The 72,089-nt window shown below is 30.9% G+C and overlaps 1 protein-coding gene, 3 long non-coding RNA genes and 2 other non-coding genes across 7 annotated transcripts; 3 read left to right on the top strand and 3 right to left on the bottom strand.

The window, feature by feature from the left end:
• Nucleotides 1–15,600: 15,600 nt before the first annotated feature.
• Nucleotides 15,601–17,670, bottom strand: LOC121118855 (uncharacterized). Its single transcript, XR_011780216.1, has 2 exons — nt 16,488–17,670; nt 15,601–16,384 (listed from the first exon to the last, which is right to left on the bottom strand). It is a non-coding gene; the product is annotated as an uncharacterized lncRNA (long non-coding RNA).
• A 3,910-nt stretch (nt 17,671–21,580) lies between these two features.
• LOC121119146 (U2 spliceosomal RNA) lies at nt 21,581–21,772 on the bottom strand. The gene has a single exon (XR_005864692.1). It is a non-coding gene; the product is annotated as a U2 spliceosomal RNA (small nuclear RNA).
• Nucleotides 21,773–22,373: 601 nt separating this feature from the next.
• On the top strand, nt 22,374–24,045 carry LOC121118378 (uncharacterized). 2 transcript variants are annotated; one of them, XR_005864423.2, is made up of 3 exons: nt 22,374–23,387; nt 23,581–23,892; nt 23,957–24,045. It is a non-coding gene; the product is annotated as an uncharacterized lncRNA (long non-coding RNA). The 2 variants fall into 2 exon arrangements; XR_005864424.2 differs by having other exon boundaries at nt 22,376–23,387; nt 23,642–23,892.
• A 2,733-nt stretch (nt 24,046–26,778) lies between these two features.
• On the bottom strand, nt 26,779–29,006 carry LOC121118355 (uncharacterized). Its single transcript, XR_011780451.1, has 3 exons — nt 27,712–29,006; nt 27,204–27,515; nt 26,779–27,139 (listed from the first exon to the last, which is right to left on the bottom strand). It is a non-coding gene; the product is annotated as an uncharacterized lncRNA (long non-coding RNA).
• A 320-nt stretch (nt 29,007–29,326) lies between these two features.
• On the top strand, nt 29,327–29,518 carry LOC121119145 (U2 spliceosomal RNA). The gene has a single exon (XR_005864691.1). It is a non-coding gene; the product is annotated as a U2 spliceosomal RNA (small nuclear RNA).
• A 4,180-nt stretch (nt 29,519–33,698) lies between these two features.
• LOC139905276 (uncharacterized) lies at nt 33,699–34,382 on the top strand. Its single transcript, XM_071888099.1, has one exon. It carries the CDS (start codon nt 33,699–33,701, stop codon nt 34,380–34,382), a length of 684 nt encoding a protein of 227 aa, XP_071744200.1.
• Nucleotides 34,383–72,089: the final 37,707 nt, after the last annotated feature.

The following is a 72,089-nucleotide window of genomic DNA, read 5'->3' on the forward strand; positions in this document are numbered from 1 at the left end:
AAGCCATTTAATAAAGCTGAGGGCTCACATATTAGATTAAAGTTGTGCCGACCATTATATCCAGATGATTTTCTTAAATAAATTTCCTCTCAATACCTCTCCTTTAAATTTTACTCTTGAAAAAATGAAAATAATAAAATGTGTACAACTGGATAAGATCAACCCTGTACTTGTCTAATTTCTCAAAATAATGGAGTAGCCCATCTCCAAAGCACTAAAACAAAGTAACAAAACGCACTTTTTAAGTTGAGGAGATTTTCTGGGCTACTTAAAAAAATTTCCCCTGCAAGATACCGTTTTTGAGATACTAAAGATAACTTAACTTTATTATTTTTCTCGTGAGATATTTTTTTCATTCCTTCACAGAATTCACCTTATTAATTGAATAAAAAAACAGGGCTTTACAATTAACTCTAGTCCAATCTTCCGAGACAGGCAAATTGTTATGTCAAACAGGTTAATACTGGTTATACGCTGTCCGATCAGAGAAGTGGCCCCAATTCATGCAAAATAAGTTCGTTTTGACACGTGAAATAGTTGTATTATCGTATAATCATTGGATTCTGCTTTGTTTTAACAAATTTACATCGACAGCCAATTTTTCCTGCTTATAACTCCCACGCATGGCTAAATCACAACTTACATATGATGTACAATCACAACCCGTAACAAAAGTGTATAGCGCATCCTAAAACTTTAGCACAAGCAAATGCTTTTTTTTTGTTGTTGGACAGGTAAAATGTTTTCTTAACCTGTCCTATAGGACAGTTTAAAAATAATGTATATCCCTGAAAGATTTTATTTATGGAGGTTGCAAAGTTAGTTTCTGAGTTAATAACTGTACCCTTAGTCCCCTTAAAGGGCAAAAAATTATTATTGTAGACAACTTAAGTTGTACGAAAATTAATAGCGTGCCCATAGTTCCGTCACTTGATTTATAACTTTGTCCTAGTCTAGAGCCTTCATTTTATATATAGTACTTTATTTCGCTCCTTTATGACCTTTCAGTCATATAACCTATCATAGTTTTTCTCTTTTAATTAGGACAAGGACTTTTTATAATCTTTAGGTGCGATTTGCAGCAGAAATTTTAGTTTAAGTAATCACATGTAATCCATACTCATTTTTAAAACAAACAGTGGACATTCGTTGTCACATCAACCAAAATAAATAAAAAACGTCCGCACACCCTCTCAAATTTGGATAATTTTTAGCACACAAGCTCAAATTTATGGGTAAATTAAGTATCCCAAATTTTAGCACATAATTCGGAGTCGTTCCTGAGATATAGATACTCGTCTCAGACCAAAAATTTTAATGTCTTGTTATAGTACTCTACTTTTTCTAATATATTTTTTTATCCGAATGACCTATCCTCTTGAAATTTGGTATTTAACTATTTTGAAGTGTGAGGATTCCAAAAATGAAGCCATAAGTAGAGTATTTAAATTTTTCATGATCTCTATTTTGATTTTTTTTAAATCTGAAATACATGAACAAGTACTTGATCAAGAATTTAAAAAAAATCCAACTCTTATTAATATGAAACTTTGACAACATGTTCTTCATATGTAGGGGTATCACCGTGCCAATAATCGTGTTGGTTTTTTTTTTTTCATAGCTCCTAGGGTGGAATCTCCAAGTCAGGTTACTTTTCTCTGGATATTAGGTAATTTTCACGTATGTAACTTAAACTTATATTATGGTTTATAAATACTGTCAAAAGAAAGCTGAACTAAAGTAATTCATGATATTGATTAAAGGTTGACAAATTAATCAAAAAATGAGTATTTTATTGTAAATCACTTGTTCTTAAAGTTGGGCATACCTTTAAAATAGTTTGTTCATTCTTTTTGATACTTGGAACTGTCGTCCTGTAGCTCTTGTTGCTGCTGTTATCACAATGGCGTCCTATAGTAGTTACGTTACTTCTCTGATGGTGGTGCAGATAAGTATAAGAACTGTAAACATTTTTTGAACCTTTGCCACCATTTTGATGACTTTGGTGTTAGATGTTCCTGGTTAACCTTGGCTATAAGTCACGGTAAATCACCTTGTGACGGAATTGTTGAAACTATGAAAGGATTGGTAGCATGAGCTATTTTAAAGCGACCATTCGAAGGTCAAATGCTTAACCCAATTTGTTATTTGTTTTTTTCAACTTCTAACGAGATGTTATAGCAGGAATTTTTTTACTATATTTTTTAAAGCAGTCTCCCTGGGGGTCAACAAGTACTACACCAAAAATTGTGTCCTGAACATAGAGTTATGTATTTTTAAATAGAGTTATGAGCGCTAAAATTTACATATGGCCTCCCTTGTGAAAGTTATACCTCTCCGTACTGGTTAATGGGCCACATATTACACTTTAACCTCATTCCTTCCCCATTCCACCATCTTCTTGGACTCTAAATTTAATACAATTAGGATAATTGCTTCTGGAATTGAAAATACACAGAAAACAATTAAACAAACAGTGACTCTGTTTCCATTATAATGCTGTTGTTGTTTTTTTATCTGTCTTGAGCATACATTTTTAAAGGGGGGAGGGGGGGGGTCTGTTTTTGATATATAGTATTGAGTATATTTACACACGTATTTTTTTTCCTTTTGTGAAGCACATTTTTAATCCATTAAATGTATATTAAAAAAGTGAGGATATATTATTGTGTAATTTACTAAATACATTTTCTAGCAACTTCTACAAAATGTGTCAGATCCTAACTTGATTATATTTATTTATTCCTAACTGGTATATGTATCATTTGGATTTATATCTAAGTGGTATGTATTTATTAGGGTTGAAACTTGGTTCGAGATCGTGTTTTTTTCAGTTCGGTCTACCATGTTTACAATTTGGAAACAAACGTGACGGAATCAACAAGTCATCTATAAAATCGGTTTAGACTAGTGATGTCACGATACCAATATTGTGTACCTGTTCCGATACCAATATTTATATCGGTATTTCAATACTTTACAATTAAAAATATACGACAAAAAAGTTGTTGAGGCAATTCCCATAGCTGACAGACTCCTTTTCATTATTTTTGTTTGAGAGGATGGGAGGGGGTAGTTCAGAAATATGACGTAATTGTACTAAAAAAATACTTGTTCCAATATCCCTTTAGTACAGTTTCGTTTAAAATACGTCAGGTCTTCGGTACCACTATAGTAAGTAATAGAAATCGTGTGTTAAAAAAAGAAACAGAAAATCAAGATGGTAAACTTCAGAATTTGGAAAATGTTATGGAGGAGAGCAGCTTAGCTGTCATGACGTTTCATTAGATCAGCTGTGACAAGGGAGAAGGAAACAAACAAGAATATTGGCAAGAATTACACCGATGTCGATCCTCAATTTTACTCTGAGTCTAAGAAAAACTTACAATTATAACTCCGAAGCAAATCCTCAAGATTACTTTCCGTCTTTTATGAGCATACATGAATGTTCAGTCAGGTTTGTTTTGAATATAATTGAATGTAGTAGTAAAGTAAATTCCCTACTCATGAGTTAAATAATATTGACAACAACTAAGGAAAAGAAAATTCATTATTCAGATTACAAATTCCGAATAAAAACGGGCAGCTAGTAAATACAAACGAAAATCATCACTAACTATAGTACCAGTCCAGACTAAACTTCATCGAAGGGGAAAATTAGTTGGCTCCAACAAAAATTACTAGTGTCTCAGACCGGTCTAGTATTTTCAGACCAAAGCCCAACACTAGGGTTTATATTGTTCATGTATATGGTACAATGTACATCTGTTTGTATAAAAATATATTAATTAAATATTTCAAAATGATGTAAAGATCACTTATAATATAAAATGATAAATGACTCTACTAAGAGAGATATATCATCTATAAAACGTTTTATATTAATTCATTTTACGAGTATACATAATACACAGTTACAACTTAATACGAGTACATTGATGTATTTATGAGATCCAGCTTTCACCGTCAGATTGGGGAACTGTTCTTAGGTTGAATATGTATGTATTAGTCTGATTGAAATTGTCATTATTTTTTATTATAATCAGGCTTGTGAACGGAACGCAAAATTGAATGGCGTTCAATGAACGGAATGATTTTTTTTATTTTTACTGAACGTTAAAAAGTAGATTTTAGCGTTCTGCTCCGATATTAATTACAAGAAATCAAATTATATATTTTTTTAACTTTCTGTAGAGACTTATTTTGTAGGATTGGCACGGGGGGACTAAGGGGGCCCTTTTTGAAGGCTCTTATCGAACATAAAAATTTATATTACTCTACCTAAACTCGACCATTTGAACTTGACCAACTTTCGATTATTATGAGGCTCATCATTTAGTCGTGAATCTAAGAAAATGGGTCCATAAAGATAATAAATTATGTTGCAAGGGCCGCAGTATAGTTTCCCACTAATTAGGGCTTATAATACCAATGTCGCTGGAAGTTATTTTTATCGAAGAGAGCTCTTTCGAGGTGGGAGGTGGCCCTCTCACTTCTCGTTCGATTATTATCAGGGTTGTACCTAATACGGTCTTAGCGACTCCAATTTTTGAGACTATTACTATGGCATAATATTCATTACTATAGTACATAATAGTGATACTTTTTATAACTATTGATGACAGTCCATTGATCAATATGCAGGAGTGCCTGCATTAGTTGTTGTTTTTTTTTTTTTGGGGGATTTTGGATTTTTATGAAAAAATAAAATTTCAAAGATTAAATTTAAAAAAAAAATAATTTAATGTTTAATTTTGTAAAAAAGAATTTGAAAAATTAAATTTTTTGCAAAAGATTTGAAATATTAAAGTACTAACCCCTTTCCTATTCAAAAGAAATTACAAATATTTAACAAATTATATTTCAAATATTAAATTTTTTGAAAAAAAATTTCAAAAATCTATAGCTCTTAACAGAAAATAACATTTTTTTTCTCTGCTTCGTAATTTGCCCCAATGACGAATAAAATTTCTATTAAAAAAACAAAAATTCCGTTGTTGTTTTTTTTTTTAGGGGGAGTGCTACAACCCCTCCAGCAACCCCCTGTGGACCCCCCTGATATGTGTTCATCATTAAATCCTTAAAATAATTATTATAATAATAAGAGATACTAATCATTTCTATATATAATATATATATATATACCTGTGTGGTCCTCTGTATCGACTATAGTCGTCAAATATTATTGCATCTCTTTGGCCTTAATATGTATGTTATTGTAGTTATTTTATGAAAAGAATACAAAATTCTTCGTGGGATAGAAGGTGGTCGTTCGTTCGTTCAACCGATGAATTCGTCTCTTAGATGATCAAATTTCGTACAAAAAAAAAAATAACTGAAAGAAAAACGATTCGTATTGTGTATTTAGGGAGTCGCTCAAAGGAATTTGAAATTTGATGTGGGTTACGTCCTCATAAGTAGATATATATATAGGAATACAACAAACCATGGAGAATTTTGAATCATTAATCATGGATATAATTCGTCTTCAAGTCCAACGATAAGAAGGAGAAGGAGGGGGGAGATCATCAAAGGAACAATTTGTCATTTTTATGTACATATTACATAGGTCCTACATATGTATTCTTGGAATTTTGAAATGAGAATGAATTCCTCATTGAAAATGAAGAGCAGTACAGAACAAGCGTTCACTAAGATATTTGTTCATTTCAAAGAATGTATTTTGATTCAATTCCAATTAGTACAATAAGACAATAGCAAGTTAGAATGTATTTTTTAGGAAAATGAATCTTGCACGTCGTTATCTTTATTATCACGCAATGTTTCATTTTTAAAAAGGCCCAAAAATCATCCGGTAGTAAGACGAATGAACCAATCATACCAACCGCTATTTATATCTTATATACTCGCAGACTATCACTGTCATAATATTTCTTCGCCATTTTTAAAATATATTACATAATATTAAAATCTACATAGTATTTTATTCGATACTGTACTATAATATTGCTTAGTAATATTTTATTAAAATAGTAGTTATACATTTGTATTGGTGTATGAACACCAACACAATTTCTTCATAGAAATAATAAAATGACCAATTTTATTATTATTTAAACGACGCGGGATCAACAAGAAATTGTTTTCCTGTTCGGAAACGGAGCATAGTTATAGAATAACTTATTACTTGACTGTGTATTAATAAAAAAAGAATAAATTATAAAATAGCCATCAAGGGAGAAGAGGGAATCGACAGCTGACAACAAAATCTATAGGGTATTTTTATGTTCGCGAGGTACTGCCGTGCCTGATTGGTACTCTTTGACGAATCATCGTTAGTGAACATCCTATTATTTTTACTGCAGTAAAACATAGTTACGGGAAAAAAGATTAAAAGAAAAAAAAATTTGATGCCGAATCTGATTCTTTAATATTTTAAATATTGATTAAAAAATACCATTTTTCTATCAAGATCGACCACAGAATTATACATTAGCGGGAGCTTGGTTTTTGGATTTTTTTGGAAAAAAATATGAAAAATTAAATTTCAAATATTAAATTTTTTGAAAATCAAAAAATTATATCAAAATTTTTTCAAAAACCACAAATATTCACAAAAATTCAAATAGTCATAAAAAAATTTCAAAAATTCATAGCTATTCTCAAAAAATTAAATTTCTTTGAAAAAAATTTATAAAATCCCCTGCTGTTGTAAAAAAATTCAAAAATTATATTTCTTATATAAAATATGTTAAAAAAATTCAAATATTAAATTTTTCGTAGAAAAAGTTCAAAAGTGCAAGGTTATTCACAAAATTTAATATTTTTGGAAAAAATAATTGAAAAATTAAACCAAATTCCAAATATTAAATTTTTTTCTTGTAAAATGCAAAAATTCCTCAATTTGTGGGGTAAAGTATGGCTATTTTTTATTTCATAAAAAACACAATCAACATGGATTCAAAATTAAGCTTCTTAAATTTGTAAATCATTTTGCATTCTATAATATCAATTAAAATTCTAAAAATACTTTTTTGAGTTCAAAACAAGGAAAAGAAATACTTTAACTTTAAAAAATAACCGTAACAACATTAGTTTGAGGTATAAACAATATATAATTTGTTATTATTATAGTTAAAACATTATAATTTCATTTATCATTAAAACTTTTAACGAGTTTTAGGGACCTAAAATGTACTACTTAATACTGAAAGAATTAGAAACAGCAAAAAACAGCTGAAAAACGATGTATTCTAAATGATGTTTCATAAGGATTCTGTGAATAAAATTTATTGCAAACAGATTTGAAGCAATTCTATGAAATCCTAGTTCAATAACGAAAGGTTAATTCATATCAACAATTATCTAGATTAATCCTTTAAGTTTTGGGCTCTACTAAAGGTTTGAGACCATTTTTAGGACTTAATAACTCAGAATATACTACAGCAATTTGATTATCCCCCCTTCTACAGAGAGTCCTGAGCGCTTCTCTTTTTGTTTAAATTAAACTCAAAACTAATGTTTTGAGTGTACTATCATGTCGTAAAAACAACAAAGACGAAAGTATAGCAACCTTACTTGCTGGCGGAATATTCCATAAAGCAGTTATTACAGGCAAATATACCTCAAAAACAACCATCCACCGTATCAAGGAGCGCCTGAATAAGAAGAATAATCTGAAGGTCCACCGTATAAAGGAACATCAAAGAGGCTGGGTGTCTCTCTACGAGCCCCAAAAGAACAGCTTCTGACAGATGACTTAGTGAAAAAGTGAAACATTTGTTCAGTTCCATTTTTTTAATTTTTTTTTTTTGTGAAATCTTGACCAGGTCTGAATTCCCTGTATTATGGTATTTAATGGCAAGTAGAGTTATAGGTCTACCAAATTTAACAGGCAAATATTTAGGTTTTAAAGGACTCTTTCAATGAATAGGGGTTGTCATTTCAGAGTTGTACAGAAAAAGCATTTGCAGCCAATTCTGCCACCGCCTGAAAGCTGTTATTGCTACATACGGTGGGCACGGGTCATATTCAAGATTAATTATCATTGGTATAAGTTATATTAATAAGCTTGTTTTGTATATTAAAGGTGAGTTCCTTTAAGTTTCTCAAAACTTTTGCATGGACCAGTACGGTACAAATTGCACATCTTAATGTTGCAAAAATTCATGATTACAATGAAATAATTAGGAAAGGTAATTATTTTATTTGAAAATTATATCGGAGCCAAATACAGTTTCATAAATCAACTGAAGGTTTTAAACTATAGATAACATTCTTGGATATCTATAATCATACCAGAAGTTTGATTGCAAAGTTTATAATTGATCCAAATAAGTCTATGAAATATTGAACTGTATTGTTATAAGATGTAAAAAAGTATATATGAAACATTTAGTACGTAGTGAAAAAATTCCTTATTCTACAAGTACAATTCGATTCTCAAGTATTTGATCACAAGTCAAAAAACTAAGTCCTTAAATATTTTGATCGAGTCCTCTATTTCTTTCGAGCTTTCTATTCCAAGTTGAGTTGTGGTTCATGATAGTGAGATCAAGTTCAGTTGCAAGTTTATAATTGGTAGATGGTACTTATCCTACAATTTTTTGGGGTATTTCAATATTTATTTATACTATATATTCCTAAAATAGGCTAATTAAAAATACATATTGATGATTTTGTACTCAGATATAATTAAAAGTTGTTGACAAAAGTTAAATTAAACTTGAATTTATACTTTTTTAATCTCTTTTTAATAAGCAAATAGTAATTTGAATCTTTTGTTCTAAAATAATAATTTATTAAACTTAATATAGTATATATTTATATGTACAACAAAAGCAGAAAATTTTGATTCAACTATCATCAAGGGTAAATAAAAGATGTCGTGACGTTCATTAATTAAAATACATCGCCAGTTATTATTATTATGAATTAATTAATTGCAAATGTTTGGCATACATGCAAAAAATATAGATTAACATTTCAAGATTATATATAATCTCGCAATGTTCATTTTTTTAATGTACTCGTATATTCTAGTGGTTATCTCTCGAGGTCCCGTTTTCCCGAGAAATCAAGTATTTTATTATTTCATGATATTAGTTGCATTTAATAAATGACCGAGGCACGAAAAATTATCATATTTAATTTAAAAAATGGCTATCTAAATGTGTCCAAAAGTCTTAAACCTCTTAGATTTGGAGGGTAAATTTTTGGCGGTAAAGTATACTATCTATAATTTGATTGGTTGTTATGCAATCTGAGTCAACTCCTCTCTTTGGATGTATAAAAAGGTCCATTAAAGATATTTTTATTAGTAAAGATGCTTCATCTAAGAAAAACAGTAGAGTCTTTGTCGTGCTGGCAAATAATCCCTTCAAATATGTCAGATTTCGAGACCTTCAATTAGTCTAAGTTATGTTAAATATAACGTTAAAAAGATTCGAGAGACTGGTAACGTTGATGATGAGCCGAGAAGTGGACACCCAAGGTCTACTCGGAACCCAAATAACGTCCGGATAGTTAAATTAAAAGTATAAAGAAACCCCAACAGATCAACATGTCAAGGACTTCGATGAATCGAATTATTAAGGACCTAAGGATGGTTTCTCCGATGTTTCATTACGGTCAGAATCTACGGAAGTTACAAAAATGAAACTGATTCAAAGAAGTAAAACGTTATTTGAACTTTGCACGTGGAGAGGAAATATTATCTTTTCGGATGAGAAGAAATGGGACCTGGATCAAAAATTCAACTGTCAAAACGACCGAACCTTAGCCTCATCATCGAAAAATGTATCCTTAAACCAAAGAATAATTCCGAAACAAGTGAATAGTAGATCCCTTTTGGTTTTGGGCAGGGATTTCAAGTAAAGGAGATAAGCTTCCTTTTGTTTTTATTCCGGAGGGCCTTACTATGAAGACAAGTGACTACATTTCATATGTCTTGGAGCCTGTGGGCCTTCTTTGGTTTAAAGTCAATTCATCTAAAACAAATAATGTGACCTTTCAGCGAGAAGGAGCTCTAATATATCAGCGTTCAATCCCAAGAGTGACTTAAAGAAAATAATCCTTTTTGGGACAAATCTATGTGGTTCCTTCGAGTCCAGATCTTCACCCCCTCGACTACATTGTGTAGGGCTATCCCGAGTTGAAGGTAAAAACTCGTTAATATTTAAATTTGGAAGATCCTCTTGTCTCAATTCAGATGGAATGGGGCAAATTTACAAATCTATGGTGTGTGCAGCATGTAAAGCATTTCAATCACGTCTAAGGGAGGTTGTTGATAAAGGAGACAGTTATATTGAATAGTTTATAAAATACCGAATAAATTTTGATAAATTTTCTAACATATTTAGTTAGAGTGTTTTCTCTACGAACAATCTAACACTCAATATATAAAATTTAAAAAGGCTTAAAATTTATGATATAATTTTAAACCCTGTATATTAGTGATGGAACAATTTTTAAAAAAATATCCCCCTGCCAATTCTGTAATATTTTAAATAATAGTTTTAAAAAATCCCATTTTGTAGTCAGGAGTGTCCAAAAGATTATATTTATATATTTATTCTTTGTTTTTTTTTGGGTGGAGGATTTGGAATATTTTTGAAAAAAAATTAAATAATTGGTGAAAAAAATTCAAAAACAAATTACTTTTCTCAAAAAATTTCACAGCTATTCACAAAAAAATAAAAAATTTTGGGAAAAAATTTTTAAAATCTACAACTGCTAAAAAAGAAATATATTTTTTTTTAAAAATTCAAAAATCCCCTGCTGTTCTCAAAGAAAAAATATAAATTTAGAAAACAATTAATTTTTTAGCATAAAAAAATTTAATATATGAATAAAAAAATCAAATATAAAATTTTTTTGGAGAAAAATTCCAAAAAGTCGACGCGGGTTTTTTTTTTTTTTTTTGTTCTTGAAAATGAATTCAACACTGTTATAACTTCAAGTGCAAGGAAAAAAGATGTCTGGAGATTTTTCTTTATAGGGTTCATTTTGTCATGGGGAATAGATCCTTCTAAAAAAGGATGATCATAAAATAAACTTTTGCAATGAGGATTAGTCCTTTAATTAAAATAAAACAAAAATACTTCCTTTGTGTAAACTTATTGATAAAAACATACCCACAATGTTGAAAAAGATAAGAAGATGAACATCTAAGAAATAGAAGGAACATACTCAAAATGAATAAGCTCAAACAATCCTTAATTAGAATCCCCTTTTAATTAAAAAATGATTAAAAATAATTAAAAAAATCACACAAAGGAATGGATTTGTATTAAATGTTAAATCCCTCTCTGTATACATACCTACGTTTCAAATGGCGAGTAAGAATAAAAAACTATTTTACATGTAATCCCTCTAATGGTCAATGACTGCCGGGCGTCCCATCACATATATCTAGCTCCTTCATTCTACTTAAATTCTTAAAGAGGATTAAAAAGAACACAAAGATTCTATCTTTTTCAAAGTCACTTATTTACAAGTGTCATTTAGTGTGTGTGTGTGTATGTATGTATGTCGGGTTTTGTAGGATAGAATTAGTAAGAATATGAAGTCGTCTTTAACTTCTCAGATAACGAACACCATAATAATAAATCCATCTTACCTCAACAAAACACACAAACTAAGATTATCTTGATATACATGTAATATGTGTTGTTCTTCATCGTCTTAAAATGGGTATATTTTGTATTTCTTCGTTTCAGACGGTTACTGTTGGTGAGCCTGATGACCTTCATGGATGCCGTGAGGATGTGTTGTTTGGCCATTCCGTATGACCTGTACCCGAGGTCATCATTCACAGCCTTGGAGACCATCTGCTTGCTCAAAAAGGTTTTTTCATGGAAAATGTTTTCACGAGTGTACATTTTATATATGTAAGGAAGACCGGGTGAGCTACAACAGCCCATTTTTCTCAACCATCAAGAGCTACAACTATAAAATACACATCATAGTTGTCTAATATAACGTTTCTTTGAGATATTGGATAAAAATGGGTTTTGAGAGGTAAAAGTATTTTTATAGGATCATTAATTTTGTAATAATCAGGCCAATTATTCACTGATTTTGTTGCATTTGGTATCACATCAATGATTGATTATTTTGATGTCCGTTGATGTACATTTGTCAGAATTCAAAACTTACTCATTGAATTAAATTTTGAGATATTATAAGGGACCTTTTCAGCAAGAGTTACTATTTTTATCGTATTCTTCTGTATTATTATATATATTTATACTTTACATAAAGCATGTTTTTTTAGGCAGAGATGAGAATTGATTAATCCAATGTATACAACTTGTCCCTAGGAATTGTGAAGACATTCTCCCATGTTCAACTTTATCAATAAGCTGAAAAAGTACAAGTAGTAAGGATATGAGATTTTATATTTTTATTTTACTTTATATGAACAATTAAATCTTAAAGTGCCCATATTTGACCTCCACAAGGTCTTCCTCCGACATGTTAGCTCCTCCCTTCTCCACGGCAGTCTTTAGGCCATCCACATGACACAATAGTCCACATAGTCAAGAAAGTTGTAGTCTGGTGAGGATGGAGGTATCAATGACCAGAGCAAGAAATTAGCAAGTTGTCTTCACCACATATTTTGCGTTTTTTGATATTGTACTTCCAGGGTTCCTCTCAAGGCTCTTGTTGACGTCATGCCGCTTTTTAATCTTGATAATGAGACCCTTGGAGCAGAGGATGATGCGGGGTTAGAGATAGAACGTCTCTTGAACTCGGGTACAGTATAAGTAAACTTGTAAAAGATCCGACACCCGAACAGGCTTCGGGAACTTTTACGGGTCATAGAAAGCTTATACAAGTATTGCTTAATACTTTATCCTTGTTTTAGATTAAAAAAAGAAATTATCCATATCGAGTATACACTCTATTTATCTTGATTGGTGATTGGAGCGACATCTACATAAAGAGTTGCATTGCGTAGTTATTCTCCATAGCGTTATCTCACACGTCTTTTCCTTTATTGTGTCAACCAATTTATCCCCCGCAAAGAAACAGAAAAATGGCTTAAAAATTAGTTGGTTTTTAGCGAATTTTTCTCAGCTATGGAACTATTGTTCAATGATTGTTTAGAATTGTTCATAGTTCAAAGGGAACTAATACTAATTGAAACAATTCACGTTCAGAACAATGATTAAGAGAAAAGAAGCAAAAACATCGACACCGGACCACAAAATACACTGTATATTTTTGTGTTAATGAGATAACGCCATCCACACAAACACTACCTGTACTCTCTATTTGGTTGTTAGCTGTCGAAGTTTATTCTTATTTTCTTCTAATCAGTGTTCTTAACATTGATTGGTTGGATACGAATTATTTCTTATTAAGCTGTGAACAATTATTTACTATTATTCAACAATAATTCAGAAGTTGAAAGAATTGGCCAAGTACCAACTGATTTTGGGCCCTTTTCTGTTTCTATTTGGAGGAGAGGTTGCTAGATACAATAAAGGTAAATGACGTGTCAAATATTATAAAAAAACAATTCTAATAATAACGTTAATACTCGATTTCTTTTGGGCTACATCTCAGTTGTACTTGGTCTGATGAAGTAATTTGTTTCACAAGAATTGTTTGTTTTTATTGCTCAAATAATTGATATTACGGAAAATATCGGTACATTATATAATAAGTTAATGAAAATTTTCCAAGGTTTTATTCAAATTGCTCTTGGATACGCAGTAATATGCACTGATCTATGATCAGCTTCGAGTTATTGAGCCAAAAGTAAGAAGTGTTTCAACTGTCTCCTATACCGATATTGTATATTTTATATAAGTAAGTAAATAAACGATTCTTCATGGGTGGTTGTGATTGGGTCGTATGATCCCGTCTCTCTGGAAAAACATAACTGAACACAAAATGCAGAAAAAGGGGCTTTTAAAGGTGCCCCCCCCTAACTATATAATTGACTCATTCAACGATTGCCTCATCATTTATTTCATGGATTACAAGTTGATAGCAAATTATTCATTAAAATACCGAATAATGATAACAATAGATATACTTGTTATTATACATACATTGTCCTCCACAAATTTTGAAATCAACATTTCATAACTTTGATAAATTGAATAGATTATATCGGTGTTTTTCTTCTTATTAGTTAATGGGATTTATTTAGAAGCTAATCCAAAGTAATTGTGTTTTTTACAAAGGAAAATCAATTAGTGACTAATTGGCATTTCCTTGATGTGTCGTCTCCCAAAAGTAGACAATAGAACACCACAAAATCACGAAAAACAAAGTATTTATTATTGATATAATCAAGGTCAGTTCTAGCCTAAACAGCGCCTGGGGCAAAAATAAAAGTGGAAACCTTTTTAGAAAAGGCCAACCATTCATATGGTTTTTTTAATGACCTTCTTCTTTTTTTTAACTAAAGAAGATTTATTAATGACGGGACAATGGTTCTCCATCTACGTTATAGTAGATCTTCCTGGATTTATTATTAAAATAACTATTATAAAGACATTCAATTAATTCACGATAATTTCGTCTTTTCAGTTATTATATTTTTATATATGCATGCAGTTGATTAATTTTAAAACAGACTTGAAGAAATGGGACAGAGGCACTAATTAGCGTTAATTAGGATGCATAAATTTATTTTTTATTTTGATTAGGTGTCATGCTGGATTTTGAATTCTTAAGAAGTTGCACTTAATATTTTTATGGCATAATGGTGTTCCAAATACTGATTAATTACTATTTTAAAAATGTATATACCTCGTCACTGAAACAATACTGGTATTAAAGGTGTATAGACCATGTCATTGAAATTGGGAGTGACTTTTCCTAGTTGGTAATCTGAACAAGATTTTCTATTTTTCCAAAGCTGTTGTCATTATCATTTAATTCTTGCAGACAGAACATCTAAGTACAAAGTAATAACTAGTGCGTGTGCCCATGAAAGACGAAAAGTAACAATAAGGGTTTGCTCGGGAGTTTCTAAGTGTGAGTCTTTGTTGGACTCAAGTTGAATTGAGGATTGACATCGGAGTAGTTCCAGACTATATGTCATTGATATATATGGAGTAGGATGTGTGTTTATTTCCGCCCTCCCTCGGCTGCTTGCAGCTGATCTAATCAAACGATATGACAGCTTAGCTGCTCTTCTCCCAAACACTCTGAAAATTGTAAGGGTGACCAAGTTAACGTTAAATTTATATAACGGGTAAATTTATATTGTAAAACTTCCTTGTATACAACATTTTTTTTTTGTTTTCTGTACATTTGATGCAAACATAATCAAACCTGCACCCCCTTATGACACTTTTGGAAATGCAGCATATAATAGATCATGTGAAAATACTTATTTTGGTAAATATAAAGCAATTTTCAAATGTTTGACCTTGTGATTTATTTATTGTTAATGCCATTGCTAGCTTGCCCTGTTCCTTCTTCAACCATAATGAAGATGGAATATACCAAGGACTCCTGTAAGCAGGACAAAACACTACACTCACGCGTTTCCAATATAGGTCTTTGTTTATTCTATATGGAATGTCTCTTAAAGGGGTTTGCAACAAAATAAAGTTATTAAAAGTATTTTGCTAGGGAAAATCATAATAATAATAAAGATGAGGCTATATATTTCTAATAGTAGTGGCATTTTATTAGTACTTTAATCAAAATAAACATTAAAAACATTTAAAAAAAGAAAAGGCACCATCAAAAAGTACTAAATTGGTACAAGTCTACAAGTCAAAAGATTTTGATTGAAATTTAGGCTTTTTTCAACTAGCTTCTGAATTCTTAGCTGCCATTCCTTTTTTGTAAAAAATCGGATGTCATGATTCAGTTTAGCACTTGAATTTTTACCCATGACATTAAACAAAGCGAATGAAATTCTTTGAAGAAAAGCTAACTAGGAGTGTCCTTCCTCGGACTTTACTCCCACAACTATAATAATTTCATAGTTTAAACTCTCCTGCATCTTGTCAATGAATGTGGCAATAAATGAAGCTCTAGGATTCGGGGTGTCAAGTAAAAAGTCGTTCTCTTCAGGAGTAGCTGCGATGTAAGAGAACATGGAGTAAGCATAAAGACAGGAGAGGTAGAGAAGGTCGGATAGAGTCGACAACCCCCCTCTGCTCATTATGTCGATGAACTCTTTGAGGTCTACATGCTGATTGGTTGGGATATCGAAGGTTACTAATTCCGGAGGTGTGTCTCTGATGACCATTAACTCATGGTATGATGTACAGCTAATATTCTTCAAAGAAAACCCAATATACCCAGCAACAAAGTAGAGAGCATTACTCTCTCCCTTGGAGGATATTTCCTGGAAGTCATCTGGTTGCAAGTTAGTCAAAATGAGCTCAGCTTTTACCAGGTCTTGATCCAGCAGAGCTTTAATTTCTGAAGTAGTCATAACCTGAAAATATAAAAAAAGTAAAATATTGTAAAGATATTGTTAGGTTGTAAAAATAAGTAATACCTAAATAAAGAACCTTACTATTAACAAATATCTTATTTACCTGAGAATTTGACAAGACTGAGAATACGAATCTTTTTCTCTGTCCAGGATCTGTCTCACGCTGATGCAGTAGATACCTCCACTTAGTTGTCTGTACCAGCCGAACCTTCTTTCCATGGGATCAGACAGGAACATGCCGAGGAGTACATAGGAGAAGTCTTCATATAGGAGAAGATACTCTGTCAGATCTGCTGCGGTAAGGCACGTCTGCTTTGTTACTAGGAAGGTTTCTGCTTTGAGGCCAGGTGTTTTACTGTTTTGCCACTCGATGAGAAAGTCGACAAAATCTCTCAAGAAAGAGAGGCCAAGTTCGCTCTTCTCAGAGATTGGTTTTCGAAGCTCATCTCTCGTTTCGTAGCCAACTACAGGTGTCTTGACGTTTAGGATACTCCACATACATCTGACAAACTCAAAAAATTAAGCTATGTCCTTAAACTCCGGTCTGCTGTCTTCTTCGGAGTAGTACATAGTGCTCCAATAGATGATTCGTGAAACACAGCATCAGCGAATTTCACATTGGTCTTCTCTAAGGTCTGTAGGGTTCAATGCTTAGACAGTCAATTTTATTTTATTAGCCTGTTTGACTTTGAAGTGAGACTCCCTGAAGTGAATCTCCCTGAGGTGGGCAAAATTTGGTCTAAGAGTCTCGAATCTTCCAAGTGTTGATGGGCACTCGAGCACCTCCACCCCTTGGAAGTAGTTGTAGATGTTTTTGAAATTGTGCACTGGGTCAAACAGCAGGTGAATTTGCTTTGTCTCTTCCTGAGGATGAGGGATGGAAGTCTTCAGTTCGCTATTGCAAAGCAGTTTCTCGTAGAACTTGCGTTTGGCGGTATGGTTATCTACTGAGAGTGCCGCTACCGTGAATCCCACTTCCCAGAGTGCACAGATGAAACCAGAGTCGTTGAAATGCAGGGAACACAGCTTCGAACTTTTGGATGGTGCCTAATCTATCTTCTTCAGATCTGTTTCTCTTGGAATGGCTCTCAGCCAGGTGGTATCAAGTACGGGGTTTCTCTCTTTGTTTGGCAACAGATGGATCGTAACACCAGACTGATGTGGCCCGTTCTACACCCTGGAGCACAACACTTAGTGGCATGATTGGAATTACAAAACACAATAAAGATGGCGTCCACAAAGTTACTAATAGTTATTCGTTATTACTTATTAATTATTATGTAAGTAAACACTTTTCATTGTGTTTTTTTTCAATTGATCCATGTTGCGCGCGTATTTGAGTTCATGTTAGCGCTTGCCCGGTCCTGCTTACAGGATTCCTTGAATATACATACTGAGATTAACTTGTTAATCTGTTTTTTCCTGTGCTGTACTCATAGACAAAATTCCCTTTTATTAGAATGTAATATACATTCAATTTGTCACATACTTCGGTTTTTGTTTTTTTTTTATTTTTTTTGTGCATATACCAACTTATATGCGAAAAATCAAACTTTCCCTCCACAGCCCAGAAATCTGGTCTAACCCGAATTAAACGTAGCTTTACGTACATAACTCAAAATTTTGAACAACTTTGATGTTATGTCTAAAGTCTTTATCTGTCTCCGTTTTTGAAATAAATGCGTTTATCATTGTTTTTCAGAGGGAGACATACATCCCACACACACCAATGAATTATTTTAATTATATAGGATGCAATTTAAGGTTGCTTAAATAAAAGTTCCTAATTTAAATATAACTAAGTCGATTATTTGACTAATTGTATCAATTAATTAATATTTTAGCCGCACCGTAATTTAAATATGTTTCATAACCGATGTATTTTATTACTATTTATTACAAATAAAGTCATCTAATAGAGTTGTTTATATTTGATTTGGAAACTTTTCACGCAACCTTTTGATTGATTATTTATTACTCAAAAGTTAAATTGAAAAACATAATATATATTTTATATTCCAAATGTTGGAATGTGTTTTCATCAAATTGCTGTTATTCTTGATTTTCATCTACATAGTTATTTCATTTCGAAATAGGGGGTTAAATCTTAAATATATCCTAAAAACGTGATTTAAAAAAAGCTTTAAAGACCAAATCTATTGCAGTTGAAGGTTCTAATGGTAATTTTCGTGTTCTATGGCTTCAATAAAAATAATAAAATGATAATTAGCCGCAGGTCTTTCAATACTTGAACTTTGTTGCATAATGTTATTATATTATGTATATTTTTCTTCATTATTTTAAATTAAAGTAACTCATGCTTCAACAACAACAAGATCGACTTTTTATACACTTTTGTTGTTTATTTTATTATTACAATTAATTATTACTTTATTTTTCTTGTAAAAGTACGTATAATTTATATAAAATTATTTATGGGGAATATAACAGATGGCATGTTTAAATGTATACTTTTCAATTTAATGTAATGATTATATATTATGTTTTGATATTTATATACCCGTATAGTATGTATACATTTTACCTTCGTAGTTAATAATGAAAAGTGATATAAATCTTTCATGAAGGTTCCTGGGATCGGGATGTAACTGGAGCGTAATTACAAATTTCCAACGACCAAACATCTTTTGTGTGTGAATGTTGTTTACGAGAAGGAAATGAGTAATTTTATAAGTGAGGCGTGTAACCCTAGTAGTAACCAAGTATGTAAACGCTTGAAAAAGAATCATGCACGAAAATACATATGTTAGTTCCTGAGTTATAGTTGAGAGTTTTATTTATATTTTCTGCATGATATGGTCAATCTCTTCAAGAGCATTTCATTTCCTGAAACAATTTATTTTTTGGGTACCTATCTTTATGTATATGAAATAGAACATTTCAACTTGGAATTTGTCACGTGATTATATTAACCAAAATATGTCATTCCTTAACACAAAAAAAAAAATCTGAATTTGTCCAATTTATTTATATGAAACAATTAATTATTTTATTAACATATTTCGGCCAGTTCTAGGTATTTATTAAAATTTCTGGAAACGAATTAAGATATAAAAAAATGAAACTACAATTGAAAAACCTTCATAGTAATTAGCCCTGATATAACCTTTCAATAGTACAATATCAATCTATAATAATTTCATAGTGACGATGAACTTTTGCTACTTATAGTGCAATTTGCAGAGGTTCGAATGGATTAATCAGCATAATTTGTTAGTAGAATTGACAATAATTCGTTGAAGAATGCAAATGTAATTCAAAATTAAATTCATATTGATAGATTTAAAGGTTCAGAAACCCTTGCTTGAATGCTCGAACAAAACTTCCGAATCCAACATTAATCTCTTAAAGTAGGTATTTATCAGGAAAATACAGTTCGTGCTTCAGTCACATCCTGATAGTTGTCGTTAGGGAAAAAAATGATTCAGAACTCACTATATAGCTTATCGACACACAAGAAAGAATCAGAGTAAAATTCCAAGGTTTTCCTTCATTCAACAAAAATATTATTGACTCTCAGAATTAATAAGTGTTTAAACTTTTAAGTCCTAGTTTACAAGTGGATGTAATTATAGGGGGAAAATAAAGTATTATATAACTACATAGCTAATAAAATTTTCTAACAAATTTCATGTCAAGAGTGAATTGCGTGACAAAGGAAACAAGGCACATAGAAATAAAATGCGAAGAAATTATTCCATCAAAAACCTCAGGAGAATTCAACAGAAGAAGTTTTTTTTAAATAAATACATAACTAAAGTATGTGGTGAGTCACTACCAAAGTAAACTAAAAGGATTTCTTCTCCAAATGAGTGTAGGATAGATTTGCATTATTCAACTCATGCTCTTCCATTTCTATTAATACATTATTCTAATGGACCCTACAGAAGCGCCGTAAACTCTACTTAAAGATTGCAAAAACATACGGCCACAATAACAGAAGGAAAAGTAAATGGCCTTCCTGATTAAATTTTCTGTTGACATATTGAAGTGATTCAAATGTTATTATTATCACATGGTGCTTATGAAATTAAATTAATTATTGAGAATTATCATTTGTCAACTAATTTCAGGAGGCAATGCTAGAATTTAATATTGAGGTGTGACCTGATCCGATTGGGAAACTGCTCTTCGATGAAATACTTTATTGGAGGAGTTCATCCTCATTTCTTTTATTTGTACATATAAAAAGTGAGAAGCTCTTTTGACTACTTCAACTGACAACGTGAAATACAAATACATATACTAGAAAAGTATATTTCCAATGATTGCTCTGAATCCCTTCACTTCAACTTTTAACGAATATAATTACCTTATTATTGGGAAGAGTATTGAAGTAAAAATAGGGAGTTTACTTTTGAGTTATATTATTTTAGTAATTTCTGGAGGCGAATGACGAGATATTGTTTCTCTAATCATCTCTTTGATGTGACGCGTTCTTCAAAGTAATCTCAATTAAATTTATCTTACTTGAGTCATTGTACATTGATCCTTGCTTTATTAAAGAATAAAAAATAATATTGAATATATGTACCTATATAATGAGTTTTAAGTGCTTCCATAAATCTTTGCACCTTTAATCTGGATGTGTTATGTAGATGAACATTTTAAATAGAATAAAATAAAAGCATCAGTATCGAGATAAACAGTAATTTAACTATTATGTTTGTAGACCTGAATTTTTTTCATGTCTTTTTTAAACAAAATTTACACGATCTTCTTTGTTTAAAAATCGTTAAAGTCTTATTGAGAGTAGACGAGAGCTTGGGGTAGGAAATTGATTTTAAGCTAGGACGAGTGCCTAAGTTAGGAAACGGATTTATGGTAGGTAACCGACATGAAAAGTGTTCAATAATTCCCTTAAGAAATTTATTCCTCTTGTTGTCCAATAGATCTGACGCATTAATTTACTTTCGATGTATTCCTACATATATAATTATGAGCAAATGATGTTTGAAATACCTTAAACAATATTCCAATGATAATACTTAAGGATGTTCTCACTTCAGTAAAATCTGCAAGAACTAATGTTGGGGGACTGCTCAAAATTAGCACTACCTTTACTATCAGTCACAAGTTTATCTAAAGACAACCTTAGAGATACTCATCATGAATAAGTGCCATAGATTAACTAATTAGGCGTTTAAGTGTTGTGTATGATTAATAGATTTTACAGGGTGGTGAGCCGGTCCTGGAGGTACTGCAATACCAGGTCGACTCGTAGTGGAGACAGCGCAAGCACCGCACTTCCACCCCGAAACAGAAATAAGTTTAATATCGAAGAGGACACATGGTCCTCGTATCAGATATTAAGCTGATAAGAACAGATACTACACTTTGATCTTAGCCAAAAGGCCGAGAAGCGATACCATTGAAAGATTTTGAAAAATATAATATACAAATTGCACGGTCGTTTTATCTTCGGATAAATAATTTCTTTATTCTTTCTTAAGGGAAATTATTATATTTAGGAAACTATAAATGTTACCCAATGGAGTATATTTTGTTCATGTAGTAGATGTAAGATAACCAGATCTCATTTTGATTCTGCTAGCACTGTTCAGGACATACACAGGTGAAATGACGAGCTAGCTGCCACCTAGCGAGATAAAGTGTCCTTATATTATTTTTCTCTTTTAATATTGAACTGTTCACTTTTCACAAACCCAAAATTTGAGATTGATGGCATATTCGTTATAAAATCCCTAGGATTCTGTTAAAAGTTAAATTTAAATTCTCAGTCATGAACTCAATTGAGTAACCATAAACACTTTTCTTCCTGTTTCCATATGTCACTTACACAATTAGTTAGTGTTTATCAATTCATGTACCTATGTATTTTAGTTCTTCCCTTCATCATTCGATCATATTATGTTGTAGAACAAGACATGCAACACGGAAATATTTAGTAGTAAAGCATAATATTTATACATTTTATTTTTTTGTTTTTATATAATATTCATAGTTGCAAAATGCAGAAAAACCAACTTTTGACGTCATTGAAGGCTCGCTCACATGACACTATTTCCATAATGTCAAAATGCAACATGATATAAAATCTGACAACAACAGTGACAAGTGTTTACCAACATACAGACATATGTATACTATATATTTCTAGGATGGCCGATAAACTATCAAGGCTTGACTAGACTAAGCAAGTAAGTAAATTGTCTTATCTCAAGCTACAGCTACCTTATCTAAGTTATGTATGTGGGATAATTTACAATTTACTACTAGTGATGTCTCGTGAGCCGAATTAAAATTTAATACGGGAATTTAAAGGTTCTTAAATTTTTTGCCAAAAAATAATAGATTGATTCCTATTTCTTAATTTTGATATTTATAAAGACGTGTCGTACAAAATGTAAAAGTTGCAACTAATACTAATATGCTACGATATACATATTTATATATGCATACATTTTAATATAAATCCATGGAACACTATATACATGGAGAGTGCATGTCTTTTCAGAAAATACATATGTTGACATAAACAATCATCTTTACTATATCTACGTAGCAAAGAAAACTGCATGGTTTGATAAAAGATTATAGAGGATAATCTAATTAATTATTCAACTAAACGACTTATTATTTGTGAATCTAGCTCATGTATTCATGAACAACCTTCGTTTGACAAGAGGAATCCATACATTCGTCTCCTTGCCTCTTTATTCGTTCAGGACTCCTGAACAAGGTTCTACTGGCTCTCATCGTCATTTAATATTTTAAATGATGATCGGAAAGAAATTCAACCCTCGGAGTATGCTTTTTTGTGGCCATGGACTGACTCACGAAGAAAATAGAGCGCAGATCGCTTTGTATCGTGATATCACATGAATAAATATAATATAGACTTAAATCAATTCATGAATTAGTTCTTGACGTTAGAGTGATACTGATGGATGATGAAATAAAGGGATGTTCGATAAAGGCTCTACTAAATAATGATTGTTTCCTCCATTTAAGGATTTTTGTAAGAATTATGTGTTTACTATTATTCATTTTATAATTTTACAGACCTATTCAATTAGAGAATAATAATCACGTTAAATAATAAAAAATTGTAGTTATTATGTGTACTTCAGAATACTAAAAACTTAAATTATTATTATATTTTTTTATTTTACCATATTCTTTTATATCCTCTATTACTTTTTACCAAGTAGACCATTTTTCACTTTTTAACTTCACACACCGAGTAACAATAATATATTATATGAGGGATAGGAATGGGATATCCTAATTATACGTTAATGAATCATAGTAGTTGCCTTAGTTGAGGCTTGAAGAAATGGAAAAAGCTCTATCGATAGAAAGAAAGGAATATTTATTGATGAATGATAGCTCTTTCTGAAGATGGTGGGTAGCCTCATATTTCTCTATCGTATCTACTGTTACCATTAATGGAGGTTAAATAGCTCACGAAGGTGCATCCCTTTCTTGAATTCATCTCAATGGCCTCAGTATTATCCCATTGTGTAATATATACTTTATTAATATTAGTTATTACGATATTACTTCTAATTCTTTCATTCTTTGTAGACTCCACCTCGACTTCCTTCTCAACCTGGGAATCTCCTAAGAATCTTATCATGACAAACTACTTTAAAATATCTCTATCCCAGATGGCCGGTAAAATAATCAAATATATTTTGATTTTTCGATTTGATTGTAATTTAATGCTTGTTGTTGGAGTGTTTCACTAATGTTTTTGTAATTTTTTTTTTTCTAAAGGTGCCATCCCTTCTTTTATTATCCACTTTTTTCTTTTTGTCAATTACCTCTTCTTTTTTTTAAACAATTTATAACTTTCAGTTAGTTTGTGTGCATGCTTGTGATTGAGCTTTGTAATACACTATGAACCCCTTCAATGCTATTTTTTCTTCTGTTCTTCCCACTTCTCGTTCATTCATAAACGTTCCATAATCTAATGGGAAAAGGTGGTTGTATTCTACTTAACTTGACCAGAAATACACATAATCTCCCATAAATTTTATTTATATTACCCCTCAAAAATGGGGCATTACAAAGCTCAATCACAAGCATTAACGTGTTACAAGTCAATGAGTCCTTTCGAAATAGACTCATAATTCCAGATCCGTGATTCCTTACTCCTTTTCCTTATAAATAATAAAGTATAAACAGTACAAGATTAGAGATTCCTTTTTTATTAATTATTTCATCACTATTTTACTTTTCTTCTTATTCTCGCTTAGTTATATAATTAATCTTATTGAAGTACAATTGTGAAGTTCGAACCGATAATAGAAAAATATAAAAATGCGACGGAGTTGTCATGCGACAAAATTTCATCGAGGAAAAATTATCAACGGAAAACATGTAGAGTGCGAAAATGTTAGGGACAAAATTACCTAGAACCATAGGTTTGCTCATTTAGTGCTGAATTCCACTTTCAGTAGTTATTGAATTAATCAATAGAAATTTTAAAATTATCTTCGTCAAACAAAATACGGTAATATAATTATTACAGCATGCATCTCATCAGTTCACTCTATTAGCTTTATTGAATGTAGAAATATTCAGCATTCTTAAAAGACAAAATAAACTATTTATAGTTCCTACTGATAGCTTTTTTGTATTTTGCTAAGAAAAGATACACACGCCGATTTTATATTAAATATTATTTACTATGATAGGAAAACCCACAAAATATGCCTCCTTTAATGGTTATGTCTAGCAAAAAAATGTAATAGATTTGAATTTTACCTAAATAAAGTAACATATTTTTAAGTGTGTCATAGAAATAAAGCATTTTATAAAATAGTTGCTAATATTTTGTTTTATTATCTTTATAAAAGAATTCAATTAAAAATTTATCTCTTAAAAATTAATATAAAGATTAAAAATAAACTGAATTTACTTTTTAAATATTTAAGTGAATTTTAGAGTATAAACTTAAATAATATTATTAGGAAATAATACAATTGAATAATTAATTATAATGAAATGTGGCCCATAATCAAGTTATGTGTTGCACAACTTCATGCATACTTGCACTTCGACTAGCCCGAATATTATTCCTCATTTTCGTTTCTTTCGAGAAAGTTTTGTGTACATCTTAACGCGAACTTGGCAATGTTTTCGAATAATTTTTGTCTTAATGTTATGACAATCAGGTAGGGATATATTTTTTTGTTTCTTTTTCAATTAGATCTAGAAAGGATTTTGGTTAGATTTCTTAAATCATTAAATTTTTAGTTTTAATAAAGTTGTGAAATCGCTTCTTGACTGCAATGAATATATTTTCGAAGACTTCCTTGATACAGCGACATAAATATTATCCGATATAATCTGTTAGATCAAGGAGTTTTGAATATGTGCCAATATCACTCATTATTATCAGTAACTAAGGAGTTAGTTCTTGAAGAAAAGATGCATTATCCGCTTCGTCTGATTTATTTATTCACTCTTTTATTTTAAAAGCTAATGAATTATACTATCACACTGTCAAAAAAAATTTTAAGGTTGTACTTATCTTTATTAGCCAGGAATTAATCATTAACAAGCCTTATAAATTCGAAAGAGAAATATATTTAAAATATTATATTTTTTTAAGGTAGTCCTATTATATTTTATCAATTATTTACGGTACACGTACTAGTCATGGTCACAGCAATTCCATTGTATATGTACTTCTTCCAAACAAAGGTCATAAGACATACAGTAGATTTTAGGATGTATTAATGTAGAACACATATGGAGTTAAATTTAATTCCCTCGGTATATTAGCTTATTTTGAACTAAACACTATATCTACAATTACAGATTTTTATCCCTTGACTTAATTTATCGGAGTTTTTTTCTTTTAGGTCATTTGTTGTGGATGTCAAATTAAAACTTTTCACCTAATTAATAAAATAAACTTCATAATATATTTTTTCGTTCAAATGTCAGAATTACAAAACATCATGCTTTTAATTTTATTTTTATTTAAAAAATCTCGTATATTTGTATTCTTTTTTTCAGCAGGGTTTTTCGATATTGATGATAATTAACTTTTCTTCCTGAAAATATTCATTTTTTGCCATGTAGAGTCGATATCTTTTTTTTACAAGCATCATATTGACTAGATTTAAATGATTTATGATAAAGCAAAAATATTTATTAACGAGCTTTGTTATAATTGTCTTCTATTCAACCATATGTAGAACAATTTGCATTTTCTTGGAGTAAATTGCGATTTATCCAGCTTTATGACTAATAAAGTATCTGCAAGTCTTTGGCGCTCTCCTTTAAGACTTCTGTCGCTGAGCAGAGCCTCCAATACCCTTTCTCACGTTAAATAAAAAGGTGCCAATCAAAAACTTTCAAAGCAATTTTTGAAAAAAATTTATTGACATGTTTATAATTTATAAGAGTTTTGTAAAAACTCTAATCAGACCATGGATCACTTGACGCAGACTGTGAATATGCCACCAATTACACTAAGTATGAACAATAAAAACAACAATTCTTCCTTCTTGTTGATGCTGGGTTGTGATAAAAGAAAAGGTGGTAAAGAAATTTGATGTTTAAGAAGGCCAATTTTAAATGAGTAAATATTGTCAAATGCCATAAGGTCTATTTTAAAGGTATACTTTTGAGAGACAAAAAAGTCCAGCATGATTATCTTACCGGCCATCTGGGATAGAGATATTTTAAAGTAGTTTGTCATGATAAGATTCTTAGGAGATTCCCAGGTTGAGAAGGAAGTCGAGGTGGAGTCTACAAAGAATGAAAGAATTAGAAGTAATATCGTAATAACTAATATTAATAAAGTATATATTACACAATGGGATAATACTGAGGCCATTGAGATGAATTCAAGAAAGGGATGCACCTTCGTGAGCTATTTAACCTCCATTAATGGTAACAGTAGATACGATAGAGAAATATGAGGCTACCCACCATCTTCAGAAAGAGCTATCATTCATCAATAAATATTCCTTTCTTTCTATCGATAGAGCTTTTTCCATTTCTTCAAGCCTCAACTAAGGCAACTACTATGATTCATTAACGTATAATTAGGATATCCCATTCCTATCCCTCATATAATATATTATTGTTACTCGGTGTGTGAAGTTAAAAAGTGAAAAATGGTCTACTTGGTAAAAAGTAATAGAGGATATAAAAGAATATGGTAAAATAAAAAAAATATAATAATAATTTAAGTTTTTAGTATTCTGAAGTACACATAATAACTACATTTTTTTTTTGTAAGTAACGTGATTATTATTCTCTAATTGAATAGGTCTGTAAAATTATAAAATGAATAATAGTAAACACATAATTCTTACAAAAATCCTTAAATGGAGGAAACAATCATTATTTAGTAGAGCCTTTATCGAACATCCCTTTATTTCATCATCCATCAGTATCACTCTAACGTCAAGAACTAATTCATGAATTGATTTAAGTCTATATTATATTTATTCATGTGATATCACGATACAAAGCGATCTGCGCTCTATTTTCTTCGTGAGTCAGTCCATGGCCACAAAAAAGCATACTCCGAGGGTTGAATTTCTTTCCGATCATCATTTAAAATATTAAATGACGATGAGAGCCAGTAGAACCTTGTTCAGGAGTCCTGAACGAATAAAGAGGCAAGGAGACGAATGTATGGATTCCTCTTGTCAAACGAAGGTTGTTCATGAATACATGAGCTAGATTCACAAATAATAAGTCGTTTAGTTGAATAATTAATTAGATTATCCTCTATAATCTTTTATCAACCCATGCAGTTTTCTTTGCTACGTAGATATAGTAAAGATGATTGTTTATGTCAACATATGTATTTTCTGAAAAGACATGCACTCTCCATGTATATAGTGTTCCATGGATTTATATTAAAATGTATGTATATATAAATATGTATATCGTAGCATATTAGTATTAGTTGCAACTTTTACATTTTGTACGACACGTCTTTATAAATATCAAAATTAAGAAATAGGAATCAATCTATTATTTTTTGGCAAAAAATTTAAGAACCTTTAAATTCCCGTATTAAATTTTAATTCGGCTCACGAGACATCACTAGTAGTAAATTGTAAATTATCCCACATACATAACTTAGATAAGGTAGCTGTAGCTTGAGATAAGACAATTTACTTACTTGCTTAGTCTAGTCAAGCCTTGATAGTTTATCGGCCATCCTAGAAATATACAGTATACATATGTCTGTATGTTGGTAAACACTTGTCACTGTTGTTGTCAGATTTTATATCATGTTGCATTTTGACATTATGGAAATAGTGTCATGTGAGCGAGCCTTCAATGACGTCAAAAGTTGGTTTTTCTGCATTTTGCAACTATGAATATTATATAAAAACAAAAAAATAAAATGTATAAATATTATGCTTTACTACTAAATATTTCCGTGTTGCATGTCTTGTTCTACAACATAATATGATCGAATGATGAAGGGAAGAACTAAAATACATAGGTACATGAATTGATAAACACTAACTAATTGTGTAAGTGACATATGGAAACAGGAAGAAAAGTGTTTATGGTTACTCAATTGAGTTCATGACTGAGAATTTAAATTTAACTTTTAACAGAATCCTAGGGATTTTATAACGAATATGCCATCAATCTCAAATTTTGGGTTTGTGAAAAGTGAACAGTTCAATATTAAAAGAGAAAAATAATATAAGGACACTTTATCTCGCTAGGTGGCAGCTAGCTCGTCATTTCACCTGTGTATGTCCTGAACAGTGCTAGCAGAATCAAAATGAGATCTGGTTATCTTACATCTACTACATGAACAAAATATACTCCATTGGGTAACATTTATAGTTTCCTAAATATAATAATTTCCCTTAAGAAAGAATAAAGAAATTATTTATCCGAAGATAAAACGACCGTGCAATTTGTATATTATATTTTTCAAAATCTTTCAATGGTATCGCTTCTCGGCCTTTTGGCTAAGATCAAAGTGTAGTATCTGTTCTTATCAGCTTAATATCTGATACGAGGACCATGTGTCCTCTTCGATATTAAACTTATTTCTGTTTCGGGGTGGAAGTGCGGTGCTTGCGCTGTCTCCACTACGAGTCGACCTGGTATTGCAGTACCTCCAGGACCGGCTCACCACCCTGTAAAATCTATTAATCATACACATCACTTAAACGCCTAATTATTTAATCTATGGCACTTAGTCATGATGAGTATCTCTAAGGTTGTCTTTAGATAAACTTGTGACTGATAGTAAAGGTAGTGCTAATTTTGAGCAGTCCCCCAACATTAGTTCTTGCAGATTTTACTGAAGTGAGAACATCCTTAAGTATTATCATTGGAATATTGTTTAAGGTATTTCAAACATCATTTGCTCATAATTATATATGTAGGAATACATCGAAAGTAAATTAATGCGTCAGATCTATTGGACAACAAGAGGAATAAATTTCTTAAGGGAATTATTGAACACTTTTCATGTCGGTTACCTACCATAAATCCGTTTCCTAACTTAGGCACTCGTCCTAGCTTAAAATCAATTTCCTACCCCAAGCTCTCGTCTACTCTCAATAAGACTTTAACGATTTTTAAACAAAGAAGATCGTGTAAATTTTGTTTAAAAAGACATGAAAAAAAATTCAGGTCTACAAACATAATAGTTAAATTACTGTTTATCTCGATACTGATGCTTTTATTTTATTCTATTTAAAATGTTCATCTACATAACACATCCAGATTAAAGGTGCAAAGATTTATGGAAGCACTTAAAACTCATTATATAGGTACATATATTCAATATTATTTTTTATTCTTTAATAAAGCAAGGATCAATGTACAATGACTCAAGTAAGATAAATTTAATTGAGATTACTTTGAAGAACGCGTCACATCAAAGAGATGATTAGAGAAACAATATCTCGTCATTCGCCTCCAGAAATTACTAAAATAATATAACTCAAAAGTAAACTCCCTATTTTTACTTCAATACTCTTCCCAATAATAAGGTAATTATATTCGTTAAAAGTTGAAGTGAAGGGATTCAGAGCAATCATTGGAAATATACTTTTCTAGTATATGTATTTGTATTTCACGTTGTCAGCTGAAGTAGTCAAAAGAGCTTCTCACTTTTTTATATGTACAAATAAAAGAAATGAGGATGAACTCCTCCAATAAAGTATTTCATCGAAGAGCAGTTTCCCAATCGGATCAGGTCACACCTCAATATTAAATTCTAGCATTGCCTCCTGAAATTAGTTGACAAATGATAATTCTCAATAATTAATTTAATTTCATAAGCACCATGTGATAATAATAACATTTGAATCACTTCAATATGTCAACAGAAAATTTAATCAGGAAGGCCATTTACTTTTCCTTCTGTTATTGTGGCCGTATGTTTTTGCAATCTTTAAGTAGAGTTTACGGCGCTTCTGTAGGGTCCATTAGAATAATGTATTAATAGAAATGGAAGAGCATGAGTTGAATAACTCATTTTTTTTCAAACAACTAGGTTAAACAACAAGCTACAGTCTCTCACACCACCTTGCTGATAATGTATATTGTTAGTTTGTTCATTCCCTATTGCAAAATTTAATCAGGAATACCATATACTTTTAATTTTTATAAATTTTTGGCTGTAAGGTTTTTTAATCTTTATTTTGAACATTTATTGACGGAATTTACAATTTTTTACTTTTTTGCAATATCCTTTGTAATACCGGGACTGTGAGCAACTTATTTCTTACTTTTTAAATGAATAATTATTAATAGATCCAACCAACAAACGATTTTATTATAATGATTCTCTTGGTTCCCATGCCAACGTTATTATTTTAAGTTAGTAAATTTTTAATAATTTGTTTAAGTGAATTTCGTATAAAAATGACTGCTCATTAATAGCTTTTATATATCATTATTAACGAACATTTATTTATATTTTATGATGAAGGGCTTAAGCCCTTTGTCTACACTTATAACAAAAAACAATTCCTGACTGATTTTCTTTGTCTATTTGTTATAATTTATACATTTAATAGAAGATGAAGAGAAAAGGAGTTCCTTTATTGCGCTTTAATGAAAAGTTACTTTGATAAAGAATGAACTACCCACTTCTTTGTTTTGTTATAAATATACAATAATGGAAATCCAAATTACAAATTGGTAATGCTTTCATCCTAACCTATAAACTATTAATGTAACTACTGTGAGCCCTCAATATTGACGATTGATACAGGTCAGGACCTCCCGCAAATGATTTAAACTTATGATGTCACAGAGGACAGATAAAAAAACCAGTTTGCAAATCGTTTAACGAAAGAAACGAGTTACCCGCAAATTGATTTTCAAAATACATAAAATAACCTGTTATTGGAAAATGAAACGTTTCATGAACCGTGAATTTGTACTCCACAAACAAAATAAATGAAGTGTCATCATTCAGAAATTTCTATATTCTTAGAAAAAGGTTAAGGAACAAGGACATCGTAGTGCAAACATAGTATATTTATTAAGTAACTGTCTTTCTTTATAATGACGTGATTGAGCGCATTTGCTTGGGTAAATCAGAGCCCTATAAGTAAGTTACGTCACTAGACTATCCACTTGGACGATAACTGACTTCCTCATGCGTTTGAGTAACCGCCCAAAATATTCAAAGTTTAATACTATATTATAGGTGAATAACTCTACAAAGGTGGTATATTTTTCTGGGATACCTCTTGGATCCCCTCTTGCAGTGAGTTGGATTGCAGGAATCGCTTTGGAGCTGATGGGATTACGGTCCTAAAAATGAAATGAAATCTTTGGAAACTATCAGATAATTATCGAGTGTGTTCTAAACATTTTGTAGAAAATCAACATAAATAATTCCAAGGGAAAGAAAAGACTTCACTCTCAAGCCAGTCCAACATTGTTTAAACATCTAAAACTTAAAGTTCCAAGACTTACCAAAAACTCCAACAAACCCATTTTCATTCCGGAGAAGAATAGTGGTGCTAAGCAAATTTGTTTTTGTATTATTTACTTTATCTTTAAAAAAACCAAAAACTACTTTATATGTATTACAGATATTTCTCCTGAGGTAAAACATCTAAAGGATATTGATACTACCAGCCTACGAATCCAACTTGGAGTCTATGCAACAGAAATAAAGGAATTAAAGAATAAGTTGAAGGAGAAATATGTCAAAATTCGGGATGCAAAATCAATGTTTAAGTCTTAAGAAATGCGCCTCTCTTCGGTATTTAATTCAGATCAGATACAAAATTTAAATTGCGAGACTTCACATTCCAAAATCCGTCTTTGGTCTAATAAAACCATCAAAAATTCACTTCAGTTAAGATTCCTTGATAAACTATGTTTTGTCCAATGGAGGATGAATTTATTGTACTAAGAACTCTTTCGATGAATTTGCAAAAATAGAGGCGTTATTCAAATATTATGTCAATTAATTCAAAAAAATTGTAAACTCAATACTTGAAGTAGCGGTTCCATTAATTAAGTTGCTTATAAATGTCCTCAAATGTCATAAAATTTTATATTTCACTGTGTTTAAGTATGTTAAGATAAGAATGTACATAAATTTACTAATGCAAACTGTGATTATCAAAGAAAATAGAAAAATAAGCTTTTTCTACTTTCGGAAGCCGAAGCATATGTACCAATACGAAATACAGTAAATTAAAGAAATTATTATTAAAGTAATTATTCAATTTATTTGTAATTATTATTAATCGTGTAAGTAAGCTCAATAAAATTATTTCTTTAGTATTTATTTAATACATTCATGTTCTTTTTGGGCCATTTGATATCTGCCACAGAGGGGGGAGGCGGCAGCGCTGTAATCTCGTGACTTAACTCTTCTTATAGGATCTCTGGGGTAAACATAATACATAAAAAGTAAAGATGTAGTTATTTTAAATTTGTGTTTTCCATAGATTATTTATTTGTTAGCGCAGCTTAGAATCAATTTAAGTATCCCTTACATCAATGATTTAAACTCCCACTAATGAATGAGGTGTAATATTGCTTGATGACATTAAGTACATTTGAATGATTCCTTTATGATGTTTCTGTGTTTTTAAAGCTCATTATTATAATACAACATATTATATACAATTAACAGCGCTATAATTAAAATTATTCTAAAATTTTATATACCGTATGCGTCATAAGTCATTGTACACTTTTTATACCAAAAATAATTTTTAAATTTCTCGTGTTTTACAAAAAGGGAGAAATAATAAACAAACAGATTCCTTTTAGGTGTTCATTGAAAAAATAAAATCAGCTGTAGGTCTTTCAGGAGTTCCTTAATAGATAAATGGAAAATGCGCGCATCAAAGGCGGGGACAATCCCTCCGTGATTGCAAGTACCTTCGGGCTCTATTACGAAACCAAATTCTTTGTCGATCGTCAAAGGTCGGGAAGACCAAAACTGGTCTGCACAGAGAGCCTCATAAGGAGTGTGAAGGCAAAGATAGACAAAAACCCTCTTGACAACATCTTTCAAATGTCCAGGGACCTCAGGGTTCACAAAATGTCTGTCCGGCGCATCGTTAATGATGATTTGGGACTCAAGTCTAGGGTTGTCACAAAAGTTCAGGGTTTGACGGCTTTACACAGACTAAAGAGGTTGGAACAATCGAAGATCCTCCTTAATATATTGAAGAAACCTAATAGGAAAGTCCTCATTTTTTCGGAGGAAAAAAATTATACAGTTGACCCAGTCAGCAACTCCCGCAGTCTTCTGTACATCGCCAAGATCCCCAAAGACGCCCCTCCCGAGGTAAAATTCACCGGTCGTTCGAAACACCCAGCCAATGCTATGATGTTTGTTGTCATTGGTTCAGACGGTAAGGCGTTTCCACTGGTGTGGATAAAAGGGACCGTGAAGGCCAACGAATATAAAATTATCTTGGCCATGAAGGTGTTTCCCGCTCTCAATGTAACCTATAGCATTGGGTATGAACACAGGATAGAGCCCCGTGCAAAACTTCCAAAATGACTTAAAAGTATTAGACCAACAAATTAGGGGAGGATATATTTTGGTCGAAGGAGATGTAACCTGAACCCACTTGACTACTACGTGTAGAGTGCCGTAGAGAGGAAGGTCAACACCCACTACCACAGCAGTGGGGAGGTCATGAAGGTCAAGGCGGAAGAGGAATGGCCCACAATTTCTTTCTAGACACCCTCAGGAAAGTCTGACGTAAGTTTCGAACCCTCCTGGATTTCTGTATTGCGGCAGAGGGTGGAAATTTTTGAAAAATAGTAGAAATTTTAATATCCTTAATCTCCTTTTCAATAATTTTTTTTGTATCATTAATATTAAGCCTAGTTGTCTGTTTCTTTCTAATAAAGTAAAAAGTGTACAAGGACTTATGTATGGCGCATACAGTATATGTATATTTAAAATCAATCATTTACATTAATTTATTGCTGGGTTGAGGATTGAATAAACATGGTTATTACAACTTGTAATACATTTTGTAATGTTAAGAAACTATATAATTCTTTTTTAAATAGTTGGTAAATAACGTCGTCCATGTAGGTTGTTGCATTCATGAAGTTTCGCAACTTTAGTTGGCAGAGAAGATTTTTTTTCTTATAATAACACGTGAGTTGTCCTCTTACATTGATCAATTCCTAATTGAAATCATAACTTTACAGATTTAATATCCTAAAAATTCTTGCCCTAATGGCTGAATCGTTTCTTTTATATTAATTTTTATATTAATGATACAAGATAACAAATGCAATGCTAATATTTGTACAAGGGTTCCCATTCCCCGGGAAACAAATTTTACAACTAGTAAAACATGAATACTTTGAAATTTAAGTAATTTTTTTATATTTTAAGAAGAAGTAATAGATTTGACGTGTAAAACCCTAAAGAAATTCTGATAAAACGGAATCCCGAGAGAGAACTCAAATATGTTCATAATATTAAAAAAACTCTGTGAATAATGAGTATTTATATTCCAAAAATAAAATAGCAAATAACGAACCGCGAACGAATGAGGCTCACTGTAGTTAGTTATTGACAGGTGCTCTCGTTAGTAAATATATAGATTTTATAATAATGGATTAGGAATCAATAAATACATTTTTGAAATATTTGATGGAATCTAAATGCTTCTTTTATATTTCTTATTGAATTGAGTAGTATATATTTTTTTGTTAATCCCTTAAAGGCGATTTAAGTTGAAGCTGTTCAAGTGTATCTATATATTTATGCAGTACATACATATTATATCCCCATGTATGAACTTTATAATATTATGTTATTATAAATCCTAAAAATATGTATCAAATTACAAATTCCTTGTCCTTTGAATATTTGTACAAACGATATCATATATATTTTTTTAATTTGAAGTATTATTATTTCCTTAAATAGTCTAATACCATATATAATTAATGCAGTTTGTACACAAATTGCAATTATATATGAGTTGCAACTTGGGTTTATATTTTGAAGACTTGCGACGGGACTTGAGCTAACAATTAAAGAATCGTGACTTGACTTGGACTTTAAAGCTATTCTTTACGTCACTCAAGAAAACTCTTAACACTATGGACCCTATTTCATAATCAAAGGACCTGGACTGGTGAGCTAAGACTTCAGACTTGGCTTGGACTAGTAATATAAGGCATTTTTTAAATTGTATAAGTTGTAGACAAAAAATTAAATGAATAATACTAAAATTAAATATTCCATGGATGATTAATATATGAATTATGTATTTGTTGACTTTTTATTGAAAATTAGTCATTGGTAAGACGTATTTTGTGGCACATTCTAAAGTTCATATTACAAAGTTCATTCGAGGAATAGTTATATTCCTCGTTATAAGTAATAAATAAGCACTTTTAATTGATTAAACTGAAATGATAACATCAATTAATTGTTGATAATTGAAGTGACTGATGGCGTAATTATTGTTACTTGTACAGTCTGTTTGTACATGTTACAGCTACCGACCTATTTAATAACTGGATAATCAATAGGTCAAGAATAGGGGAGTCAACCGTCAGTTGATATTTTATGTTATATCTACGTACAGGGGTGTCCTGGGGGGGGATATGTAGCCCCCCCAATTAATTTAAGGATTTGTTTTCTAAAAAAGGTCATTATTTTTATTTCTTGAGATTTTCCTTTATAAAAAAAGGTCCTCGAAGTAAAAAAATAATTTTAAGGACTTTTTCTAAAAAGAAGGTTAATCGAGGGGGAAAAAAATTAGGTCATTCTTGGCGAGGAAAAACCAACCAAGCTCCCCTTCGTTCCAACAAGTTGTGGAAGTATTTATGTAGTAATCAAGAGCTGATAGACGAGTCGAACTTTTTCTCCTTTTTATTTAATAAGTTGTGGCATCCACTTATTATATATTTAGGTAGGTGGTTACAACCTGTTCACAACATCAGTTCTGTAACCGAATCTATATACAAGGACGGACACTCCAAATTTAGGAGGGCCCAGGGCTTTGACTATGATTTTTTTTTGACGGTTGACTTGCTTGAGGTGAAATTTTTATTTCTTGAAATCTTTTAAGGACCTTTTAATAAAGCCCAAACTTAAAATGGTTATTATTGTTCTTTAAAAAACCAACCCAATTTATTTAAAATTTAGGTTTTTATTAAATTATCTCAGCGATCACCGCTCTGGAGAAACATTTAAGGGTAAACGATTGTTAAGCACAAGAATATACATAGATTGTACAGGGAGATACCTCACTAACTCAAAAATACCCCATGTATTTTTGTGTCAGCTGTCGATTATCTCGTCTCACTGGATACGTCATGGTTATTTCATAATTTATTCTTTTTGATAAATAAATGAAGTAAAAAGTTAAGCTATAATTATGCTCCGTTTCCGTTTTTTGTTGATCCTTTGTCGCCTGCAGGGGATGGGCTGGAGGGGACGCCCCTGATAACATATATATGTATGTTGTGTACTAGTTGCAACTTTGTACAAGTTGTAGCTTGTATAAAGAAATTGTGCAAGTTGTAACCAAAGAATGAGATGATTAATTTTAAATCTAGGATTTACACTACATGGAATGAGGATATCTAATAATTGACTACTCCATAGATGATTAATATATTAATTTTATAATTTTGTACTATTTTAATGAAATTAATAGCAAAGAAGTATTCTGTATCACAATATTAAGTTCAAATGCCCACAGCTAATTACTAATACATATATAATAACCATATCATTTTGATATATCAAAATGAAAGTTTATTAATTGATAAATTGAATGACTAAAGTTGTAATTAAATAATGAATTTTAAGACTCAGAAATTGAAACTTTTACCATTTGTTTATACAAGTTGTAACTTGTATAAACAAATGGTACTTATGAACTTATGAAAACAAAAACAGACCAATTTTTTTTTTGTACATCTAATCTGCTATATTGTAATATGTCTCTTTTCCGTAGAAGCCACTAGTCAGTAGGCAATAGTATTTAGTTAATATTAGGGAACTACTGATACCAAAATTTAATCTATTTCCGATACCATCCTTATGAACAATTCCAATTCCTTATTAATATTATGTATAAAGGAATTACTTGAAAGCAAAAGATTTTTTTTTAAATATTTAACTTTTTATGAATTAGGATTTGACAAGAAAATACATCAGTCATTATTATGATTATAATCAGTTGTAAATAATTGAAAATTAAAATTAATTAAAAATTTAGTTCCTCTCTGTTGTCAAGAGTCAATTTATTTCTGGTTGGTTAAATATATTGCCTGAACTAAAGAATAAACTTTCATTTTCTTATGGCACTGAAATTTTAGCGAGTCAAGGAGTACTTAATTTATAAATAGCATTTGGTATGATTGGCACATTTGGCTAACTACCAGATGATTTTTGGCCTTTTTTTTCTGTTTCTTTTTGGATAAAAAATTGTTTGATGCAATAGTCGGAATTTAGTATGTTGTCTAAATTATGCTGGTTGTAATTGAATAAGTTTTAAATTATGGGTATTTTTTTTAATGACGTAAAGAATAGTTTTTTGTCCTCTAAGCTATTCTTGGCCCCCACGGCCAAATATTATCCATACATATAAAGCAAAAATATTTATAAACAAATGAATACAAACTATCACAAATTAAGAATGGAATTATAAAAGCATAAGATTCTAAATATATATAAAAACCGACAACTATGAGATTAATCCATATTTGTTGAAACTCGTGAAAATAAAGTTATAATAGGTATTATGCCCTCAATTTTTTTTTTTTGTCTCTGATTGTTTGTAGATAAGAAAATGTTCCTTTGTTATTAATAATTTCGTCTACTGTTTCATTTGGTGCAAACGAGATAAAATCCATTTTGCCCTCCTTAATATTAAATTGATCGTCTATTATTTTTTTGGATGTAATTATAGGGTCCAAATAATGAAGTACATTCCCCTAGGATATGATCAGTTGTTTCAGGGTTTTTTCATTTCATCTTGGTAAAATTTACCAGCTACCTTGAGAATACCAGTAAAAACCATCAGTAATTGAACCATTTTCCAGATATTGTTAAATTATTATTTTTACAGCTTTAATAAACAGCCAAGGTTTACAAAAAAAACTAGATCAACTTATTATTCACTGGTATTTGTTATTATTTTTAGGGATTTTTGTTTTATTTATAGTAGATTAGTGTTGGCAGACTACTTACATTTTCTACCAGCTTCCCGCACCAAAAATGAAAATACTTGGAGAGGAACCAATACTTGTAATTTGATTAATTATGCCTTCCTTCACAATCAATAACAGCCTCGACACGCTGGAGAACAGACTGACAGATCTTGACGATGAATGCAGTGTCTATGGCGTATGACAGCTCGGAGGGAATCCAAATTTGGATGAGAGGTGTGTCAGCCAAGACATCTCCAAATACCACTCCAAGACGTACCCAACTGCAAGTCCAAAGAGTTGAGTTCAGGGCTGGAGAAGGGCCACTTAGAGGCTGGCCAGAAGTCAGTCATTTTGTTACTTCATAAGTTTTGTCCTATGGGGCTTTAATTGACTTCTTCATGTTCTAGGCAGTCCGGATGGAGATACTAACGGTCTCTGCAGCCTTCGTTAAAATTACATCCGTGCAGAAATAATCCCACAAGCGCTGCTTTTTTTTGTTGCTCCAACATTTTTACACTTACAGACATAGGATTAAAAAAAACCTTGTTTATTCTTGTTTAAGCCCTAAACTGGTTGCATAATGAAACTGTGTAGTTAAAAATTAAAATTGAAATTAAATACTACTGCAAGTTTTCAGTCACCACTCTGTATATGTAACCATATAACAATATGTATACCTAAAGTTGATAATCCTGTAGATAAAAACGCGTGCAAGGAGAGGGGGGAGAAATACTTATGGTATCATTGCTTAAAATACTGATATGATTATCAACTCCCTGTTTTATTATGATTTTGATGGTACGTATTTATTAGCAATATGTTAATGAAGATATACTATGTATAATTGACTTAGACGTTTTTTATCCGTTACAGTAGATTTTACAACGTCACACTCTATGAAATTGTAATTCATTATGAACCTTATTCTCAGAATAATAGCTAATGAAACGACAAAGTAGAGTATTTCGAAATATATTTGAAGTTCCAAGTTTAAAAAAGAAGGCTTTAATTAAATATAATCTATATAAATAAAAATATACCATCATACATTTATGTTAAATATACAAAATTAAATAATTATAATCATATAAATAATAATAACAATAAATTATAAACACAGAATATTGAAATAATAGATTGATCCAAATAATATTTTCTTGTTCTTACATCAGAATTCAGTTAAATATGTCATAACTTTAGATTGCGAAACATAAGCCAGACATGGAGTTTAATAAAAAAAAATCACCCCTTTTTCTTCATGCAGGATAGATATATCTCTAACGATGATATCTAAATAATTATTAATAATAAAGTAAATGTCAAAATCATAAAATTAGACAATAAATATACTAATAAAAAAATGTTAGAATTAAATCCATCTTAAAGGTTTAGAGCAAAGCTAATTATGTAGTAATGTCCGGCGATATTACTCCTTATTAAAAGCATCAAAAAATATTCCCCTCCCCCCGTTATTTATGCTTGTATAACAGCATACTATTATCATGAAAGTATCACCCAATTGCTAATTATAATGCTACACCCAATGTAACTTCCCCGATTGTTGTCACCATTTAAGCAGTTGTTTTTGCCTTTTATTAATTTTCTGAACACCATTTCTTGGAGCCCATCAACCATAGCTAAGCCTTAAGTGATAAAAAAGTAATATTTGTTGACTTTGTAATATTGGAAAACCTAATGATCATACCCAAGTCTTTAAGTGAAGAAACTAGTCTCAGACAAACTAGTTGCAAACCATCCAAAGCTACTACCCCCGTTGTTGTGACCATTTAAGCAGTTGTTTTTGCCATTTAATTAGTCGTGTTTCATAATTTTTGATATTTTTAGCTAAAATAGAATAATATTTTTTGATTAGGTAAAAAAAAAAAAGAAGAATACTTACTGTTAGATGGTAAAAAATTCAGAGTTCCATTTCGAAATTGTTAATATTTTAATGATAACTTGGATTGTAATTTGGTGTGGATGACTCTTAACATACTAAAAATGATCTCAACTTTACAACAGGGGTATTTCCATAAATTTTTTGAACGTAGAATGATTAGCAATGGATAAGGGTATATTACATGCAATAAGCATATTTGTGAGATCAGAGTTTAAGTCTGACTTGATGTTATTTATCAGTAACTTGATTTTTTAGATGAATATCCATGCTCTTGATATGAGATGAGGATAATAGGTGGCGTTTAATTCTAGACGGGGGTCTAAAGGCACATTTATATCGACAAATCCGACAATCTTTCTCTTCCGGTAAGTATTTTCCAAATTCCTGGGCCTCTATTTCCAGACATCCAGACAGAAAGCGACGTTATTTTAGGCATTTTATTCAGTTCTCTATCGACTATCAGTATCTAATATTATATTAATATTGAATAATAAAGGTGGGAGTTGATAACGTTCTTGATGAAGGAAGATGTTTATTATTTTAATCAGTGATACCATCTCCTCGCTTTTGTATCCTCACCAAAATTATCAACCTTAGGTATTACTCAGTTATGCTGCAAGTACCGGTTCTAATACTAATTTTTTGAAATATTGTTTTGTACGTCAGTACCCTGGAACCTCTGAGGTACTCCTACGGTAATTTTTTAATTCTATAAAGAGTCGGTTAAGAAATAAGTTAAATTTCTTACGTGTGCCAAAATGCTTTCCCGGAGTCATACAAAATATCGAAAGGTGAACTTTTAAAGAACGACAATAAACATGTACCAACCTGTACATAAATGAATATCTTGATATATTTCTAAACAAAAGATAGACAGAGGTAATACTCAATTACCATTACCCATCAATAATTATTGTAAGACTGTCTACTAAATATGCATCTGGAATGTTCCTACATTTAGTCTACATAGATTATAATCTCGGGCCATTGTCTTTTTAGAATGAACATTGACTATTATACTTCTAGTTGACGGTATTGTGATAGTTTTTGAAAAGTAAGGGTAATGGATGGGTTTAGGGAAAATAAACATTTTTTCTTTCAGCTCGATAAAATTTACTCCCTACCTTGAGAGTACCAGTAAGAAGCCGGAGGTAATTTATCCATTTTCCAGAGGAGGTTAAAAATTTATTTTCGACAACTTTAACAGATAGCAAAGTTAAACAAATTAATTAAAAAAACAACTTAATCTACGTATTATTACTTCTTAGTTGTCGTATTTAGCGATTTTGGTTTATTTCTACTAGATTAGTGTTATCACAATACTAATATTGGGTACATTGTACAACTTTGACAGCACATCATACTTTCTCTTTCTATCTCGAAATTGGAGACGGCGGAAAATTGAAATTAAATTATAGCAACCTCTTAGTAATAAGAAAATAAATTCGGTATTTGAAGCGAAGCGAGACGACGCAAAGAATGTATTATTAATTTAAGAGGAGGGGCATTCTCCTAGATATTCGGCAATTATCACTTTGGAGGATCATGAAAGTAGACGGAAGGTTTCATTATGTGGAGGAGGTTGTGAGTTTGTCTGTTTTGGAGTATGTCAGAGTAGGGAGAGGGGGGTCCATCTTCTTGTATCTACCATGAATCAAGATTACATCATCATTTTCTGCCTTTAAGTATACTTTAGAGTAGGAATCACCAAACTATGACCCTTCAAGCCCAGATCCGACCTGACAACGGTACTTGAATTCGCTTGATAAAACTTTGTAATACAATATAAATATCATGTTTAGAACACTAAGAGATCCTGATTGATTTGTGTCTTTAATTTACTTTTTTTCTTGTATATTTTATTCGTATTATTTTGTAAATAACTATGGAGTACCTTTGTTCTATTCCATGCATTTCAAGAAATATATATTCAGTTTAATATCTAGTACCAGCAGGACCAACATTTATTTTCTCCATCTCCATTTGGGTATCCTACATTTACGCATCTTTTCCGTTCTTTCATTTTTAGATCCCGGTTTCTTTACCTTTCGTTATGACTACTAAAATAAGAATAGTGGACACCCAGTATTTCGTTTTCAATCAAGAGTGGAGAGTAAAGTATTGTCCTATGTGGAAACAAAGGACAAGAAAGCTAGTTGCGTAATATCTAGCAAAAGTGTTGCAGTTTTGAAAGAGTACAATCTTCGGCGTCACTATGAAACAAGACAAATGTCAACATATTTAAAGTTTTATAGAAAGTTACGCTCTAAGAAATATGAGTCCATTAAATGTGACTTAGAAACTCAAGGAAACTTCTTGACGAGAAATTTTGCCGAAAATGAATCTGTCAGAGTTGCAAGTTACAAAACAGAATGAGCATGCGGCCTGCGCTCGTTATTCCGTCAGTTATCAGACTCGCAGTAAAAAAGGTTGTTGACCCATACTTTAGAGGATCCAAGTGAACAATATGTAATAAAAAACTTTGGTGACTTGATGGGTTGCCCCTATATAGTCCACTATTCCCATAAAGTCCGGCTACCAAAGATATATAGATAAAGATCCCTGGCGAAGTTATTTTCTGATTATTAAAAGGTTGAGATAATTAAATTTCAACTCTCTATTGTCGCTGTCTCTAAATTTGAGATAGAAAGAGAAAGTATGACATATGGACAAACTTATATAATGTCTCTGCCACAAAAAAAAAAAAAAAAATAGTAATATCTGTACCTATATGAAAAAAAAGGAAAAAAATACTTAAAAACAATATCGGTTTTTTTTACCGATATTTGAAAATAAAATGCAGGACCCTTCTGTAATATTTATCGAATGACTGTTTTTTATATGAAGACAAAATAAAAAATGTACCTACAACTTTTTTTCACATAAAACAAGCAAGCCCCATACAAAATCAAATATTAAAAAACCAACAACTTCGAAACAGCTATGTTTTTACTATGGGTATACAAATGATTATGAAATTAAATGCACTTTTGATTACTATTATCAAAAATAAATTAATAAGTCATAATGAAATCTTTTTTTCTATGCAATCTTCAACTACACTACTATATAATACATAGATAGTAATAAAATGGATTTTAATTAGTAGAAGTTAGAATACCATAAGTGTGTTTTTGGATATCATTATCGTATTAATTTTGAAATCTTCCCATATTTGGAAAATGTTTGATGGCACAAAAAACCTTAGATATAATACTTAAAACTAGGGATGGGCAGATTCGATATTAGTTTGAGCGGGGCCTGGAGCAATGATAAATATGTAGGGCACTTTTGTTTTTAAATTTGTTTTAAGTAAAACATATTATCACTTTTTTAGAAAATAAAGTGTAGGGCTCTTTTATAATATTTATCGAATGACGGTTTTTGATAGAAACTAATATCTTTTGTTTTAAATGACATATTAAAAAAGCCAAGTCTTCTTATGGCCTTTTTAAATAATAAATTGTGGCCATACTTCTTTTATTGAGTTTACTTTAATTTTTTCCAAATTACCTATTTTGGTTTAGAAGTGATGTTTGTTTTAAATTTTAATATTAGCGTTGCCTTTAGGATTTTATTTTATTTGTAACAATATGATGTTTGCATTTTGATATGAAATATACCTCAACTTCTGGGGTATATGCTATACGCACCGGTTGCTGCAGTAAATTGGTGTTTCTATGACCTTGGAGCGGCTGTGTGCTTCAGGGCTTCAGAATTGAAAAAGAGAAAATATATACATAGCTCAGATATTAAAATATCCAGTTCTATCAGATTCTAAAGTTATGGATTTTTGAAATTCTTCTCCAAAAAACGTAATATTTGAAAAAAAATTTCAAAAAAAAAAAAAAAAAAAAAAATTGTGAACAGATCGGATTTTTGAAATTTTTTCCAAAAAAATTTAAATTTGATATTTAATTTTTGAAATTTTTTGTGAACAGCTGTAGATTTAATTTTTTTTTTTAAATTAATATTTTTGTGAATAGCTGTGAATTCTAATGTTGCTGTTATATTTTTATACTTTTGAAATATCGACAAATTATTATTGTTATTTAAAATAAATGTGTTTAGATGTATACGGGGATTGAGCATGGAAAGCAAATAGATAAAAATGATAATGTAGGGAAAATAAAAAATGCATGTATGCAACAAGAAAAAAAAAAGGAAAATTAAATAAACATTTGTATACTCGTTTTTATGCTTTGGACACAAAATGCTGAGTTGAGAGAAAGAAAAGTGAAAACTAATTTTTCATCTTTATAATGCCCCCTTTCAAATTGTATATTATAATCCATTCATAGTCCGTAATGACAATTCTCCTTCATGGATAATAAAAAGGTTTACCCAAAGTACTAGACCAAGTGGCGAAACTAATACGACGTAAACACTATGTGTAAATGTTATGTTCTTTGTGACAATTTTTTTTTACTTCTAGGAGCGTCGAATATAAACATTTTTATGTGACGTCAGCATTTTTGATGTCGGTCATTTTAGGCTAAACAACCAAGTTATATAAGAATATAAAACATTTTTCATTAATAAAAAAACCTTTTCACTGACATCATAAATTCCATCAGAATGGAAAGAAACGTCATTTTAAGGGCTCAAAGTTGATATTTTTGCTTCATCAAATAAACAAAAATAAACACTGATATTTGAATTAAATCAAAAATGGTCATATTTGTAGAACTATACCCTTTTATTTGGATCGATTAGGGACGATCAAGTGGAATAGTTTGGAAAATATACCTTATTCTCTACATTATAATTATTTTCCTTAATATGAATCAAAAAAGGATTTTCATTTATATAAAGCTTCATTGATTACGCCCCCAAAATAGACGAAATCCAAATTTTGACGTCATGTGAAAAGGATCTGTTAAGAAAAGCTATTGCTATTGGTTGAAAAAATATTAAATTAGAAGATGGCACTCTTTCTGTAATTACAACTTGAATAGATTTTTTATTTTCTTAAGTAGATATCATTATTATTTAATTCTTGAAGAGAGAAGATCTAAGTATAAAGTAATCACTTGTGCATGGAAAAAAGAACAGTTGCTCAACTTAAGTTACAGATATTGATGTAAATAGCATGTTTTTGTCGGGGGAGGAGGCTCAAGCGACGTCTGTGTGAGTTCCATCTTGTATAAGCACATTGTACAAGTTGCAATTTCTCCGTCTATAAAAGCATTATTGAATTACAACTTTTGTCGTTCTAATAAACAACTAATTATTTGCACTCTCATTTCATTTTGATCTATTAAAACTATATGGTTAATATGTATTTATGAGATTTCTAAATATGGGGATTTGAACTTTATAATGTATCACAGAATACTTATATTTGTGTAATTTGTAGTAAAAAAGCCAAAGATTACATCATTAGAATGTCGATTATCCATGGAATACTCCATTATTGCATTATCATCATCTTAAGTACTGAAAATCCTTCGTATAAGTTATTCATTCAATTTTTTAGTTGCAATTTCTACATTACATAGGTTATATTACAGTTTTGATAATATTTTGAGCTAAGCCTCCTCCAAATAATGAAAATTAAGCAACGCCCCCTTGTTACAGATAATCCAAATTTTGTTCTTTTGAGTGATGTCAGGTGTATAGATTCTTTTATTGGTTGGTCCCATCTCGGAACAGCCAAATACATTTTTTTCCAAATTTATCTATAATATCTAATAGTAGACCGAACACAACACCTGCATTAAACTTCTCAATAACAGAAAATGGATTTTCTGTCTCCCTAACCAAGAACATCTATCGAGTGATCCATTAAAATCTGAGCATTTTGAATTTAAAATATATAATTCACCAATCAACTAGAAATTTTCAACAAAATTAAAACTATAAATAGATGTGTGTCTGATCTCTCTAAATCATTAATGTAGTCACCCTTAGCGGCAACGGTGTCTTCCAGGGGATGCCTGGCACCTACTGCAGATGTAGTCCTCAGTCATGGTGCCCCAGTGCTGGCTGACAGTAGCTTTGAGGGCCTTGGTGTTTGAATGACGTGCAGTGCAAGCCTTCCCTTCGACTTGCACACAAAAGTTGTAGTCAAAAAGGTTGGGATCAGGGCTGTAGGGGGACCACAAGTGTCAAAAAATATTTCAAATGAACATGAATGACTCATTCAAAAGAGTCTTGCAACAGAAGAGATGGGGTTCTTTCATTGCTCATGTCAAAAGTAGCCTCTCCACCCTCACAAGGCTCTGTCTACCCACTTTTTTGATAACTTTCTACTGAGTCTGGTGTGAAACCCCAATATTTCTTGTATGGGCCCTAATGGACTTGAGGAGATTGGAGTGAGATGTTTTCTTGAACTCATCCTGGATCCAGCTTTTTCTTTTTGACAAAGCCCTCCTTCCTCTCCAATGTTTCAAACTTGCTGGCACCCTTGGAGTGGACGAATGAAAATTCGTCCATCCCGTTCAAGTGTCATTGTCTCTCTCGTTTTACTCGTAAGCTAGAGGCCTCAAGTTTTTTTTTTTGTTTTGTAACTAATTTTTTATGCCTTAATATATCTAAATATGAGTTAATTTCAATAACTCCACCTTCATTAATTATTAAATTAGTAAGTATTTAGATTTTAATGGACCACCTGGTAAAAGGAGGACAGTGCTGTTCTTCCTTTTTTCTTTTCATTTCTACGAACTTAGGCCTAAAATACGTTGTTGTCCATTGTTGTTTTTATTTCTTTGTTTATTATATTGATTTATAGAGTGCATTCATAATTGAATGGTTATCGTTATTAATTATTCTTATATGTCGCAAATTTTGGACATAGACCCACTTTAGGAGATCTAAGAAGAATTCGAATCCGTTATATTCACCGATTTTTAAGGATCGGGATAGTGCGTTAGAAAACTGAGCAGCCTTTCTTCTATCATGGGTCAACATATTTCATTCTTCTACCAAATGACCGTTGAGAGCCTATTTAGAGTCGAAACTCAAAAGAAGGATGGGATACATTAAATTTTAGTCTGGTGTCTGATATTTCTTCGTGGAGGGGCATGACATAACACAGCTAGCTAAAACATATTTTTTAGTTATAACAGTGAAATGAGTTAGCTTTTCCTGGAGACATGTGATTTAATAATTTAATATTAATACATATGTGGTTATATAATATTCAGTACATACAGGGTCTGAATTATTTGTTTGCTCCAAGTTGTAATATAAATATTTCTTCAATTGAAAGTTGCTTCTTATTTACTTTGTACTCACAATTGAATTTTTGTGGGCTAGCCAGCTAATATGTATAGTACATCAAACTCTTTTAATTTAAAAGTATGTACTAAAAAAATGATATATTTGAAAGGGTTATCCATTTTTATTCACCCTCTTTTTTTTTAATATAGGCTTGAATTTCTAAACTCGTTATTTATGTGTGCTCTCCTTTTCCCTGGTATTCCTTGGCATAACTAAGCCAAGCGGCTATGCAAAAACCCTTGCCACCTCTATATATTTCTTTATAAATGACAAATCCCTTTTTGAGCTCATAATAGCTAGAAGATTCAACTTATAAAAACAGCTGCAAGGAGAATACACAGCAACTTTGTTTATTTAAAAATCTTAGTCGTGAGTTTTTGTACATTACTGATATAACATATGATTATAAACTGTTTAACGTCTCCAGATGCACGGCGCTAGTATCGTGGGAAAACTCAATTGGACTCTGAAAAAAATATGAAATGTGAAGAATCCACGCATGAAAATGACGTAAGAGAGTAATTTTAATTTTTTTGACAAAAATTTGACTTTTCTAACCGTATAAAATTAAAGATATTGCCAGGTTTTGATTAGATACATATAGGATAGCCCTAGTTGGCGATTCTTGTACATCAAACAGTTAGCTGTATATGAAATAAATGTGTTTGTGTTGCCAAATCTAGATTGTTAGGATGCCTAAGCTAACATGACTGAATTGGAAGTAGGAATTGGAGAAAGATTATTATTTTAATATTTGATGAAGGATGAGGAATCTATTAATCAAAAACAATAAATTATAAAGGTTTTCTTGTTTGAAATGATTCAGAAGGAGGAGAGAGAAAAAAAGGTGGAGGAGTAGGCAGACTAACGTATCAATTAAAGTTATTTTTTTTCTTCAAAAAACTTCAACCCACTTTAAGTAATAATTTCGTGGAAAAATAAATAGGCTGCTGCCTTCCTCTCTCTTAGTTGGTTAGTTACTTATAATGAATAGTTATAATGCCAAAAAACTTCCGTCACTAATTAAAAAATTGAAAGACTAAATAAAAAATATTAATTTGAGTCTTGGAAAGGAGGAGAAAGATTTTTATTTTTTTATATATGTATACATAAAAAGTAATTTGGCAGAGGAGGATCTCTCAGTCTTCAAAAAATACTTTCAACTAGATTTCTTTGAATCAACAACAAATTCATCATAGTATATACTAGGGATGTCACGAATCGCAGGACCGAACCGGTTGGCGAACTGATAAACTGAGCACAGCGGGTTATTAGCACGATGTTACCTTTATTGCATCACGCAGTCATGTATACGAATTAAAAAGGGGGAAAAGACAACAAAATACACTCTAAAATTTTGTTTTAGTAAGGTAACTCCGTAACATAGATTCAAATACTACTATAACCTGCCTGTACGTTAAAAAACCGAAAGTTAATATGGTAATCCTTTCAATTTTAAGAATGTGTTGGGGAGAACAGCGTAGCCACTTTTACAAGATTATCTGCGAGCAGCTATGAGATGAGGGGAAATAAACAAAAATCCCACTCCGAGTCCAAAAAGGACTTACACATATAACAGGACATCAAATCATCAGTGATACTTTTCGTCCTTCACACACGAGTGATTACTTTATATTTATGTTCTTTTTTCAAGAATAATGATAGGAGCTGTTTTTCAAAATACGTGAAAGAACCGGTCAAAATGACCCAGTTCGTTAACCATGGATTTATACTTACCAACCACAAAGAATGAAGCGTCATCATTCATCTTGTGTGTATACTCTCCTTTGTTCAGACTTACCGTATAACAGGCATTTAATTTAAAAGTAGTGGCGGCTTGTGGCTCTTTGCTGCCCTGGGCAAAATAATATTTACCCTCTAATAATTAGAGAAAAAATAAGAAATTACTTAATGGATGTAGATTTTATGCTGCACTTCTGAGGACGCTACTCTGGACGGCTGTCTAATTCCCTTCTCGTCTTTAGTATTATATATGTAATACATGGTCTGAAAAGTCCTGGGTTTAACAAAGCAAACACGTTGTTTTTTTCATTCAAAATTGGCTTTTTGTAAATTATGTTTATTTTATTTACATTACGCTGCGGTGTCCCCATAACACTTTTAAAGCCATTGCTTAGCCTGAATGGTATTTTTTAATAAAAACACGAGTCACATAACTAAAGAACAGATTGTATTGAAATTTTGACAGTCGTCTTTTGAAGGTTGGTACAAGGTAGCTGCAAATAAGGCGAACTTAAAAAAAAAGAAAAAAAGAGTGCAATCTATATGTGAAGCCCAGGACTTTTAGCCCCTGTGTTACTATTTTTTCAACAGAAAATGAGGTAACAAAGAACATTATCTCTACCCTAATTGAGGATCTGGGTTGGAAAGGGATGAGCAAAAACTATGATGTAAATAATGATTTGTTACGAATTGGAAACCGTTAGAGCAAGGGCCAAATTGAACCCGGAACTGCAACTGAAGGATCTGTTGCATTACTAATACATACATACATTAAGCTGAAATGATGATCTGCTGATGGTACCTAACTTCTAAGCAAAGATTATTATTATTATTAGTTATCAGATAAAAAAATAAAAAGAAGAGAATCTTCTAAAATCTCTGATTGCGACTAATTACCTTATTCTATCTACAGCACACTGTACCCCTTAGGAGTTTTTACCTACTTTTAAGAACAACAATAGCAAAACAAATACTCAAAAGATCAAGTTTGATATAATCAGAGACTAAAAAAATACCTACCTATACTATAGCGTCTATGCGGGGAAAGATGAGATGGAATGTATGATTCCAGATGGAGGAGAATCAAAATTGTAATCCAAAGAAGAAGAACTTGAAGAAAAATGAAGAGATCTTTGCTTAGGAATGACTTTAATTCAACAATTACATACCTACTATACATACATAATTTGAGTAGGGGAGACCGAGTATGGTTGCAAACATAGATCCATTTATAGAGTTAAGAATTTTTACATGAGGGCGCTGTGTTATACTTTTTTGATGTATGACAGATGTTCATGTTTATATAGTTACAGAGTTGGGATCCAAAACTTGCAATAGTATGACTAAATTACGAGAAAATATGATTTTTATATAATCAATAAAATACAACTCAAAACCAATTGATGATATGCTTAAATACTATAAGAGGCTAATTTTTTAATTCAAAATGTCCTCTTGTACAAGCAATAACAGCCTCGACAGATTTGAAGCTCTTGACGATGAAGGCCATGTTCGAGGCGTAAGAGGCTGTCATGATGGCAGCTTGGAGCGAATCCAAATTTGGAAGAGGGTTGCAACAGTCATTCTTTTCCAAGACACCCCAAACTGCAAAGCTTGGGGGATTAGATCAAAGTTGGAGGAGGGCCACGTGGAGGTAGCCTGGAAGTCATTCATATTGTTGCTGCTGAAGTTTTGATTCTTCTTGGCTGTATGGTACTGTAATGAACTTCTTGGTGTTGTAGGCTGTTCGGATGGAGATGCCAACGGTCTTTGAAGCCTTCTCGGCTCTGACACCGGTCCGGAGGGGATTAGACAGATGTTTTTTCCCCTCTTCAGACATTTTTACACTTTGAGACATGGGATACAAACACAAATTGCTTTTTTTTTTCAGTTGTCATTTGGTTCCATTATGAAACGTTGTATTTAAAAATTGCGGGATTAAAATCATAATTAAATGCTACTGCAAGCTTTGGATGTCCATTTTGTACATGTATATTAAAAGTTACCAACTGAATTAATTGACTTGAAATTATGGAATTATAGTCCTTTTAAATCTTGAATCTTTTTTCCAAAAAGAAACGTAAAAAAGGCCCGAAATATTCTTATAGTTAGCCAAATAAGTCAATCATACAAACTTCTATTGATCTCTTAAGTCCTTTCCGACTATCATTTTCATATTATTTTTCCACAATTTTTCAAATGAATTACATACTTATATATATTTCATAATATGAAAAAATCTAAATATTATTTTATTCGATACTGTATTATAATATTATATGAAAAGTATATTTCTATATGATAGCCAAAATTTCTTCATAGAAATAATAAGATGGCCAATATATTCGTCGAGGGATCAACAAGAAATTGTATTCCTGTTCTTTTGGAAATGGAGCATAAGTATAAATAGCTTATTACATCATTTATTTATCAAAAAGAATAAATCATGAAATATCCATGACGTATCCAGTGAGATGAGTTAATTGACAGCTGACAACAAAATATATAAGTTATTTTTGTGTTAGCGAGGTAACACTGTGGGCAACATACTCTTTCTCTTGAAAAAGGTATAGTTTCAAAATTACATTATATTTGTATAATGTAATCCAAACAATTGTGAAAGAAATCAATAAGTTTTAATCAACTTTGACTGGGGAAATTGAATAAAAAATGATTATGAGGGATAAGACTAATTTTTTCATTGTTTGTTCAATAACTTTTTGATTTAATTGTTACAAAATTCAAAATTAACTTATTCAGCTATTCTATAATATTCTATATATTTGAGCTACATTAGAATACGCATTAGTGATGGAACGATTAATCGGAATCGTGAATTGGAGAACCCGGTGTTTTTTCTGTAATCGGAATCGGGAAAATAATGTTTAATTTGCATTTCCGATTCTTATCTGTTATTTTTTTTTAAAGTATTTAACTATTTATTAAATTTCTAAGTTATGAAACAAAAAAAAAAAAAAAAAAAAAAAATATTTTGGAACTTTTGCTTTTTTCTAGAAAATCTAATATTTGAATTTTTTTCAAGACATTTAATTTAATTGAAAATTTTTTTTCCCTAAAATTTAATTTAATTGAAAATTTTTTTCACAAAAATTTAATTTGTCTCAATAACTATTTATTTTTGAAATTTTTCTCGTAAAAATTTATTATTTGAGTTTTTTTTTTCGAAAATTTTATATTAGAAATGTAATTTTTGAATTTTTTTTCCAAACAAAATTACTTTTTTGGAACAGCTGTGGGTTTTGGATTTTTTTTTCTAAAAAGTTTAATTTTTTGAAAAAAACCATGGGTTTTTGAAATTTTTTGGTGAATAGTTTTGGATTCTTGAAATTTTTTTAATTATCGAATTGTATATTTAAAATTTTTTACAAAAAAATATCAAAAACCAAGCCCATCCCATCACTGATATCTATACTTTTTATTAAGGACAGGGCCCTGAAGAGGGTTTAGAAATTGCAAGTGTAGATGTACTGTAACAGAGGTAAAAATAAAATTTCATAACATCTTAATGTGGGCTATAATTCAATGTAAGATAATAATTAATTATACACCTGGAAATGTCTAATTACACTATCCAACAAAATCACACTTTTTTTATGCATAAGAACAGCACATGCTCAATTTAGTACAATTTGATCCCCTGATTCCAAATATGGCCTTATTTTTTCTCTCCATACGCTTCAAAAATGGATCGATTTTGTTACGTTTCAGCAAAGAGTCGTAAACATCAATTCGATCCAAAAGGTTCTTTTGAGTAAATTCGTGTGACACGCATACATTGAGCCTCTTCTTTATACCAGCATTATGCAAATGGTTCCAAACGGTTTTCTGGCTAATTCTCAGTTCCTGAGCTATTGAATAAGTGCTCACAATTCTGTCCTACTCGACGATTTCCATTATTTTATCGACATTTTTGATGATTGGCCTACAAGAACGTGTCTCATCTTTGACGTCCATATCACCAGAACGGAATTGTTGGAAACATTTCTTTGCTACTACATTCTATACTATTTTGGGTCCGTAAACAGCTCATTTTTTTGAGCTCCTGCTGCGCCTTTGCACCTTTAATCGTATAGATACTGACGTATATATCGAATTTTCTCTTTTTTCTCCATTTTGGAAGGCTGTAACACACAACTGTAAATGCACTTTTTTTAAAGTATAGGCTTACCCTTTAATGATAGCTTTAGGTGTGTTTTTTTGTAATGTAATAATGGTGAGATATAGCTCACTAAATACATCTAGCAAAAAAGGCTCAGAACCTTTTACTTAGCCTAATATTAAAAGGTTGCCAGGATTGAATTTCAACTATCACCGTCTCCAATTTATACAATGTACCCATGAACTCTCTTCTACTAATCTACGTCAAAGTAACTCCGAGTAATAGAACCAAAAACAAAAATAACCTATAACTACTCCCGGTCTCCCTTACTTAATTCTGGAGCGTGGGTTGATGCTGATGATGAAGAGTCAAGTCGACCATCCTTGAGAGAGGATAATGGGCTAGAGGTACATACCACATATATACATTTTTTAATTGATAATTAATGACTTTTTAAAACGTATCATTAAGTACATAATGTTTTTAATACTATGCAAAAGAACGTATGTACTTACTTACACAGACTTAAGTATTACTTCTCCTTCTTGTTTTGTCTTCTTCTTCTTCTCTTTTTAAAGCCTACACTGTATAATTTATTGGATAATAAAAAAAATCCATTCCGGCTCAAAGTATACACTTAAAAAGATTTTTAAATGAGTGTTTTTTGAAATATGTAGGTATACAATATACATACATAGTATAGATTTTGACGATGAGAAAACTCCTTTTTATGGGAGAAGACGCATCAATTCATTCCTGATGGATCTTTTCCTTAGGGACTTTGATTGTTTCATTCCCTTAAAATATTGTATATAGGTAGAGGAGGAATACAATTAATACATTATAGACCGTACGTATGAGAAAGAACAATATAGAGTAGTGGTTCTCAAACCTTGCTACGCGTACCATCTGTTGTATGTGATGGGAAGAGGTGTATCAAACATGTCCTCGAAAGGGAGAGCGGCTATTTAGTAGCTGCTCTCCCAATTGGTTCGCTCCTTATTTATTCAGTACGTTGATTTCCAGTCTTAGAACCATCCCTTAACCAGAGGCGTCTCCAGGTTCGAGCTGAGGGGCTGTAGTCCAAATTAAGAAATTTCTGCTTAATTAATACTTGATGTTTTTTTTCGAAATTTCATATTTCAAATTTAATTTAATTTTCAAGTCTCCAAACAATTTAATTTTTTGTTAATAACTATGGTCTTTTGAATTTAAAAAAAAAATGATCTTTTATAAATAAATAAAAAATACAAATTTTTAACATAACATTTTAAAAATTTTCAAAACTTTAATATTGGTGGTGGTATTTTGAGATCTTGATACTTAGTCAAATGCTACACAATGTAAAAGTTTGAGAACCACTGATGTAAAGGCAAATTCAGATTTAAGTAACTTTGAATACTTCGATACATTAATTCTAAATATATCTACATACAAAGAAAATTCATAAATGATGCATTCAAAAGTACATAATTATTAGAGCATTTTCATAGCCTGCATTTTATTAAAATATATATGTTACACAGTTGCTCATCCACGAACATAAACTCCTTAATTATTAATAGGAAATCTTGCATGAGCAAACAAGTTGGCCTTATCGAAAGGTACTCTTCCAATTGTGAACATGAAGCAGCCATGTGGAGATGTATATGCATGCATTATATAATGGTGACGTCATCATCACGCACCTATACAATTTTATCATAGAAATAAAGTCTAATATTAGTCTAAAAAAGAGAGCCCAATGATTTTCCGTTGCCACTGATATGAAGGTATATTACATAAATATCTAATTCATTGCTTTTAAAAATATTAGACCTATTTAAATTCTAGTTGAAAATAATTTGTGACGTCAGGCTTTACCTAAATGAAATCATTTCAATAATTGTTGGGAATTGTTCGAAGCTTAACAAGAGCTAATTATAATTCATCCAATCAACAATCAGAACACTGATATAAAGAAACTAATGTAGAAGGCAAACTTGACATCATAAAGCATCAAACTTAAATTTAGATTTTCGAAAAGTAATTCAATGTACTCCACTCACGTTGACAATTGGGAGTATTGCTAGAAAAAAAAATATTGAATATTCATTAGCAAAGAGAAAATAAAAAAGGACTCATTTTTTAGATTAATGGTTTATAAAATTTTATAATTGAACTAATGAATTTGATTATATATATTCACATTGGAGAGTATAAACCCACATTAAACCTAGTACAGTCCAAAAATCGGGTTAGGTGTGGCTCATTATCATTGGATAAGGTTGGGCTTTTAGATTTTTCACATACCAATTTTTCCACTATACTTTTTTTTCTTAATTAAATTCTGCTTGCTCAGCATGTCAGGTTATATTTTAGACACAAGTAGTTGATGTGACGGGCTTATATGTCAAGTGGTTCAACTTCACGAAATAAATTTAGATCTGAGTTTTTGGAAGGGTTTCAAAAAGCTTTTAATAAAATAATTTATATTATAACATTGCTTTCCAAAATAAATTATGTCAGTTATAAGCCTCTCAATTTAATATTGATAATTAACTGGTAAAAAAGGGGCTTTATTACTTCATTTAAAGCCTACCCCAATTATATTTTTGATTATTTTTAGCTAAAGAATATGGAACTATTTATTTTCCATAGTTTTATGGTTCTGAAGCCATAAAATATGCTCATTAAATTTGATATCCGAATCCCTTTATGCAAACTTCATAGGGTCGTAAATGCTCATCAATGCTCTTAGACAATATCGAGTTGTATATCAACTGCGATACCTTCAACTATGTTTCCCCCTTCATTTGTTTGTTTTTAAAATCTCATTTATGAATGTGGTAAAACGTGTCTCTTAGCTTAAGGGGATTTCCTTGGTTACACCCTACCCTGCAAGATGTTGCTTTTGAGATGACGATACTTCATCAATATTTCTCCTGCGTATGCAATGACTTCTTTTATTTACATAATTAATCTTTTAAATTAAGTTGATAATTTAAACTTTTGGAGGTGCCCTAGTCAGTTTGCACTTAGCGAGGTAAAAAATTGTTGCAAAGCCAACTCAATTCAGACACGTTGTCTTGGATTTGCCACTTGGTTTATAACTTTGATTATAATATGTACATTGTCATACTATTTCCGCTTCCATTTAAGAAAAGTCATTAATAACATCTGCAAATGTTTTTTATACATTTGAATACAAAACCAGTTAGGCATTGTTGTTGATCTTAGGTAGATCATACAAGGATATGTTTTTAATACAATTTCAGTTAAATTAGTCAGTTTCTCTGAAATTTCTTTATCCTCAAAGTCATCCTTAAGTCTCCAAGTATTACTGTGTTTCATTTGATCTCCATTTGATCTTCGATTGATATTTAAAATTTGTAAAATTAAAAATAAACGATTTATATTTTTATTTTTTCTTGGTTTTTTGGTACTCCTATTTTTTTATGAGAGAAGGTATGTCTTCTCTAACGAGAAGACACATCAAATATAGGGCAAATAAAATAGAAAAATATCTTAAGAAAGAGTAACATCCCTCAATTGGAACAACACAAATCTCAAAATTCATAAAAGTGGTACCAACTCTATCCCGGTAGGGAATATAATAGAACAGATCCTGTGAGGAGATAATGACGTACATTTCATGAATTCCTTCACAGTTAATTTCTCTCTAGAGGGTCTTATCTTAACCAAGTATTGTATGATGTCTATTTGAGTCCGAGGCACTCCAATTTATCATCAACTTAACCTAACAAAACCCCAAAAATTTGTTGAGTTTATAATAAAAAAATCACTGGACGATATGGACTATATCTAACAAGAGGACCTTTTCGTGTAAAAAAGGTGACACTATACAGAAATAGGGTGAAAATTTTTCCATAATTCCATAGTTCTATAGCCAGGTTTTCACCCATCTTCCACCAAATTCCTTTAAATATTTGTATATTATAGTCAGATGGTTGTAAGAAACATAAGAATATTAGACTCGGGAATAAAGTCCAAAATTATTTGTATTATTCATGCAATGATTTGAAAAAATTGAATGAACTTTTGATTTTTTAATAAAAAAAGACTTTTTCGAAATATTACTTTGTAAACAAAATGTCATTGAATTAAATATTGACACAATTTATTAAAAGAACTCCAAAAAGGCTTTACCTTTTTTACAAATAATTCACTTCTATAAACAAAAGTCATTCGATATTTATTAAGAAAGGGCCCTTATATTATTGTCCAAAAAAATCCTTTCCTCTTAGAGTCGGCGGAAAACAAGATGTCCATCCGATAAAAGGGGATATTAGTCGGAATTTTTTACAAACATATTCAATACCCCTCCCCCAAAGAAATATTATTACCACCGGTTTTACATACACACTGGGAAGCCGATTATATCTATGGAGCAAAGAACGTATAATTATTTTTTTTGTACATGTAAAGATGAGATGCATGATACTCTATTCCTTAAGTACCACCTTGTAATTAAAAAAAAGTACATATATTATGAATGTGTATACTTTATGTTTGTTTAACAGCTGTAAATCGATAAACTCATTGAGAAGGAATTGATAGAGAGAACAAAAAAAAAAAAAGATTATTTATATTTACAATAGCTCATGATTAATTCTTTTATATTTTAAATTATTATTACATATTTTACAACCTACGCCATTTGTTTTTCCATTTCTTTAATAATGAGGAATAAGTTCCCTTGGGGGCAGGATTACATCTATTCACACAAATGCAAACTGTCAGTTTTTGTTTTTTTTACATTTCATCTTTTGAAAATGATGGAAAAAAATGTGGAGGATCATAAAAATGAAGAGTTCTCATATTATTTGTAAATACGAGGGTAAGAAAGTTTGATATGAGTGTGAGTCAATAACTAATTTATTAGTTACAATAAAGAAATACAATATAAATATTATTTTAGGATACTATATTTACCCTCTCTTTCGAGAACATTGTTCTTGCAATTTTCCCATTTGCTAAAGTCTTCCTTAAAGGTCATTTGTATTAGACTCTTTATGGCCCTCTCCCAATTATTTTCAATCTCCTGCAGAGACCCAAAACAGCGGTCAACCAATTTATTTTATCTTAGGGAACGAAAAAAAGTTAACTAAAGCCAAGTTTGGATATATAATAGACATAATTTTTTGAATAGCTTCATATGCGAATTTTAGTGATGTGATCATTAAAATATTGGTACCCATAATGCAAATAGTTTAGAAATATCTTCCTTACATCAATTTAAATTAGGATGTATCAAAGTTATATGTCGATATTTATTCTCCATGGTCTTTACAGACTCTACCAATTTGAATGTTGATCTTTTAGAGAGTTCTATCTCCATATGACTTATTCATTATAGTCATGGTTGTCATTGCAGCAAAAAAAAATGTCAATTCATAAAACTAAAGGATATAGAATAGATAGAAACTTTTGATAGTGTGCTGCAAGTTTAGGGTACTCTCAATAACTATATTTATTGTAGACCCTTATAAAAATATACATATCTACTTTTTTCTCTCCCACAAATCATATTTATAAATAATAATTATTTTATGTTTTAAATTATAAATTCATAACTAACTAGTGAGAGCAGGTGGTAATTTTAGAAGATTTTATTATTATAAAATCTTGTTTTTAGAAGAAGCATATGTGTGCAAACTGTATTTAGTTTTTTTTTTCTTTTTTAAATACACTCCAGCCTCAATATTGATTCAAACTGCTGTCAATTTATTAAATATATATTGTATATATGTTTTTTTAAGAAGAAAAAAAATATCACATTGTTCTAACAAATTGATAAAGAATACACTTTTTGTATAAATGAAATTTCATTCATGAAACACTTGTTTTAAATTTGAAACAAATTGATTTTTATAATATGTATATTGTATATACACTATATAAATGTATTAGTGCTGCGATTTAGCTTGGATATTATAGACTGATCTGGAAATATTATTATTATATTTGGAACCATTTAGTTGGATCTCTTTTAACCGATCCCACAAGTTAGTTCTGTCTTAAGAGTTCTAATTTAAAGCTTTAGTCTACCACACGTCGTTACTTTTATTGTATCTCACGAAAACAAGAAACCATAATGAGGGTCAAAATCAATGGGTAGCAGCTAGGCCATTTTCCCCTTTAACTGTGTACGAGGGTAGTTTAAAAAGTCCGCGTGAAGACCCAAAGATGTCACTACTGGCGCGTATCAAGGTATGGCTTAGTTTGAAGCATATCTGGGAAGAACACTCACCAACTTTCAACCATATGGGTCTATTTATTTCTGTTTGGCATTCATTTGAATCTAGGAATCGTCCGAAAAGATTATGGTGACTGTCTTTTGAATTCGCAAGGAATCATCCTTATCGACTGTCTGGAAAAGACTAAAGCTATTACAGGTACATATTATTCATCGTTACTGGACCGTTTGAAAACCGAGCTCCAAGAAAAATACCCATGATTGGTTCACAAAAAAGTCTTTCCATCCCAACAATGTCCGAGGTGCTCGGGATTCAACACTAATATATAAATGTATTCGATGTTTCAAGGATTTACAACAAATGATGAATCAATCAACTAATGGGTCCACGTAGAAATATATTATCTTAGTATTTAGATTGTAGAATGAACATAGAATTCAATATTTAAGATGTTTCCATATGTTTTTTTCAATTCTTGCCAGGAGTTGTATGAATCATTTGAGTGTAAAATTTCATGGATGATATTGCATTGGATGAAAAATTATTATTATAATGATATGTGACAAAGCAAATCAAATTAATAATGAAATTATTTTATAAAATAGTAATACAACTAGTATTGGATCTAGTTCAATTTTTTGAGTTCCGTATCGAGTCAAATTGTGTTAGGATGAAAATATACAGTTTGTTCGAGATCGAGTTTTGAGAATTTCCACATATTATATTATGAGGTTTCCCATTTTAATTAATTAATTCCTATACGATGATTGCAATCTGTACCACATGCCGCTCCCAATAAATTTTCCACTCTGGCGAAGTGTATCACAGTTGGTGTATCACGTGTGTTTTTAAATGTCTTTTTTAAAGGCTTCTGGAATACATAATTTTCAATATTAGAACTTAAAAAATGTGTATAGTTTTTGGGACACGCAATATAATATTTGAGTTATACATTGAGTGTAATAATTTTATGGACACTCATTTTAAAGGCTTAAGAGATCAAATTAAGTTCGAAATTAGACACTGTTTAGCATGTCCAACAGCTAGGAATGCCATCGCAATCAACGTGTTCATAAGAAAGAAGCGTTTGTATTTTCCTACTATTTCTTTGAGTGATTTTATACATTTAACTAATCATTACTCGAATGTTTTGAGTAAAATTAAATTGCCATTTTCCCAAAATAGAAGTTTTAGGGGAGTTCGAGTAATTGTCAAAATAATTAACGACTTTAACTAAGTCGAGTTCAATTTTTTGAAGAATTTCTACAAATGTCTTCTTTTAAAAACAGAGAAGTTTTCAGAATTCAGAGCTTTACATTAACACTTATCCAACGTCCGGGACGAGCAAATTATTCTGTCCGACAGGTTAATGCAGTGTTTATGCCGTCAGAACGGACAAATTGTCCCAATTTATAGAAACTAAGTTCGTTTTAATATGTGACACAGTGGCATTATCGTATAATAATTGGTTTCTACATTATTTGATCAAATTTACATCAAGAGCCATTATAACTCTCTCGCATGCATAAAGAACCACTTTTCAAACTGTCGGAGAGGTGTTGTTTTTTGTATGCAGGTAAAACAATATTGAAAAGTCCTGAAATTTACACAGTATTTGTTGTCAGCTGTTGATATTTCTACTACTTTTCTCCTCATCATTCTTTTGAACTCTGATTGCTTGAATTAGAATTATGTCTTGTTAAGGTGGAAACAATCCCCAATAATTAAAACTACCAACTGATTTTGGGCTTTTTTTTCTGTGCCTTGTGGATGGTAAAAGATTTTGAGATACAATAAAAATATGTAACTACTTGAGTTAGTTCTTTACTATCCATTTGAATAGTACTATAAATTTAACAGACAATTACTAGAGTATTTTGAGTTTTGATAATTACTTGTTTTGAATTAAAATCGAATTTTTCCATGTTCGAGTAACGTAGGAATCCAACTCTTATTTTAAGTGTACATATTGTTACGAACAATGTGGAAAATCGGGCAGTTTGCAAATTTCCAGGGAATTATGTGAAAGGTTCTTAAAAGCGGACATTTTGCAAATTTCCCGGTCATTACGTAAAATGTCTGCTCTATGTGGCAATTTGAAAAATGCAGTTTAGTATAGTATAATATAGGAAACTTTAAATTAAAGGCCCATTTAATTATTCTTAATGAACGGGTTGTAGAAAGCTGGACGCCAAGACATAAAATATATATTTGCTACCGTTTGCAGAACAGTTAAAGTACCTTTCTAATGTTAATATGTTGATGGAACATTATAAAAATACTATATAGAACCCAAGCTTGTAGGTGTTAAAAGGGAACGATAGGGTCACAAAGCATGATAAAGATAACCACCGCCATAAATAAGCCTGTTTGGGGCCCTTTCTAAATATACTTAATTAACCCTTGGCCAACCGTTTCTAAAGGTCCCAAAACATGATAGAGATATCTTCCTCCTTGTGCAGACCCGTAAAAGGTCCCGAATGTATACTTACTGAGGAACTATTCAAAATAAAATCCTTCTCCACGGGATGAAAAAGGCAACAACGGGGCTGCATGACATGATAAAGACAACCACCGCCATAGAGCCGCCATTGCCCAATAGAGCAGTCATTTTACATAATGCCTGTAACTTATAAATCTTTATTACTTCAAATTAGGGGGTTGCTCTTTAATCCTTCCTTTCAATGAAAGAAATTGTCTACTAATTTAAATTACAAATAATTTTTTTCTTTATGATTATTAATAATACTTTTTTTCCTTCTTTCTTGGATTGCTTAATCATTCAATCTTTATTTTCAATAGCTGCATTGCTTGCTTCAATATAAAAATACATGATAATATATAATTTTTTGAAAAAGTTTTTATTTTTTTTAATAGCACTCAGCATGAGATCTCATTTAATGTTTAATTTGAAACAAAGAAAAAGTAAAGGAGAGGTGGGGGGAAGAAAAGGAAAAAAATCATTAATTTCCATATTTATATATATATATATATATTAGGGCGGTTTGTTTGTCAACTTTTTATCGTCTTTTGATTTCAGATCGTGCGGAAAAGTATTCATGCAGCAAGTTAATACTCAATATGAAATTTCATTTTTCCACAATGTCCTTTTTCGGATGCACATATCGATCAAAGTTTGGAAAAAAATAATAATATTAAGTCATTAAAGATTAAAATGAAGCATTATTCTTTATTGGGGATGAATATATTAAGATATACATTTTTTTTAAATATCAGAAATATTAATACGACTTTAATCTAAAGTCAACCTATGTCGCTAAAAGAGATAGTAACTTAAGGAAATTTTGAATGTATAATAGGGTTATGAAAAATAACTTAATTATTATTCCAATGGATGGCTTTATTAATATGTATCTCGCGTTGTATGAGTGTGATTGGTTTTTGCTGGATGGCGTTAGAATGATAAGATTTTGTTATAAAAAACTTCTTTGTGAAACCTTTGTGATTGTTTGAATCAGTATTGTTCGAGCGAGCTTTAAAGATCGATTCTAGCATAGATAAATTACCCCATTTTTACAGTTTTTCTCCGATAAAGGCAAAAATGTAAGAAAAATGATGCGCACTATACGGGGATCATGAAAATATTAACATATATTCTTCCCTCTTTTTAATCCATTTGATGAATTTAAAGAAACATTTAGTCGATATATTTTATTGGTAAAACGTTTATAAAATAACGCTTTCAAAATTCGAAAAAAACTCAGACAAATAAACCGTCCTAATATATATTACATTCTAGAGGAAAAACCTTAAAGATTTATACATATATATATATATTAATTAAAAATGAATATAATTATCAATTAATAATTTGAAAGAAGGGACTATGTCAGCACATAAATATAATGAAGAAATGATTTCTAATTATATTTCTTAATAGGATATTATTTATTTTTTAAAAAAACGCTTATTAAAGACAATATGAACTGTTTAATCATCCATTAATGAGTGCTAGAAGTGGATGAAAGTGCTCACTTGTGCATGTATTTTTATTGGATATTTGGAGTATGTAGTAGAGTGCGGAAGGGATGAATACTGTGATTCGTATCATTAAAAATGAGGTTGTACACGTGGTCCGTCAATACAAAAACAAGCTAGAATGATTTTTCTTTAAATGGTTATTATGTATTCTTCTCATAATTATCGTTCATTTCTACCAATAAATTATTCTGATTAATCTTTTGAAGGCACCATAAACTATACTTAAAGTAGCTAAATTTAATTTTTACATTGAAATAATTAGATATTGATAAATTGTTTAATGTAAAAACTTTGAATTGCAATATAAAATTGTGCTTAATCCAACATACACAGTTTACCTTTTTTTATTGGACCAATTAAAAATATCCCTCATTTAATGATAAAATAAAAGTGAGAAATACAGCTCAAAATATCAAATATTTTATATAAGATAATTGAAAGTGTGGAAATAATCTTAACTATCTCAGAAAAATAGGACTCTGTTGGTGACTCCTCTCCAAGGACCAGAAGAACACCCAATATCAACTGTGATGCTTCCATGATTATTTGATATGTTGACCAGAGAATATATCAGAACCACTCCACATCCGTATTCTAAGCAATTCAGAGGTGAGAAAGTTCATCTATACTCCTATTAAGGTACCCATCTGGCCCTACCACACACAAAGGGTAGAGAAAATGTTGACAGAAGTCTCCACCAAAAAGAGAGATGGAGTGATTAGAACATACAAGACACACAGGAAGCCAATTAAAAAAAAATAATCAAAGTAGGATTAGAGAATTAATAAAATTATTTTATTTTTTATTTTTTTACTGAATTTATTTACATTCTTAACAATCAATTGCATGTTGGGTATAACACAAAGCTTATCTTAGAAGATACATTTATATAACACTATTATGAAATAATGTAATTATTATGCCGGGCAGTTTTTAGTCGTTTTTTCCCTATGCCCATCTTTAAAATAAAATAAAAATGGAACATGAAGATGACGTATTTGTCAATTGACCCATTTACGGTTAATTATATTTAGGTTAAGGATATATTATATAAGTAGTTCTCATAGTTTCTATCAAAAAAGTGCCTTCTGATTGGAAGTCGCATATATTTCATAATTTAGTAATATGAATAGTATCAATAACAATTTATCTATCTTAGATATATTGTAAAAGAAAAATAAGGCAACAATATGAATATGATTTATCATTAAAATAGTTAGCATCCAATATGTACATAAGTACTGTATGTACATTAGACTGTCCTATTTTCGGCTTGATATTTGCCTTCTGGCGACTATACGAACACTAACTTTGTTCAACAACTATCACTTAAAATATTGTAATATATGTATACTCTCTATATCTTTGATAAAACCGGGAAAACGCACATCATTGAGTACACCTAAGAATCTTAAGTTATTAGAAACAAGACATACTAAAAAATATGTAATGTACTATTTTTGACTCAAATAATCGTATTTGGAACGGTACAAGAGGTTTAAAAATGGCCAGTTTCTACTAATATTGTTCCGTATACCGGTGTCAGATGTTTCCCTCTAAAACATTCTTCAAAATGTCAGGCTTACCATGTTGATTTATGGTTTCTATTTTTTTAATGGGAAATAGTACAAATCCTCGTGAGTTTATATTTAAATAAAAACATTTGTTGGTAATCTGTAAGATATTGGTGCTCTTATTAATTATTTATACCTATTTTAGAAATTCAAACGTATTAGCGAGTAAGGAGCACTTTACTTTATTTAGTGATCTTTTTCAATCTTTTGTCTTCTATCAAGTTACCAACACATACTTTTCTTTTTGATTTATACAATTTTCCCATTTACATACAAAAATAAAGATACAAAAATCGTATTAATTTTGGGCATGGTAAAAAAAAGAAACCAAAAATCAACATGGTAGCTCTGACATTTTGAAGAATGTTATTCGAGAAGAGCAGCTTAACTCTGCTGACGTTTCATTCAATCAGCTACAATCAACTGTACTAAGGGAGGAGGGGAATAAGGAAATAAAAAAGGGCATTGGCAAGACTTACTCCGATGTCGATCCTCAATTCTACTCTGAAGCCAACAAGGACTTACAACTATAACTCTCCAACAAATCCCTAAGGTTACTCTCCGTCTTTTATAAGCACCTACGAATGTTCAATCAGGTTTGGAATATATTTGAATGTTATAGAAAAATAGCTTCACTACTCAGGTGTTGAATAATAATGACAGCATCTGAGAAATAGAAAATTCATTCTTCAGATTATCAATTTTAAAAAATACACAGGATTGACATCACTGACTACAGATGTACTCGGGTACTGATGCATATAAAAAAGGATTATAATAAAAGGATATATAAATCGGTACATGTAGCTCCGATTTTCTCATGAACATACATCTTGATATAGGCTCCCATTAGATACAGGATTCCCGAACCACAAGACTCATCGTAGAATTACGCTGCAGAATCAATTAATAATTTTCATTGATCTCACTTTGGTATCAAAGGACCCTTAGGCTAACTATTCCTCAATATAAGAAGTAAAAGAAAGAAACTAAGGACTGAGTTGTCTTTTTTGTTATTTGGTTGTTGTTTTAGTGTTTCTTAAGTAGATTAAGTTTTAATAATATTGTTTGAGTAAGTATTGGTTTTTATAGAAGTTTATATGTTAGATATATTTTAGTATTTCTAAGATGGATGAGGAGATCATAAAAGGGAGATTAATTTTAAACTAAAATATTTAAGTTTTTTGACAACACAAATATCCTTTATTTTATTTATTGAATGATTGTACTTTATAATATTAAATGGAACCTTAATGAAGAAAAATAAAATAAAATATTATAATAAATTCCTCAAATTGCTGAGCTGGCCTCCAGCCCAAACAAAAATTATGCAAACACTCCTGTAAGTGCCTGTAAATTGCCCCATAATACATCTTTGTGCAATATTTTTAGTCATAATAGTATTTTAAATTACTTAAATATATAGATTGGTAACGGATCCAGTACGAAAATATTGGTATCGTGACAACACTAACTTCGACCAAAAAAATCCCATTTGTTCAAATAAAAATGGACTGTACTAGTGGCGTTGCTAGTCTCTTTTATTTAAGAAGCTCAAGCCCCCCCCCCCTTCCCCTAAATAAAAAGTTTACGAAGCACCCCTAAATTTCTTATTATATATATATATATATATGTTGTTTACAAGTTGCAACTTGTATCAGCCAATTGTACAAGTTGCAAAAAAAGAAAAAAAGATGACTCTTTTTAAATGAAGGATTTACGATAGTTTGAATGAAGATAATGCAATCATAGAATATTCCATGGATGATTGATATATTAATGATGTAATTTTTGACTATTTTAATAAAAATAACACAAATATAAGTATTCTGTGGCACATTATAAAGTTTATTAGCCACAGTTATATTACTTATAATTACATTATGATCATATAATTTTAGTAAATCAAAATGAAAATTGATAGTTGGTAATTGGAAGGACCAATATTGTAATTAAATAATGTAACCCTGTTCTGCATAAGGGCTAAAACTGTTTGAGAGGTCTTAAATTGTGCCAAATTCAGTTATTTGATTGTCCTCAGCCGAAGGAAAAATATTCGCTTAAAAAAGGGGCAGTCTATTGTATATATAAAAATGTATAAGTGGACATGTCTTTTAGATATGACTTGTACACGTTGACATTTCCTTAAACAATAAATTCCTTATAATTATAAACCATAGACTTCTGCATCATCATTTATCATCATGTTCCATTTTAATTGTCAATGATAAATTTATTGAGCTATGGAGACACACAATAACTACTGAGAGAGAATGGCTGGGAAACACGTCTATGCGTCTCACTTCAAAACTTCTATGATTATGAAGAAAAATTTCAAATTAAATGATAAATTTTATTAGGGAAAATGATTAATCACTTTTCAAACTGCACAAATAAATTAATAGTTACGTTAGTATCTAATTGTAAAGGAAAGATATTTTAATTCAATATCATTTATTAATCAAAAGTTGATTAATCTATTAATTATTATTTCTCTTCGAACTTATAATTTACTTCAAGACAACAACACCCCAATATTGGGGTGTTAGTAATTAATCGGATTTCTTTTCCAATTAGCAAAGGAGTGTGAAATGCCCTCAGCTAAATTGAAGGAACACAGAACCGTTTTGAAAGGGGGATGGGTCGTCACGTGGAAATTTTACAATCGTGCGTCTCGGGAAAAAAGGAGATATCATTTGGAATTCTAAAAATTCGATGTATTTCTAGCAAAATATGTAATATTTTGTGAAAATGACGACAATTGTTGTACAAAAATAAATTTTATATTATTTAAGACCAGAAAAAAATATATGTCTTATAAAAAAGGTAATTCATTTTTTAATAAGTTTTTGACAAAGTAACCTATTCCCCCAATTTGGTATAGAAAAAACACATAAACAAGGCCTTGTAGTATGTGTTAGCTTCAAAATAAGTTTTTCTTGAAGATGCAGTTCTAGAAGGATTTGCCTTGAACATTTTTGCCTTATACATATTCGCCTTGAGACGCTTTCGCCTTGTTACTTTTTTGCCTTGGATAATAATAAAGGGAATATTATTCATTCTTAGTTATAAAGGTTTGTTAGTGAAATTGTTAACGTTTTATTCAGAATGGTAAGCCATGTGTAGGTACGCCCCTTACTTCTTTACAATTTATATAATAATGACAATATTTTTGAAAAAAGCTAATAGTAATAAATAAATTTTATTTGAGCTCAGAAATAGGCTCAAAAAAAAATAAAAAATAATAATAATATCAGGTTCCTAACGACTGCTAAGTTCCAGACTATAAATGTCTCTTTATGGCATTTTGATGAAAAAATGACTAAATAAAAATGCCATTGATTCTTATTTTTTAAAAAGGTATTTTTTTAAATAAAAGATAAATTTTTTTCTTTAATATGGGCTATGTTACTCCTTATCACTATAAATGATGAATAAGTTATAATTGTCTAACGAAGAGTGTCGTTTTTCAGGATTTTTCAGCCTAAAAATGCAAATATGTCAAGTTCAGAAGAGAATACAGAATCACTAAAAACACTTGTATAATCATAAAAGACCTTTTTACATCAGTTTTATTCATCGTACTTACTTTGTGAAGGTTTTTTAATGGTGAAAAATGCCTCTGAACGATTAAAGTCTCAATTACTACATATAATCTCAAATATTTCTGAAACCTGACAACCTAGAGAAAAACAGAGATCAGTTTTGGATTTTGTGCTCAAAGATAAATTATATTCTAGGCTTAATTTCATAGGTGAAAATTTTGTGTTCCCCTATGTTATTGGTGACACCAAAATTACACAACTTTTTATAGATTTTGAAAAAGTAGGGAGACAATTATTCCTCCTGTTTTGGGTCTACTGCCAACAGATCTATATGTTACAATAAAATATTTCCAAAATCAGAAATTCATAAATGGTGTGTAGTGTTGGATTAGTCTAAAAAGACTACAGTCCTATGAGTTCGGTCCTAATTTTCAATGGTATGACCGAACCTTATTGGTCTTTTATGTTAGCTACAACAGCTGAAATGATAGATTTATGAAATATGTTATTTCAGTTATTGGAGTTTTACCATAACCATTTCAGTGACAAGATACCAGAAGTTTAAAGTATGAAAAGTGTGGATACGTTCTAGATATCGTTCATAAGAAAATAGTAACATAGCTAGCACTGATTTAACAGTGATTCGGTTCTTTTTTTGTCAGCTGTAATTTTTATACTACTCATGTCTTCCTTATAACTATTCTGAACGTTGAATATTGGACTAGTGTATATTTAGGAGTGAACAGTATTATTAAATGAATAATAGTCCAATAGTTGCAATGGAGTAAGAAGCATGAGGCTGGACCATTCCAATTTTATACTTGGAGAAAATCTAATATATTTCACCTCTCCTCCAACATGGAACGCCTTCCTATGTTCTTCAGTTGAAAAGAATTGGCTACAACGGTCTAACAACTGATTTTGTGTCTACTTCCCTTCCTTTTTTAGATTGAGGGATGCAATGAAGATTGTTATCTATGTATATCAGTGTGACCATATTAGGATTTCCATATAACGAGATAAGTAGCCTGATCAGTGACAGTTTTTGGGGGCTAAGGAAAGGATTGGTATTTTGATATTAATACAATTTAAGAATACCTAAACTACTTATATATTTTGGATCTTCTTTTTTGATTTCGGTCTTTACTTATTTATAATTTGGTTTTCGTTTTAAATGAAATAAAAATTGACTTAAACCACTGAAAAATGGTCTTATCAGGAATTTATTAAACTGTTTTCAGATACACAGTATAGGAGACGCAAAAAGAGATGGCTGATCACTCCAATCTTCAGTATATGTATACAGAAAAAATATATTACTCACTTCATTTAAGACGCCAAAGAATGTTCTTTCATCATGAACATAATGAGACAAAGCTCCCCTTGGGAGAGTTGATCTGTTCTCATAAATCATATTGGCACAATTGTATCTTTCTTTGTCGGATACTCTTCTTATTTTCATTATTTAGACCTTTGAGGAGAAAAAAAAGTTAAACAATTGATAGATACCCACTAGACTGTTCCGTTTTGGGGTAAATATATTATTCAACCAGGACAAAGATCTTTTATGCTGGGAAGGCTGACTTTTGCAAATTTTTAATCCTTTCAGAACAATTATTTGGTGTTTCCATATTTAATCTACGATAAAAAGGATGAATATAGCAAAATTTAACATTAACCAAAGTAATATTTAGTTGCTGGGCAAACAGGAACAAGAATATTATTTTTTATAAAACAGGGAAACTGCAAATCTTGGAGCACATTTTAGACTCTTTTAATTATTTAAATAAGGCACACAATATTTTTTACTGATTAATCAAAACTGATATCATGCTATTTGGGACGGTACAAGAAGCTGATGGACTGTGAAAATTTTTGAGACTAAAACAACGAATTAAATAATGATGTATACATTTAATGTCCGAAACAATTTTATGAATATAATTTATAATAATGATATTAAGGGTAACTGATAATAATGACTAGGTAGCAATAATAGCTGTCATGAGTCGTTGTAATTTTTTGCGTGTACTTTTGATGTGGGGCTCTGACGTGGTAGTCCACTGCTCATTTTGGTTGTCGAATTCTGCACATATCTTCTTGCTACCAAATACTGTAATACTGATCAATCAGATCTGGTAATGAGAAGGACAAAAGTTCAGCAAAAAATCAGTAAAAGTTCACTCGTTCTCCATCTCAGTTTTTTTGGAGGATCGTAGAGAAATACTACTAGCCTCTTTGATGCCCCTTGATACGGCGGAGTTATATTTGGCAGCAATAACTGCATCCGGGGGCATTCTGGGGGCAAGCAAGGCTGCAATTTTTCACCTTTATTGTTCTTGAAAGATGATAATAAAATCTAATATTTTAAATTTAACGTAAACAAAAAGAAAAGACTCCGGGCTATCTCTAGAAGGGGAAATAAATAAAATTGTTGTAGTATATAGGTCATTGTAAGCCAAATAATCACACAAAACAACACCAACTTTGATTTTTTCAAATTTGGCACATATTTTAATATTAGTTAAGAAATCCATTTTTTTTTCCCCCACCAGATCAAGATTTAGAGGCATCTAAAGTTTCGGCCTCGACTCCCCCTACCCTAGTTTTAAAATGCTCTATTTTGAATGTTGTACTTTTAAAACCGTTTAATAGATAATTTTTTTATTCTTTTCTTGTATTTTATTGTATATGCCAACTAAGCAACCAGTTTTTACCCATAAAGTCTCGAGGTCAATCTTTTGAACTAAAAAAATCTA

Source organism: Lepeophtheirus salmonis, chromosome 5 (assembly GCF_016086655.4).
Source record: "Lepeophtheirus salmonis chromosome 5, UVic_Lsal_1.4, whole genome shotgun sequence".
NCBI lineage: Eukaryota > Metazoa > Arthropoda > Copepoda > Siphonostomatoida > Caligidae > Lepeophtheirus > Lepeophtheirus salmonis.

Bases quoted from the DNA above. Each gene is read 5' to 3' on its own strand.
- LOC139905276 (XM_071888099.1), top strand. From the start codon at position 33,699: ATGGAAAATGCGCGCATCAAAGGCGGGGACAATCCCTCCGTGATTGCA.